This window comes from Salmo salar, chromosome 01 (assembly GCF_965601325.2).
Source record: "Salmo salar chromosome 01, fSalSal1, whole genome shotgun sequence".
Classification (NCBI taxonomy): domain Eukaryota; kingdom Metazoa; phylum Chordata; class Actinopteri; order Salmoniformes; family Salmonidae; genus Salmo; species Salmo salar.
In genome coordinates, this window is record NC_138291.1 from 42,049,852 (window position 1) to 42,110,799 (window position 60,948).

A 60,948-nucleotide genomic window follows, 5' to 3' on the forward strand; every position below is an offset into this window, starting at 1 on the left:
ACATTGGCTACTGAATTGTGAAGAACATTACATGCAAGTGATATACACATTTTGGCAGATTGTCAGAGTGTGAAGTTTGTTGTCATGACATCAGTATCCAAGACAGGCATGGCATGATAATGGAAACTTTATCCAATATTTTTTATCTGTATATGTTTTAAGACAACACATTTCATGAAGTAAAATCAGCAACAAACAAATATTATTCAGTTGATTAAAGGATAACTTAATTTTGTTGTAATTGAAAGTCTGTGTTGTCTTTACATTTTACAGCTGGGGTACTACTTGGGGACATAAAGATATCTCCTCAAAATCAAATCAAAATGTATTTGTCACATACACATGGTTAGCAGATGTTAATGTGAGTGTAGCGAAATGCTTGTGCTTCTAGTTCCGACCATGCAGTAATATCTAACAAGTAATCTAACAATTTCACAACAACTACCTTATATACACAAGTGTAAAGGAATTAATAAAAATATGTACATAAAAATACATGGATGAGCGATGGCCGAACGGCACAGGCAAGATGCAATAGATGGTATAGAGTACAGTATATACATATGAGATGAGTAATGTAAGGTATGTAAACATTATATAAAGTGTCATTATTTAAAGTGGCTAGTGATATATTTATTACATCCAATTTTTAATTATTAAAGTGGCTAGAGATTGAGTCAGTATGTTGGCAGCAGCCACTCAATGTTAGTGATGGCTGTTTAACAGTCTGATGGCCTTGAGATAGAAGCTGTTTTTCATTCTCTCGGTCCCAGCTTTGATGCACATGTACTGACCTCGCCTTCTGGATGATAGCGGGGTGAACAGGCAGTGGCTCGGGTGGTTGTTGTCCTTGATGATCTTTTTGGCCTTCCTGTGACATCGGGTGGTGTAGGTGTCCTGGAGGGTAGGTAGTTTGCCCCCGGTGATGCGTTGTGCAGACCTCACTACCCTCTGGAGAGCCTAATGGTTGTGGGCGGAGCAGTTGCCGTACCAGGCGGTGATACAGCCCGACAGGATGCTCTCTATTGCGCATCTGTTGAAGTTTGTGAGTGTTTTTGGTGACAAGCCGAATTTCTTCAGCCTCCTGAGGTTGAAGAGGCGCTGCTGTGCCTTCTTCACCACGCTGTCTGTGTGGGTGGACCATTTCAGTTTGTCCGTGATGTGTACGCCGAGGAACTTAAAACTTTCCACCTTCTCCACTACTGTCCCGTTGATGTGGATAGGGAGCTGCTCTCTCTGCTGTTTCCTGAAGTCCACGATCATCTCCTTTGTTTTGTTGACATTGAGTGTGAGGTTATTTTCCTGACACCACACTCTGAGGGCCCTCACCTCCTCACTGTAGGCCGTCTCGTCGTTGTTGGCAATCAAGCCTACGACTGTAGTGTCGTCTGCAAACTTGATGATTGAGTTGGATGCGTGCATGGCCACGCAGTCATGGGTGAACAGGGAGTACAGGAGAGGGCTGAGAACGCACCCTTGTGGGGACCCAGTGTTGAGGATCAGCGGGGTGGAGATGTTGTTTCCTACCCTCACCACCTGGGGGCGGCCCGACAGGAAGTCCAGGACCCAGTTGCACAGGGCGGGGTCGAGACTCAGGGTCTCGAGCTTAATGACAAGTTTGGAGGGTTCTATGGTGTTAAATGCTGAGCTGTAGTCGATGAACAGCATTCTTACATAGGTATTCCTCTTGTCCAGATGGGTTAGGGCAGTGTGCAGTGTGATTGCGATTGTGATTGCGTTGTTTGTGGACCTATTGGGGCGGTAAGCAAATTGGAGTGGTTCTAGGGTGTCAGGTAGGGTGGAGGGGATATGGTTCTTGACTAGTCTCTCAAAGCACTTCATGATGACGGAAGTGACTGCTACGGGTCAATAGTCATTTAGCTCAGGTACCTTAGCTTTCTTGGGAACAGGAACAATGGTGGCCCTCTTGAAGCATGTGGGAACAGCGGACTGGGATAAGGATTGATTGAATATGTCCGTAAACATACCAGCCAGCTGGTCAGCGCATGCTCTGAGGACGCGGCTAGGGATGCCGTCTGGGCCGGCAGCCTTGTGAGGGTTAACACATTTAAATGTTTTACTCACGTTGGCTGCAGTGAAGGAGAGCCCGCAGGTTTTGGTAGCAGGCCGTGTCGGTGGCACTGTATTGTCCTCAAAGCGAGCAAAGAAGTTGTTTAGTTTGTCTGGGAGCAAGACATTGTGGTCCGCAACTGGGCTGGTTTTCTTTTTGTAGTCCGTGATTGACTGTAGACCCTGCCACATACCTGTCGTGTCTGAGCCGTTGAATTGCGACTCTACTTTGTCCCTATACTGACGCTATGCTTGTTTGATTGTTTGATCATCACTAGAGGATACAACCAGTGTGGAATCGCAGGCCGTTCCATCTACCCTCTTGTGTGAGACTTTCCTCTGCAGAGTTGGTGTCAATCTCCTTTCTATTCCAGGCAGTTAAATAAGGCAAGGTTTTTCATCATAAGAATACAATTACATGGTTGAAGTATCTGGAAGCCATCGGTAAATACTATTCAATTGGTTACATATTGACATATTTCAAAGACAACCTACCATTTTTATTTGCTCAAAGTGGTGTTACTGACAATGGAAGGTTGTCAACAATACCACTTAGAAGACAACACAAATAGACAAAACATTGATTGATACTTTGATTACTATAATATACTTCATCATTGAGAAAATATTTCCTTCTTTCAGTAAGGTTGTGACCAGTGACAAAGTGGATGGACAATTTTTATGTTTAGCTTGTTAGCATGATGTTCTCTTTAGAAAGTGACAACACCGTCATCCATTGGACACAATGTGTGATGTGTTAATCTGTCATAAGTGACATTGAATTCCTTGCTTTCTGGATTCTTCTTATATTTCAATAAAGAATTATTCAAAGACATTTGTGACTCATGTCCTATCTACCTCCCTTATGGTTTCAAAAGGGACACTGATGCCTCTATATTAACACAACAAATTATGTGACCATAGACAAATCTAGGTTTAGTGAAATGCTCAGCTGTTTTTCTCAAGCCTTATGATGTTTCATGACTGATGTTGTCCTTTAGATGGCAGTATGCACAAGGTAACTGAGGCAGAGTGGCCATACAGATAATCTTTGGTGGCCATATGTATCAAGCTTCTCAGAGTAGGAGTGCTGATCTAGGATCAGGTCCCCATTGTCCATATATTCTTATTAATAGTGACCTAAACGGCTAAATTGATCCCAAATCAGCACTTCTAATCTGAGACGCTTGACACTCGCTCTCCGTAGCCGATGTAAGACCTTTAAACAGGTTAACATTAATCAGGCCGTTGGGCCAGACAGATTACCAGGACGCGTACTCAGAGCATGTGCTGACAAGCTGGTATCTTCACTGATATGTCCAACCTCTCCCTGACCCATGCTGTAATACCTACATGTTTCCAGCAGAACACCATAGTCCTTGTGCCCAAGAACCAGTGGTGGCCCGTCATTCAGTGCAGGTGGGGCAGAGCTTGTTTTGCATGTTATTTTGACATTAATACATGTCACGTATCAGTTTGCAAACAATGTCAAAAAATGTAATATTGAGTTAATAAAGCCGCATACAAACAGGGTCTCTTTTTTGCTTCTTGAGTAAGGCAGCTCCAAAATGCAGGTGTTTCAGCCTAGCTCAGTGCTTTCTGTATTGGTGGGGCAGCCAACGGAAAATACAAAGCGTAAGGGTTGGTAATGTTCTCTAGTTGCGCCGTCATTGGCTCAGTGTTCTGTCAGTCATGGGGAAACTACATCACCGCAAAATTTACAGAGGAGAGCTAAAAAATTCAAGCCCCTTGGGTGCTGTCATAGATTTACACTAACTGCCTATACAAGAAGGCTCAAGGTCATTGGCCACAGATAAAATTACGTCAAATCACGATATATCTACCATATTTTTGATTGCACCGATCATGTCAACCTCATACCTTCAAATCTTAGCTAGCAAGCTAGACAAGCAGTCATCCTCATGAATCAAGTCGACAATCTACTGGCAAATCCTTTTCAATCCTTGTCATATGAAGAACTTATAGATAAAACGTATCGATGCTCATCGGCCATTGGACATAAACATTACACAACAAGTTGGAAATTGCAAATTCAACAATGAGTGGTTTGGAACAAATCAGTGGCCAACTGCAAGCGTTGCAAGGCAATCATTAGCCTGCTATTCAGTGGAGAGCGTATGTGGTCCAAGTCTGGGTTTAAGGGTCTCTTATCCAAGCTTAAAAGGATACACATTCACATGCAACACTATGGGCCAGAAAAGGTTGAATACATTAGCCATGCAGTCAGTCCATCATGACTTCTGCCGAATTCAAGACAACTAGGAACTCTGGGAGAAAACGAGCTCCGACTGGGAAAATACGTTTTGAACGGTCATCAAACTCGGAATTGCAAGTATAGAATTCGGCCTTCTCTCTAGAGTGCAGACCTGTAATGACTGTCGGGAGAGAGAGTAGACCAAGGCGCAGCGGAGTTAGTGTTCATCATTGAATTTAATAACAGAAAGAACACTATACAAAACAAAACAAGAAAACCGACAGCCAAACAGTCCTGTCGGTGCAAACCACACAACAGAAACAATTACCCACAAAACCCCAATGGAAAAACAGGCACTTATGTGTGACTCCCAATCAGCAACAACACTCTACAGCTGTGCCTGATTGGAAGAAGCCACATGGCCAAAATCAATGAAACAAACCAACATAGAAAAATGCACATAGAACGCCCACCCAATGTAACACCCTGGCCTAACCAAAATAAATAACAAAAACCCCTCTCTATAGCCAGGGCGTTACAAGACCTTGAAGATTACTGATGTTTTTTTCCCTGAGTTCCCAGTTGTCTTGAAGGAACCATAAATCCAGAGAAAACCAGACTTTGATGACAAAGTTTGATGACAAAATTTGCCCACAAGAAGGAGCACTGCACCACCTTCCTGTTCAAGTGAGCGCAACAAGGTGAGTCCAAAAATGTATTGTGTGCTGCTATATAAATGATGTAATATGCCAGGAAGATACTGTATGTATACTGTAGCTAAAAAAGTAATATGTTATGTAGTAAGCTGTAGCCATGTGCCTCACCCTAATACTTTGGTCCCTTTTCCCCCTCTTAACTTAATCTAATGTTCTGACTTGGTGGTGCACATGTAGCCTATAGCCTGTTTTAGAGAAATGTCATCATCAATTATTGTAAGAGCTTTCATTGCCTGCTTATATGCGGCCTTTATTTTTCCTATGGTTCTGACTTGGTGTACATGGAGAATACTGTAAGAATGGCCCATGTTCTGAATTCTGTCGCTGTACATTTCAAAAGTGCTGAACAAATAGTTATATTGACTACATCAGTCTTAGCTCGCTCATTAATGTCTTAATCGAAATTACGGATTGATGCTTATCCGCTCATCGTTCCTTATGCCATAGTGTCACACCCTGATCTGTTTCACCTGTCTTTGTGCTTGTCTCCACCCCCCTTCAGGTGTCGCCAATCTTCCCAATTATCCCCAGTGTATTTATACCTGTGTTCTCTGTTTGTCTGTTGCCAATTCGTTTTGTTTCGTGAAACCTACCAGCGTTTTTCCCCTTGCTCCTATCTGTTCTAGTTCCTGTTTTATAGTTTTTCCCGGTTTTGACCATTCTGCCTACCCTGACCCTGAGCCTGCCTGCCGTTCTGTACCTTGCCACACCACACTGGATTATTGACCCCTGCCTTCTCTGATCCTGAGACTGCCTGCCGTTCTGGACTTTTTGCACCCTATCTGGATTACTGATCTCTGCCTGCCGTTTTGCCTGCTCTTGTACTAGTAATCAACTTTTGTTACTTTGAGAGTGTCTGCATCTGGGTCTTACCTGCAACGTGATACAAAGTTTGTACAACTCAATTGTCAGTAGAAACCACATTTGTTTAAGCATGTCAGCCATATCAGCTATGTTTTTTTTTAAAAGACAGTAAATGACACTGAATTAACTGTTTCCCTGCCAGACAAGGCTCCACGGATAGCCAGGTGTAGCAGTGGTAAAGATTCACTCCATGGTGCTGAAAGAAAAGCTCTGGTGTTGGGACAGCTTAATGTACCCCTGAACAGTTTGTGGGAACCGTTTGTCGCCGTAGTGAAATTATGTATTGTTTAGTGTTCTGTAGTGGCTTTGCTGGCATGCATCCCATATTTTTGTTTATTGTTTGCCCCACCAAGGTTTACATGCTAAAATTGCCAAGGCCAAGAACGGCAAGGTAACCTGTCTAAATGACTACCGCCCTGTAGCATTCACATCTGTAGCCATTAAATTCATTGAAAGGCTGGTCATGGCTCACATCAACACCATCATCCCAGACACCAACTCCAAATTCACATACCAACCCAACAGATCCACAGATCTCTGTTGCACTCCACACTGCCCTCTCCCACCTGGACAAGAGGAAAACCTATGTGAGAATGCTTTTCATTGCCTACAGCTCAGCGTTCAACACCATAGTGCCCTACAAACTCATCACTAAGCTCAGGTCCCTGGGAATGAACACCTCCCTCTGCAACTGGATTCTGGACTTCCTGACGGGCCGCACACAGGTGGTGGGTGTAGGCAACAACACATCCCCCACGCTGAGCCTCAACACTGGGGCCCCTCAGGAGTGGGTGCTTAGTTCCCTCCTGTACTCCCTACACCCACTACTGTGTGGTTGCGTGCAACTCCAACAACTTACATTTTGCTGATGACACTACAGTAGGCCTGATCACCAACGACGATGAGTCGGCCTATAGGGAGGAGGTCAGTGACATGGCAGTGTGGTGCCAGGACAACAACCTCTTCCTCAACGTCAGCAAGACAAACAAGCTGATCGTGGACTACAAGAAATGGAGGGCAGAGCATGCCCCCATCCACATCGACAGGGCTGTAGTGGAGCAGGTCAAGAGCTTCAAGTTCCTTGGTGTCCACATCCCTAAGGAGTTAACATGGTCCAACTAGGGCTGTGACCGTCACGACATTTCGTCAGCCGGTGATTGTCAAGCAAATAACTGTCGGTCTCAGTAATTTACCGTTAATTAACATAAACACATCCTATCCGTGTAATATACTGTAGCCTACACCTTAAATCCATTATTTAACTTAGACAGGTCTAAAAAAAGCATGATATGAAGCTAATGTAGTTTATTTCAGAAGAACAGAATAGCATACTCTGAGTTGTCCTTATGTTAGGTCCTGATCTGGCTATGCCAAATGGCTGTGGGCTACACTAGTTAACTTAGCAGACAAGATTTGCTTAGAATTCCATGGCATTATTTATATTATTTTATAGTATGAAGAATGAAATTGAATAAAACGTAATAAAATATACATAAGTTCTCCAAACGATTTGAGGGAGTGCGCACATGCAGCTATTCTGTGTTGAGCAGTTAACAAACAAATAGGTACTCCTATATGCTTAATTTAGAGTTATTAATGTAACTTAAGTTGTTCTGCAAACGTTGAGCTATGTGTTTAGATTTTTAATACATTGTAAGACTGCATGATGCAACTCTAGTGATGATTTGAAAAAAGTTGCATGAGCTCTTGTTTTTTACGCAGGCTGTACACTCTTCATTAGTCTCTCATTCACAATTTGACAAGCACTTGGTAATGCCTCGAATTTCATGGTCGGAATCCCCTTTGTGGCAGTAATGCACCCTTAACAAATCCATGCCTTTTGTGACCAGTGGCCGTTGTGCCCTTGGCCCGGGGTGCTGCGTTGTGCCCTTCTCCCTGAGTGCTGTGAGCTCCTAAGCACCTCTCCCTCACATGGCTCTCCATCATGTGATTGGGTCTTTCTCACAGGCTACAAGTGAAGACAGGCACATCGGGGACGCAACTGCTTGTGTCCTTAGCCAATTCTGAGGTGCATATTGAAGATATTGGAAGAACTGTCCATATTTACTTTTCATCAGCCAACAAGATGAGTAGGCCTAACAAACAGCAAAAGCACTAGCCTATGTCAATCCGCTATCTCCCATAGTACAAAAGTTGAGGGCCTTGTTGTGGGATGCAATAGATCCCAAATTAATACAACCACTAGCATCAAAATACCTTTTTTATGCAATGTGGCTGACCCAACAGATCAAAACATTTAGCTTAAAATGTTAATAAACTATAAGGCTATTTCTTCACATTATAAGCGCAGCAATGTGCACATGGCAGTAAGCTATAAGCGCAAATGTTCCAGTAGCAGGAAAACACCATTATCAAAAAACTGACCGCAAATGCGATTATGCATGTCATGCTTTTATTATAAAGGTGCATTTTTTGGGTGAAAATTATCTTCCCCAAACTTGAAACTCAAGCGCTGCTTATATATGCCAGTTAGGCTTCAAACCCATTGTAAAGGGCATTGATCTGCTTAATTTTAAGAAGTTATTTGGCCACTTTAGTTGTGATACAAACATTATCAAAACATATAGGCCTATGGGCTAGGCTGCATGAGGTGTGCGACAATGATTTGAAAAAGTCGCCAAAAAAAGGCATTGTTTCTTATGCTGGGCATCATTCACAAGTGATAGGCTAAAGAATTTAGAATGGACCATTATCATGCACCTGTCTCGAAACAGGTGCAGCGGGAAAAGATATATGTAATCTATGCACTTAAATAGCGAAATGGCGCCGGAGGAGATAGCTGCCGTTTTACAACTGTGCGATTGTGTGTGTTTTTTTGCGTTATTTGTAACTTATTTCGTACATAATATTTCTGCTATCAGGACAGCGATTACTCACCTTGTACTGGAGGAAGATGTTTTCTTTAACGAGTCAGAAGCAAAGGATTTACTTCAGACACCCAAAAAGGCCAACATCCCCGTCATTCGCATGAGAAAGGGATAGAGAAATCGGGGATGTAGGTCGGGCCTTGTAAGGATCCGACAGCGAGTGGGTAATCTGCCTCTACCATCAGTCCTATTAGCCAACGTACAATCATTGGATAACAAAATAGACGAGCTACGATCACGTATATTCTACCAACGGGACATTAAAAACTGTAATATCTTGTGTTTCAGCTAACGGGGTTTACGCTGCATCAGCAAGATAGAACAGCTGCCTCCGGTAAGACAAGGGGTGCTGGTCTGTGTATATTTGTAAACAACAGCTGCTGCATGAAATCTAATATTAAAGAAGTCTCGAGGTTTTGCTCACCTAAGGTAGAGCTGTATGATAAGCTGTAGACCACACTATTTATCAAAAGAGTTTTCATCTATGTTGTTCGTAGCTGCCAATTTCTCACCACAAACCGATGCTGGCACTAAGTCAGCACTCAATGAGCTGTATAAGGCAATAAGCAATCAAGAAACTCTCATTCAGAGGCGGTGCTCCTAGTGGCCGGGGAATTTAATGCAGGGAAACTTAAATCCGTTTTACTTAATTTCTACCAGCATGTTAAATGTGAAACCAGAGGGGGAAAAACCTCTGGGTGTGGAGACCACCTGTACTCCACACACAGATACGCATACAAAGCTCTCCCTCGCCATCCATTTGGCAAATCTCACCATAATTTGATCCTCCTGATTCCTGTTCACAAGCAAAAACTGAAGCAGGAAGCACCAGTGACTCAGTCAATAAAGAAGTGATCAGATGACGCAGATGCTAAGATACAAGACTGTTTTGCAAACACAGACTGGAATATGTTCCAGGATTCTTCCGATGGTATTGAAGAGTACACCACTGGCTTCATCAATAAGTGCATCGATGACGTCGTCCCCAAAGTGACCGTACGTATATACCCCAACCAGAAGCCATGGATTACAGGCAACATCCGCACTGAGCTAAAGGGTAGAGCTGCCGCTTTCAAGGAGTGGGACTCTAACCCAGACACTTAGAAGAAATCCCATTAAACAGGCAAAGGGTCAATACAGAACAAAGATTGGATCATACTACACTGGCTCCAACGCTCGACAGATTTTTTTATTTTACCTTTATTTAACTAGGCAAGTCAGTTAAGAACAAACTCTTACTTTCAATGACTGCCTAGGAACAGTGGGTTAACTGCCTTGTTCAGGGGCAGAATGACAGATTTGTATCTTGTCAGCTAAGAGATTCAAACTTACAACCTTTCAGTTACTAGCCCAACGCTCTAACCACTAGGCTACCCTGTGGCAGGGATTGCAAATTATTACAGACTACAAAGGAAAGCACAGCCGTGAGCTGCCCAGTGACTTGAGCCTACCAGACGAGCTAAATTACTTCCATGCTCACTTCGAGGCAAGCAACACTAAAGCATGCATGAGAGCATCAGCTGTTCCGGACAACTGTGTGATCACGTAAGACCTTTAAACAGGTCAACATTCACAAGGCCGCAGGGCCAGACGGATTACCAGGATGTGTACTCCGAGCGCACACTGACCAACTGGAAAGTGTCTTCATTGACATTTTCAACCTGTCCCTGACTGAGTCTGTAATACCAACACGTTTCAAGAAGACCACCATAGTCCCTGTGCCCAGGAACACTAAGGGAGCCTGCCTTAATGACTACCAACCAGTAGCACTCATGTCTGTAGCCATGAAGTACTTTGAAAGGCTGGTCATGGCTCACATCAACACCATTATCCCAGAAACCTGAGACCCATACTGCCCCAACAGATCCACAGATGATGCAATCTCTATTGCACTCCACACTGCCCTTTCCCACCTGGACAAAAGGAACACCTACGTGAGAATGCTATTCATTGACTACAGCTCAGCGTTCAACACCATAGTGCCCTCAAAACTCATCACTAAACTAAGGACCCTGGGACTAAACACCTCCCTCTGCAGCTGGATTCTGGACATCATGATGGGCCGCCCCCAGGTGGTAAGGGTAGGTAACAACACATCTGCCATGCTGATCCTCAACATGGAGGCCACACAGGGGTGCGTGCTCAGTCCCCTCCTGTACTTCCTGTTCACCCATGACTGCATGGCCAGGCACAACTCCAGCGCCATCATTAAGTTTTCCGATGACACAACAGTGGTAGGCCTGATCACCGACAATGATGAGACAACTTATAGGGAGGAGGTCAGAGACCTGGCCGTGTGGTACCAGGACAACAACCTCTCCCTCAATGTGATTAAGACAAAGGAGATGATTGTGGACTACAGGAAAAGGAGGACTGAGCACGCCCCCATTCTCATTGACAGGGCTATAGTGGAGCAGGTTGAGAGCTTCAAGTTCCTTGGTGTCCATATCACCAACAAACTATCATGATCCAAACACACCAAGACAGTCGTGAAGAGGGCACGACAAAGGCTATTCCCTCTCAGGAGACTAAGAGATTTGACATGGGTCCTCAGATCATCAAAAAGTTATACAGCTGCACCATCGAGAGCATCCTGACTGGTTGCATCACTGCCTGGATTGGAAACTGCTCAGCCTCTGACCGCAAGGCACTACATAGGGTACGGAGTACGACCTAGTACATCACTGGGGCCAAGCTCCCTGCCACCCTGGACCTCTATACCAGGCACTGTCAGAAGAAGGCCCTAAGCGGGACCGATGCAGCAAGTCTGGAACCAACAAGATCCTGAACAGCTTCTACCTCCAAGGTATAAGACTGCTAAATAGTTAACCAAATACAGTTGAAGTCGGAAGTTTACGTACACTTAGGTTGTAGTCATTAAAACTCGTTTTTCAACAACTCCACAAATTTCTTGTTAACAAACTATAGTTTTGGCAAGTCGGTTAGGACATCTACTTTGTGCATGACACAAGTCATTTTTCCAACAATTGTTTACAGACACATTAATTTAGTTATAATTCACTGTATCACAATTTCAGTGGGTCAGAAGTTTTCATATACTAAGTTGACTGTGCCTTTAAACAGCTTTGAAAATTCCAGAAAATGATGTCATGCCTTTAGAAGCTTCTGATAGGCTAATTGACATAATTTGAGTCAATTGGAGATGTATCTGTGGATGTATTTCAAGGTCTACTTTCAAACTCAGTGCCTCTGCTTGACATCATGGGAAAATCAAAAGAAATCAACCAAGATCTCAGAAGAAAAATTGTAGACCTCCACAAATCTGGTTCATCCTTGGGAGCAATTTCCAAATGCCTGAAAGTACCACGTTCATCTGTACAAACAATAGTACGCAAGTATAAACACCATAGGACCACGCAGCCGTCATACCGCTCTGTCTCCTAGATGAACGTACTTTGGTGCGAAAAGTGCAAATCAATCCCAGAACAACAGCAAAGGACCTTGTGAAGATGCTGGAGGAAACCGGTACAAAAGTACCTATAGCCACAGTAAAACGAGTCCTATATCGACATAACCTGAAAGGCCGCTCAGCAAGGAAGAAGCCACTGCTCCAAAACCGCCATAAAAAAGCCAAACTACAGTTTGCAACTGCACATGGGGACAAAGATTGTACTTTTTGGAGAAATGTCCTCTGGTTTGATGAAACAAATATAGAAGTGTTTGGTCATAATGACCATCGTTATGTTTGGAGGAAAAAGGGGGAGGCAAAGTTGTAGCAAAATGGCTTAAGGACAACAAAGTCAAGGTATTGGAGTAGCCATCACAAAGCCCTAGCCTGAATCCCATATAACATTTGTGGGCAGAACTGAAAAAGTGTGTGCAAGCAAGGAGGCCTACCAACCTGACTCAGTTACACCAGCTCTGTTAGGAGGAATGGGCCAAAATTCACCCAACTTATTGTGGGAAGCTTGTGGTAGGCTACCCGAAACGTTTGACCCAAGTTAAACAATTTAATGGCAATGCTACCAAATGGTAATTGAGTGTATGCAAACTTCTGACCCACTGGGAATGTGATGATAGAAATAATAGCTGAAATAAATCTCTACTATTATTCTGACATTTCACATTCTTAAAATAAAGTGGTGATCCTAACTGACCTAATACAGGGATTTTTTACTAGAATTAAATGTCAGGAATTGTGAGAAACTGAGTTTAAATGTATTTGGCTAAGGTGTATGTAAACTTCCAACTTCAAATGTAGCTACCTGGATTATCCACATTGACCCCTTTTACACTAACTAAATCACATACACTGCCACTACTGTTTATTATCAATCCTGTTGCCTAATCACTTTACCCCTACCTATATGTACATACAGTATCTACCTCAATTACCTCATACTCCTGCACATCAAGTCAGTACTGGCACCCCATGTACAGTATACAGCCAAGTTATCATTACTCATTGTGTATTTATTCCTCATGTTATTATTTTTCTATTATTTTTCTATATTTCTCTCTGCATTGTTGAGAAGGGCCCGTAAGTAAGCATTTCACTGTTAGTCTACACCCGTTGTTTACGAAGCATGTGACAAATACAATTTGATTCGATTATTATGGCCCTGGATCATTTCCCGCAACCGTGGCATACAGTAGACTATGGCAATTGGCAATTTATTTTATAACATTAGTGCGAACCGAAAATAATTGATAAATCATCCCAGATTAACTCTGACTATAGTTACTAACAAAAGGCACTCAGGAAATGAGCTATTGGCTTCCAAGGGAAGGCACAAGGCACTGTAGGGTACTTGTCGTTTTACCCAGTCAGTTTTATAATATTTCTTACTTCAGGGCTATAATGTTTCTAATGTTTCCCAAACCATATCTCCATAAACTAGAACAAAATGCTGTGAGTTGTAACCGCTACTCATGCAGCAGGCATGAAATCAATCTGGATTAACCAATCAAATAAACTATACAACAAAGGGCAAAACATGTCATTTATTGGGTCATTCCACCAATTCAGTGCCATTTGAGAAGTGTAAGTTCTTCAAAAAGTAACTTTTGATTCCACCTAATTTGAACATTCTGCCATAAAGAGCTTCATAAAAAAAGTTTTGCTATATCAAGAGGTTGAATTTAAAAAAAGACTATAGTAAGTGCTTATTAAGTGCCAAATAAAGTAACACAGTTGACTAAAAGAGTTAATGATACATCCCCTTGTGACAGGGAGAATAGAAGCTACAGGGAGTGACAATTGAATGCAAGCATCACAAAAACACGTTTCATTGTTAAAACATTTCTAGCCTGTCTATCTATGGGTAACAGGGTTGACGTTTCATGCTCAACCTGCTCAGTTTTCCACCACAAAACAACAGAAACTGGCCAGAAAGAGTAGAACTAGATCACCTGCTTCTACACTATGATTTCACTATTAGGTGTTTAATGTTTCCTACGATTTTGATTTTTATGAATAGTTTCACCATATTAAAAAGAGAGTTCAGTTCACGTAACAGGGTTGACCTTCAAATGAGGGACAGATGTAAATGAATTACTAATCCCCTGAAGTAAATAATCATCTTCAGAAAGGACTATGTCAAAGAAACTAAATAACTAGGGCTTTACAATGATGGTGAAAACTTGTAGAAATGTTGGGGTTAAATGGGGTTAATATCTTCCCTGGAAGTTACAGAGGGTGCATGGAATGACATGTCAAAATGCTGCACTTCATTTAACATAACAGGCTTCTAAAATGCAATATTGGTGCACAATTTCTACTTAAAATATCAAAGGGAAGCAAAAGGCACTCTTTTCGTGGAACGACCCGTTGCACTTGACTGGTGCTTTTGAACAGAATGGGTTCCAATACAAAAGCAAGGTGACCTCTTTGAGGCCGTACTAGGTCACTTCATTCACAATCAGATAGGCAGTATGTATTGTGTCCCTTGGGCATAATCATGCAGACCTCCACACAGCCCATATAGATCTCATTAACATATGCAGTGTCTGTATAGGCAATCTATTTCAACAGAATTCATATGGACAGCTGCTGGACATGAAGTCATGTAAAGTATGGCTTTTGCACATAACTACACACACTTTATAAATCCACTGTTCGGTTTATCCATGTGTAGGAATTCTGTGCTTGTTGTTGGGGGAATTATATTGAAGATTTAGGTGGCTGGAAACTAAGCCGATTCAAATTTAAAAAAAATGCAACAACAAAATGATGATAGTACTGTACTTAATTACAGATGTTGTTAAAAAAAGGTATTTTATAAATAAACATTTAATCATAAAGCATTCTCTTTTTATTGAAGGGCTCTAACAAGTTCAAGCACGGCTGAATCAATAACAGCAGTTTAAAAAACAACCCACAGGCATACAAACATAGCATTTAATAAAGGAATTAATAATCACACTTTAAAAATCCATTCATATACTGTATTTTCAACTGATCCATAGACATTTACTCCAGCATTCTTAAAATACTATTAAAATAAAACCAACATTATTAGTAAATCAGTATTGTCACTTCAAAACTATTTCAACTGTGTTAAACTTATATTTCATAATTTGCTGATGGTGAATTAGTTTTGTATTTTCTATCCAGCATTCCAAACACTGTATCTTTGGCAGTTCACATACTCTGGTTCAAAAGTGCAACTGACACACTCCCAAGCCTCTGCAGAATCCACTGAGCTTGTAAGACAAGTACCTTCAAGAGAATGCAGGACCTTAATAAGTTAATCGCTCAATGGAGGTTGTGCATCATCTTAAATGTGTAAATAGTTCTGCATAACTCATTGGCCACACTTTTTCTTATCAAATTGCATGTAAATTCAAAAAGGACATCAGGGACGTTTCTGAAACATACATGTTATTCCACTCACCAAATTGGCATATATGTAAATGGGCCACTGCAAAGCTTCATAAACTGTATACCTACAAAAAAACATTTTTTATAATTGTGCACCGTACAATCCTACAGACTCTTAGGGCTGGATTCAATCCGTATTGCCGAAGTATCGCTGAAGATCCACATAAATATGTAAAGGTCATTTCCGATTGAACCGACATATGCAGCATTTACCGCGAACGCAGTCTCCGCGACCGCGGGAACATTGACTTTAATTGTCAATCACGCTATAAAGCGGATCTCCAGCGCTACGGATTGAATAGCCCTTAGAGTGCTTCTTTCTTTGTACATCAATAAACTCAGAAAAACATACAAAGTTATAGGTTTGTCTTTACAATTTAAGCATATCAATGCAAGCCACATTAAAAGCCAAAGAGCAGAATCTCTAAACAGCTTTATAAATTATTCTGGAATAAAAAAAAGTGTTGTGTGTGCGTGCGTATGTGTCGTGTGTGTGTATCAGTATGTACATGTGTCGCAGTATGTGTGTGTATTCATTTTTCCAGGTTGAGCAGAAGGCTTGGCAGGTTCCTGTAGTCGATCTGTGGCAACACCAACAGGCAGTAGAGGAGCAGCCACAGCAGTAGGAGAATGTAGTACTCTGTCAACGAAGTAGGAGTCCTCATCTCCCTCCAGCTACACAGAGAGACAGAGAGACAGAGAGACAGAGAGAGAGAGAGAGAGAGAGAGAGAGAGAGAGAGAGAGAGAGAGAGAGAGAGAGAAAACTGGGTTCAGCAGAAGGTCGACAGAACCAAACAGACTTTAAACCCAGCTAGCACATTTGGTTCCTTGGAAATCGTGGGAATGTACATTTTTGGTTTCCATTTTGCCTGTTCTGGGTACTTGAATTTTTAGGTTGCAGGGAGGTTCTGAAAACGTTTTACTATGGTTCTCCGAAAGTTTTCCTAGGAGGTTTACTAACCTTCTGAGAACGGAAATAATAGGTTATTTGAAGGCAATTAAATAATGTTCTGAGAACATGTTCCAATAAGACTTTTAATAATACTGCTAGCTTAGGTTAACTGTTTTGAACTCCAAGCACAGATAGGACACCTGGAAATGAATTTGCTTAGGCATTAATCATGCAAACACATGTATTTTTTTATTGTGCCATGGCATCAGTGAGATTATGAACCTATTATCTTCTGTTCTATAGCAATGGAATTAGTTCACTGCGCCACCAGGATGGAGCTAGCGTGCCATGTTGGTTTTTTAACTCATACAAAGCTGTTCATTGTAGTCTATTCAAGCAGACCGCATTTCAAAGGAAACACTCATTAAGATTATGTGTGGCCAATTAGTGGGCGCAGCCAACACACCCGAACACACTTAACAAGATAGGCTAAAGACAGTATTGTTGACGCTGCGAACGTCATGTATGTTTTTAAATAACATTCTTAGAACGTTCTTTGAACGTTACTACTGTTTTCTTTTTTTCTTTTTTTATGGAAAGTTTTCTTAAGAACATGACTTTAAATAGAACCATGAGGAAAGGTGCAGAATATGTTATGCTGAAGTACTGAAATTTCCACAGAAGAACATTGTTTCTTAACATTCTCTGAACATTCTGAGAACATGACTTTAAATAGAAACATGAGGAAATCTGCAGAAAACGTTAAGCTGAAGTACTGAAATTCCCACAGAAGAAAGTTGTTTCTTAACATTCTCTGAACATTCTGAGAACATTATATAGAACCATGAGTAAACCTGTGGGAAACGTTAGGCTTAGGTACTGAAATTCCCACCTAAGAAATATATGGTTCTCAGAATGTTATGCGCTAGCTGGCTATCCTGCAACATTCCCAGAATGTTGTGAGAAGGTTAGATGCAAAATAATCATAGGACAACCATGCTCTCACCAAGCTCTATAAAACATATGGTTCTCAGAACATTATGTGCTAGCTGGGAAGAGATAATGTCAACATAAACAGCAGAGCTACAATTCAGGGTAAAATGGGTCAATGGTTGAATAAAAAGGATTTAGAATAGAAAAAACTGTTATATGTTAGGCTTCGCTAGTGACACCAAAACAAAAGCCCAGGATGGATTTCATTTATCCAGACTGAAGAGTTATTTTCATGTTGAATAGTTTTCTGATACTAATAATTTAACTATGTCTGGGATAGGCTGAATGCCAGTCTGCTTGTGCAATAATGCCAACTCCTTGTCACTCATTGTCATGAGCAATGGAGTTTGCAAGAGCAAAAAGAGATATGGGACAAGGTTAGTCTCATACTAATACTGTAACTAGGTACAGGAGTTTTGACACGACCAGGAAAAACTATGGGCCCTTGTTATACCCTTCATACAACTAGCACCTGATGTTTTTCTTGGTCAGATTTACTCCTGGTCCTCCTAATAACTACTAAGACAACATCTTTGTTCCTGAGCTACAGACAGCTGTGTTCCTTTATCTCTATGGCTGTGACCTAAATGGCACCCTATGGGCCCTGGTCAAAAGTTGTGTACTATAAAGGGAGATAGGGTGTCATTTAGGACGCAACCTATCTGTATGGCATCTCCCTCCCCAGAGGGCTGTAGATGATGTAATGATGTAAATGTTTCACACAATTACAACACCAAGCCAAGCTGTGCCCCATAGGAGTGATGGTATCAGTCGAATATTGTGTGTCTCTAATTCCCACGATGCCTCGCCTCAACACTCATACAGGAGGGTTGTCACGGCAACTACAAGATAGCCCCACCCAGTGACTTACGCTCAGACAAGTGAGCAAGAGAGAAACGGTTCGTGCAACAAACCTCTGTTTTGAACATATGAAGTTATAACTGTATAACAGTCATGCTGCACCCCGCCCTTTGGGGCTAGAGGCCTACTGACTCATATTCTTACCTGGTGTCAGACTTGGTACTGTGAGTTCGGCTGGATGCTCCGTTCTTCTGATTGTCCTTCTACGGGACAGAGGGATACGTATTACAATCCCCAAAACATGAGTGATGACGATAAAAGCACAGGTATTGTTTGTAGGCTCATCTTATGGTAAAATACTTACATAGGAAATAATGATATTTCCTAAATATCTGAAATGTTTTGCAACAAACCTCATTAGAGCCAGTCACCTTCCTCTGGTGGAGTGGTGTAGAACACATAGAACACCGTTCATCTGTGGTGCCATCACTGTCCGCTTCCCTCCTGTTCAAAGAGAGAGAACGAAAGAGAGACAGACAGACGAAGCGAGACAGCGAGAGAGAGTCAGACAGAGAGAGAGACAGAGAGAGAGCGCTATATTTACATTTCTACTAGATAAGAAAATGTACGAACACTATCATTCAGAACAAAGAAAACATCTTGTTAGCTATTATTTACACAGTGACTAACATACTGTTCATCTTACTCATTAAAGCAGAGAGAAAAAAGCCACTATTATTGCAATAAAACATTTCAGAATCAGTCATCATCAGCATAGATTATATAATTGAATTACAGTGCATTCAGAAAGTATTCAGACCCCTTGACTTTTTCCACATTTTGTTACGTTACAGCCTTGCCTTATTCTAAAATGTATTAAATTCTATTTTTCCTCGTCAATCTACACCCAATACCCCATAATGTCAAAACAAAAACAGTTTTTTAGACGTTTTTGGAAAAAACTGAAATACCATTTGCTATGAGACTTGAAATTGAGCACAGGGGCATCCTGCTTCCATTGATCATCCTTGAGATGTTTGTACAACTTGATTGGGATCCATCTGTGGTAAATTCAATTGACTGGACATGATTTGGAAAGGCACACACCAGTTTATATAGTGTATGTCAGAGCAAAAACCAAGCCATGATGTCAAACGAATTGTCTGTAGAGCTCCAAGATAGGATTGTGTCGAGGCACAGATCTGGGGAAGGGTACCAAAACATGTCTGCAGCATTGAAGGTCCCCAAGAACACAGTAGCCTCCATCATTCTAAACTGGTGAGCTATAGAGCTGGCCGTCCGGCCAAACTGAGCAATCGGGGGAGAAGGGTGTTGGTCAGGGAGGTGACCTTGAACCCGATGGTCACTCTGGCAGAGCTTCAGAGTTCATCTGTGGAGATGGGGAAACCTTCCAGAAGGACAACCATCTCTGCAGCAATCAGGCCTTTATGGTAGAGTGGCCAGACGGAAGACACTCTTCAGAAAAAGGCACATGACAGCCCGCTTACAGTTTTCCAAAAGGCACCTAAAGACTCAGACCATGAAAAACAAGATTCTCTGGTCTGATGAAACCAAGATTTAACTCTTTGGCCTGAATGCCAAGCGTCATGTCTGGAGGAAACCTGGCACCATCCCTACGGTGAAGCATGGTGGTGGCATCATCATGCTGGTTGGATGTTTTTCAGTGGCAGGGACTGGGAGACGAGTCAGGATCGAGGGAAATATGAACGGTGCAAAGTACAGAGAGATCCTTGATGAAAACCTGCTGCAGAGCCCTCGGGACCTCAGACTGGGGCGAAGGTTCACCTTCCAACAGGACAATGACCCTAAGCACACAGCCAAGACAATGCAAGAGTGGTTTCGAGACAAGTCTCTGAACGTCCTTGAGTGGCCCAGCCAGAGCCCGGACTCTGGAGAGACCTGAAAATAGCTGTGCAGCGACGCTCCCCATCCAACTTGACAGAGCTTGAGAGAATATGCAGAGAATAATGGGAGAAACTCCCCAAATAAAGGTGTGTCAAGTTTGTAGCGTCATACCAAAGAAGACTCGCTGCCAAAGGCGTTTCAACAAAGTCCGAATACTTATAATTATAATTTTTTATACATCTGCTGAAATGTCTAAAAACCTGTTTTTGCCTTGTCATTATGGGTAATTGTGTGTAGATGGATGAGGGGAAAAAAAATATTTTATTCATTTCAGAATAAGGCTGTAAAGTAACAAAATGTGGAAAAAGTTTCCGAATGCACTGTATGTCATTATGTAATTTGAAATGAAGAGCCTCTTAATGTTAGTGGAGAGGAAATTAGCTTCCAAGTTCAATGACTAGCCAGATCTAAACACATTTCATTGAGTACATTTAAGGAATTTTGCTCTATCAAACTGGGAGGCCCAGTTCTGAAGTCATTTCTTTCGCTGCTTAACATTGCTTTCCCCCAAAATAATGTTCTGTGCTGTGTTTCTCAGGCGGCGTCCCAAATGGAACCCTTTTCCCTATACAGTGCACTACTTTTGACCAGAGCCCATAGTAGTGCACTATAAAGGGAATAGGGTGCCATTTTGGACACAGCCCAGCCGTACCAGGGACCTAAGAATAGTATCCTACCTCATGGTCTCATTGTTTTCTCTGGCAGCAGAGGCAGGCTTCTCCTCATCAGTCCTGGTGAGATCACTTCTCTCAGCAGCTCCACGGTGGGTCTCCATCTCTGTCTCCACCACACCCCCATCTCCCTCTGTCTGCTCACCCAGCACGGAGCACCATTCCTGTGGGCCCGATAGCCTGGAGCCCCCTCTCACTTCAACCTCCTGGGCACACATGGGGGGGGGGGAGACTACTTTAAAGTGTAAGGGGAAGGTGGAGGTTGTTGGATAGGATCATAGGGTATGGATGTAGTGGGTGTGGGGGTAAAGGGTTACTGGCTAGTCATCAGTGATGGGGGAAAATCGATACAGTTACATATCACAATATTATTTTGGACAATATTATATAGATACTTCCGACTCCCAAGTATTGACTTGTAAAAAATGTACATATATACACACTGCCGGTCAAAAGTTTTAGAACACCTACTCATTCAAGGGTTTTTCTTTATTTTTATAATTTTTTACATTATAGGATAATAGTGAAGACATCAAAACTATGAAATAACACATGAAATCATGTAGTAACCAAAAAAGTGTTAAATAAATCAAAATATATTTTATATTTGAGATTTTTCAAATAGCCACCCTTTGCCTTGATGACAGCTTTGCACACTCTTGGTATTCTCTCAACCAGCTTGATGAGGTAGGCACCTGGAATGCATTTCAATTAACAGGTGTGCCTTCTAAAAAGTTAATTTGTAGAATGTCTTTCCTTCTTAATGCGTTTGAGCCAATCAGTTGTGTTGTGACAAGGTATGGGGGTATACAGAAGATAGCCCTATTTGGTAAAAGACCAAGTCCATATTATGGCAAGAACAGCTCAAATAAGCAAAGAGAAATGACAGTCCATCATTACTTTAAGACCTGAAGGTCAGTCAATACGGAAAATAGTCAAGAACTTTGAAAGTTTCTTCAAGTGCAGTCACAAAAACCATCAAGCGCTATGATGAAACTGGCTCTCATGAAGACCACCACAGGAATGGAAGACCCAAAGTGACCTGTGCTGGAGAGGATAAGTTCATTAGAGTTACTAGCCCAAATAAATGCTTCACAGAGTTCAAGTAACGGACACATCTCAACATCAACTGTTCAGAGGAGACTGTGTGAATCAGGCCTTCATGGTCGAATTGCTGCAAAGAAACCACTACTAAAGGACACCAATAAGAAGAAGAGACTTGCTTGGGCCAAGAAACATGAGCAAAGGACATTAGACCGGTGGAAATTTGTCCTTTGGTCTGGAGTCCAAATTTGAGATTTTTGGTTCCAACCGCCGTGTAAGACGTTGAGTAGGTGAACGGAAAATCTCCGCATGTGTATTTCCCACCGTAAAGCATGGAGGAGGTGTTATGGTATGGGGGTGCTATTGACACTGTCTGTGATTTATTTAGAATTCAAGGCACACTTAACCAGCATGGCTACCACAGCATTCTGCAGCGATACGCCATCCCATCTGGTTTGCGCTTTGTGGGACTATCATTTGTTTTCAACAGGACAATGACCCAACACACCGCCAGGCTGTGTAAGGGTTATTTTACCAAGAAGGAGAGTGAGGGAGTACTGCATCAGATGACCTGGCCTCCACAATCCCCTGACCTCAACCAAATTGAAATGGTTTGGGATGAGTCGGACCGCAGAGTGAAGGAAAAGCAGCCAACAAGTGCTCAGCATATGTGGGAACTCCTTCAAAACTGTTGGAAAAGCATTCCAGGTGAAGCTGGTTGAGAGAATACCAAGAGTGTGCAAAGCTGTCATGAAGGCAAAGGGTGGCTATTTGAAGAATCTCAAATATAAAATATATTTTGATTTGTTTTACACTTTTTTGGTTACTACAAGATCCCATATGTGTTTCATAGTTTTGATGTCTTCACTATTATTCTACAATGTAGAAAATAGTAAAAATAAAGAAAAACCCTTGAATGAGTAGGTGTTCTAAAACTTTTGACCGGTAGCATATAAATATATGTATGTTTTTGTTTGTTTCTTTGTTTTTGCTAGGTAGCATTAGCTAACGCTGGTCGGCTGTACCTGTGCCAAAACTCAAATATTTTTCATCTTATAGCTTGTTCTTCATCTTCTTTTTAAATAGTGAGCCAACATGTTTTCAGCACTTTTATTTCCATGACTGATCAAAACTCATTTATTATGCTCTCTCCTGTCTCTGCAGAAGACATATAATGAGAAATATGTTTGCAACATCAAATTGCAATAAAATCACAGTATCGAATCGCAATACATATAGAATCGTGAGAATAGCAATACATATCAATTCGGCACCTAAGTATCGCTATAATATCGAATCATGAGGTCCCTTTCAAATCCCAGCCCTTGTAGTCATATAGAGTAGCACAAAGCACTTGATAAAAAATATCGCTCTTTCTTTTTAACTGTCTTGAACATTAGCTCCAATGTCCCTCCTTTAAATAATGGGTAACGTTCTCATGAGTGATTCATGATTCATGGTTGGTCAACACAGCTTATGAAAGGTAAATATGCTAAATATGACTTGGTATGCAGAACATCTAGCACCAAAACAATGCATATATTATCAGACGCCCAGACAGACACGTCAGATAGAACCAGAGAAAAGGATGACAGATAATAACACATGCAGACAGATTATTGCATATAATGAGACGGTGACCTTGTCCTATGTGTATGTGTGAAATGTCACGTCACTCTGATGTTGTCTGGTGTTGTTTGGATCACCTTGCACACACACACACATACGCATGCAGGAGGCGCGCATACATGCACACACACACATACACAGATCTGTCCTTGTTGTCCATACACACTGGCTTACCTTATCCTGCTTCTGCATTGTTGACTCCTCTCTGAGAGCTTCTTGATCCAGTTGGCTTTTTATGTGTGAGTCTGGACTGCTGTGTGCGTGTGTCTCTGTATGTGTCTCTGTCTGGCTATGTGTGTGCGAGTCTGTGTGTGTCTCTGGTTCTGAGGACGGTGCTGGTTGTAGCGCTGCAACACTAAAGGTTGAGGGCCAGGTCTCTACTGACTTGCTGAAGGAAGAGGACCACGGCGATGTCTCCACGTCGTTCTCTGGTTCCTCTACAGGACCACAGTCATCTGTATCCGGGTAGAACAGGTCCATGGGTTCCAGAGTCTCACTCAATGTCATTGTCTGATCAAGGGCCCCACTCATGTCAGCTTGGAACAAGTCCATTGGTTCACTTTCAGGCTTCTCCATTGCACTGCTCCACTCACTGTCTGTATAGGCCACATTGACACTCTTGGTTTCACTCTTTTCTGTGTCTGCCATTTTGTCCCCTGTCTCTTCAACAGTAGAGGCCTCTGTCTCACTATGACTGCCCTCAGTATGATCCTCTGCATCCTTTTCTATGTCTCTCTCTTGACCAGGCGGGAGGAATACAGACTGGTTCTTGGTGTGTGTGTCTGAGAGAGGAGAGCGAGGAACCGGGCCAGTGAGGACCAGTCCAGGGTTAGGCTCCACGAAGGCCTCAGTGACATGGGAGATGGGGACATCATAGTGGGGGACCTCCACTACAGTCTCTCTGTTGTCTGTGGCCCCAGACCCAGTAGCATCCACCCTGTCATGGCCATTTTCTGCCCCTCTCTTCTTCTCAGGAACTACAACATTCACTTCAGCATCTCCACCACAAGGGGCTGTCTCACTATTTTCAACCAAGCCACCTCCAGGGGGCCCACGCAGGTCTGGGTCTTCATCCCCAACCTCTGCCTCTCTCTCTGGGCTCTGGGTCCTATCGTCTCTGTCCTCTGCTGGGAGTGTGGAGCTCTGCCGATCGTCTGTGCAAGCCAGAGATTCAGGGTCCTTTTTCCCAGTATGGCTCTCCTCTTCTGGTTCTGAGGATCCCCCCTGGATGGTCCGACTCTGGTCCATCTCCATATACGGTTGTGACTGCTCTGTGACCTCATCCGCCTGCGTCGTAGTGTTCTCCTGTGACTCTATGTGGCCGTTCAGAACGTCCTTTATCTTCTCTTGTGTTTCTGACTCTTCTGTGACCTGCTTGTGCCTTTCCTCTGACCCCTCCTGGGACCGCTCCCAATTTCTGTCCCTCTCTGACAGGGACGTAGTCGATCTGTGTTCCGTCACCACTCTGTCAGTCACATCACTTTGACCCTCTGCTTTATCAGAACGTTCCGTAGCTAACCCTTCCTTTGGGTTTCCAGCCGTCCTGGAATCTGTAGATGGTTCCACTGTTTCCTTCTTGGCACATTCTGATGCTCTGTCTGTCCTCTCCAGGACACCGTCCTGCTGATTTGGCTTTTCATGCAGGTCAGAGGTCTCCTGCTGTGAATGGCTGATTTCCTCGTGTTGAGGAGAACACACCGCTCCTCCTGTCTCACCCGCACACACACTCTCACCCACACGCACACTCTCACCCTCACACACACTCTCCCTTTTCTGGTCAGAGTCAGTCTGCTGAGGCTTGTCAGAGAACTCTAAAGATGGCCGCCCCTGTTCCTTGCTGACGCCATCACTCTGACAAGTAGTTGTGTCTATTCCTTCTGAGTCACTTTCTGTTCTCTCTGTTATGTTCTTTCCTTCTCTTTGATCAGGCTCCTGCTTGGCTGCCTTGTCCTCACTCAGTTCCAGAATGTAGCTACACACCTCCTCCTCGTCTTCCTTCTCTTTCTTCTTCCTTCCCTCCCCATCCTCTTCTAGTTGTGAATTGGCCCTGTACTGTGTGCTCTCCACTGAGCTAAAGGAGTAGTTCCCCTCGTCGATAAACAGCTCCGGCATCACTTTCTGTTCCTCATCCTGAGGCTTTCCTGCCTTTGGCCCCATAACCGACGGCAACGGATCCTCCAGATCAGGTGTGACCCCATGGGGTGTGGAGGGAGGGATGTCCCAGGATACCCCGCTGTCACATAGCGACCCGTCGCTACGGCTCTCCACGGACCTGTCTGGCGTCACTGCCTCGCTCGGCAGGCGCTCCCAACAGGAGTCTGGCGAACCGATCACAGAGTCACTGATTGGTGAGTCACAGGAAACAGAGCCGATGACCGAGTCGACAAATGAGGGCTGCGGAGAGCTGGAGACGGTGAAGACAGGGCTGGGGGTGGTCCCTACTGACGAGCCTTCGTTGACCGGGGAGCGCTCCACCACAGGCGGTGATGTGGGGGACTTGAGCTCCTCCGAGACAGAGGAGATTAAGATTTTGGGCGGGTGCTGGACTAAGTCCCTCCGGACCACAAAGGGCCTCTCTCGGTCCCGACTCCGGTGAACGCCATTCCTCAGGTCGTGGGAGGAGTCGTTGACACGACAGCTGAGTCTACCTGACGACACACTTCTCTGTATCACATCAGATACATTCTCCTGGGGCTGAGAGTGACAAAGAGAGAGAGATTTATCAGGTTATCTGTATCTAGTGCAGGGGTGTCAAATATCTAGCCCACGAGCCCAATAATTGTTTTTTTTACGATCTTAATCAACATCGAAATGACTAAAACCAAATCAAAACTGTGTAGAAATCATAATAGACCGACATTTATAGTCTCTTCACTCTGTCCAGCTTGCTAATAGTCATTGAAACGAAAGCTAGACAATCAGGGAAACGAAAAGCAAAGGATGAAGGACGATTTTTGGGAAATATGATACATTTTAAGTGCGTCCCTCCAGACCTCGGTGAAGACCGACTGCAGCCCACGGGGTAACATTTGTTTGACACCCCTGATCTAGTGGTTTGTATAAACTACTGTATATATCATATATCGATCATGAGATGAATATTATGCAGACACTGAATGTGTTCCAAATGGCACCGCATTCCCTATATAACGCACTAGTTTTGACCTGAGCCCTTGGGATGCAGTCTCTCTCACCTCTTCCATCCCAGGGAAGTGCTCCAGGAACTGGGACACGTAGGTCATGATGGACTGCTCATCTGGAGGGTTAATGGTCACGTCTGTGGAGATGGAAATGCGGGAATGATAACAGAGGGACTTAAGATCGACTAGTGGTAAATCTTCTAATACACTCTGATTGTACAGCATAATTGTAGCCCAGTCCCAGATCTCTTTATGCTGACTTGTCAACTGCTATGGCCGTTGTCATGTCAACTATTTTGGCAAGACAACGGCCATAGGAGTTGGCTATACAGCCCTAACAGATCTGTGATCAGGCTAACATAATTGCCCCTTGTGGCAATGAATAAAGTCTCAATTAATTGAATTGGATTGAATTTAACTGAATTTAATTGAATAATTTACCCTCTGGTTCCAGTAGTCTGGGTATGCCCAGGCTGTAGTGGGCTGTCCTGAAGGCATCCTCTAGGTTCTCCCTGGCTGTCCTCAGCAGAGCTCTCCTCATGTCCACCAGGCTGGGGTCAATAGACTTAATGACGGCCAGGAAGGCCAGCCCACTGGTCCAGCTCTTCCCAAAGTCCTGCACCGCCACACCGTACCTGACAAGACAAGACTCGGCCAGTCAGCAACATCTGACACTAACACTTGAACATGACTGCAGTCAAACTTTCAAACTTGTGTGTATGTATTACCGAATTTCCACAGGTTCATCAAATACCATATCCTATTTGTGAGTTAGTCTCTTATGAATTTGACATATGATTGCTGTCCAATCACAACTCACTTCCTGGTGCGTCTCTGGACCCACTGCAGGAGCGTCTTGATGGCTTTCCCATGATCCCTCATGGCGATGGAGCGTGGCCTCTCATCGGAAGGCGTGCTGGAGTGGGAGGTGTCAGAGTCGGAGCTGGTGGGGAGCGAGGAGAGGCTGGAGGACGAGGGGAACTGGCTCTTAATGTTCCCTGTCAGCTCCTTGATCTGAGAGAAGGAGGAAGACTAGGCACTTATTTCATGACTTAATATCTGAGAGAGAGAGAGGGGGGGGGGGGGGGGAGAGAGAAAGAGAGGAGAGAGAAGAAAGAGACGGTATAGAGAGAGAGAGAGATTTTACTTGGAAAAACAGGATAATATTCCAGATGAGTCCGAGAACGATGGAAGAGTTGCCATCGGCGACATCTGCAGCATCAATACTGACCAGCTTTACCTGTGCAGGTAAACACACCCAGGTAAACAATCCAACCAATCAACAGGATATTTAGACAGTGGTGTGCTGGTGCCCCTCCCAATATGAAAAAAATTGCTTCAGCTATAAATATCATTGAAGGGAATAAAGCTGAAACGTCTTCTATAATTTCAGGATGTTTATTAGACACTTCCCTAAATAGGTGATTGGTGATACTCACATTTCTTTCCTCTAGGAAGGTGAGGACCTTTGCGATGTTGTTCAGCCTGAAGATACGATGTGAGGATTGTTTCCATCCATGAAGCTGGAGGAGGACACCGACCATAAAAAGCTGGGTGAATTGTTAGCCACCGAAATCGAACTCAAACACAATCTTTAACACATAACTTCTCCATATCTAACATGGCCATGGGCTGCCTCCCAAATGGCACCCTATCCCCTACATTGTGCACTACTTTTGACCAGGGCCTATAGGGAATAGGGTGCCATTTGTGACGCAGGCAAATGAATCAACAAAGCATCACTAACATCTGAATACTGTGTGGATGGTGTAGTATTGTCGGTGGAAACCTCACCAGCTTGCATCCGGACAGTTCCTCCAGCAAGGCCATGAGTATTCTTCCATCCTGGATATCTCTGAACAGGTCGTTTACCTCCATCGGAGGAGTGCACTGAAGACAGGAGGAGAGGAGAGTGAATCTTTCAACAGCCCTGATGATGTAAAAAACACACTTCAGTCTTCCTTTGATGATGCTATTGTGCTGCAACAGCTACAAGTGTGTGTGTGATGTCTGACTTAAGTGCACATGTAGCATAAGTAGTGGAGTATAATGACCATTGACATTTCTCTGGTGTTGGTTTTATGCTGGCTGGTAGGACTGCCAATAACTGTCAAAGATGGATCTTTTCAGTATAATGAGCAGTCCGTCAAAACAGCTATTAAGTATTAGCTACGACATCAAACCGAACCATGCATGAACCAATCTCTCTACATCTGAACGCTTACTTGAGAGAGGGAGTGAGCAAAACTTTCCATCGAAACCCAGCGGACAAGCGTATGATTGTCGATTAGTGGGTCAGAGATTTGATGTAACGCCAGACAGTGTGTCAGAGAAGAGAGGTTCATTGTGTGAGAGAAACAAAGACTTAATCACTTTTGGACTCTCTCTCTCTCAGTCAGCCTTATGGCTCTGCTCTGTTATCATCTCATCTCTCTGTCGCCTGAAACCTTAGAAGCACAAAACAGCCTTGCCAATGCAAACAATGGTGTAAGGCTAGAGTAGTGAAACTCACTGAATGACTAATGGCAGAGTAGTGTGTGTGTGTGTGTGTGTGTGTGTGTGTGTGTGTGTGTGTGTGTGTGTGTGTGTGTGTGTGTGTGTGTGTGTGTGTGTGTGTGTGTGTGTGTGTGTGTGTGTGTGTGTGTGTGTGTGTGTGTGTGTGTGTGTGTCACTTTGTGAGCGAGAGAGAGCGGAGGCGGTGGGGGTGAAGAGAGGGAAAGATAAAAAAATATGTAAACAATTTGTGAGCACAAGTGTATGTGTGCTTGAAAGTGGAGGGAACACAGAACGCCTGAGGGTACGTGTAGGTTAGCAGACAAAGAGAACGTATGTGCGGGCCTTTTCACCATAGTTCCTTGGTAAATTGTTCAGGAATGCTATTCATGTAAATAAAACAGTTCTTCAAATTACACAATGCAATCTGAGAAGAAAGGAGGGGGAAAAAGTACAAAAAAGGCCTGTGGCGATTATTCCATGCCAGCATGGCCCGAAAATATTTTTGTATCTCAGATTGTTCTGGCAATTCTCACATAAAAACTTAATTGGGAGGAAAGATGTTTGATATGCTAATTACTTTTGTAACAAACCATTTTTTTATCACAATAAAAGACGCCATGTTAGGCACTCTTTAGACCTATACATGCCCCCTATAAGACCCAATAATCAGGGAACCATACATGATACAGGCATCACCTTGGTGTCATTATACTCCTAATACTGTGCTCTAAAATATGGAGTATCGCTACATTCTGAAATACAATTTAACACGTTAATTTATTCAACATTAAAACTATTAATAGTATTATCTCAAAAGTACCCTTTTTGATTTTGTTCATTTTTAAACATATTATTTTAAACAATATACTCTACACGTATGTCAAATATACAGAGTGGGCTCTCTCCTACTTTTAAAGTTATGAGCAATTTTATGAGCGCCACCAAAACAGTGAATGGGAAAATGGATTTTAAGGGAACTCCCACTGCTGGTGATTTGCTGAATGTGCAATCCTACAGAAGGGCTGTGATTGGTTAATGATCTATAATGTCAATTTGTACGTATAAAATTGATAATTTCTTCAAAGTACCACAGAGCCCACTCTGGAAATCTGATGTGTTTAAAGAGAATATTGTTCCAAATAAGCAATAAAATCTAAAAGGGTACTTTTGCGATATTAATAATAATATGCTTTATGTTGAATACATTTATTACAAATGTTTTATGTCAGAATATAGACATACTCCATATTTTAGAGCACACTGTAAGGACTATAAAGCAGTCCAGATTCTGCGATCACATTTGTTTGGTGCAAAATCTACAATTACTTACCTGCATATTATGCGAGGGCTTGCAAATTTGACCAATCACCACACTATTAAACAGTCAAATCATCGCAATATTATCACACAAAACTGACCCATCACCGCAGTATGAAAAGAGGGCTCGCAATTTCAACCAATCACCACACATTTACCACATAATATCGGGCTCCCAAGTGGCGCAGGGGTCTGAGGCACTGTATCTCAGTGAAAGAGATGTCACTAGAGTTCCTGGTTCGAATCCAGGCTGTATCACATCTGGCTGTGATTGGGAGTCCCATAAGGCGGTGCACAATTGGCCCAGTGTTGTCCAGTATTTCCCTCATTAAAATGCAAATACATTTCTAGCATTTTTGACATGCGTTTTTCTGGATTTTTTGGTTGTTATTCTGTCTCTCACTGTTCAAATAAACCAACCATTAAAATTATAGACTGATCATTTCTTTGTCAGTGGGCAAACGTACAAAATCAGCAGGGGATCAAATACTTTTTCCCTCACTGTAACTGACTTGTGTAGTTAAAACATTTTAAATAATATGGTTCAATCAAGCCAAATGTCAACAAACCTTTTCCCTCGTCAGTGCAGTTTCACGACAAATTGGACAAAATCATTGCATGTTGCCATGCAAAATGTCAGAATTGCCTCCGAAATCCTGGAGGGACTGATAATGACACCAAGATGTTGTCTGTACCATGTACGGTTCATGGATCATAGGGTCTTACAGGAGGCATGTATAGGTCTAAAAAGGGCCTATAGAAATTGCCACTTTCATCACAATTTTCCAAAAAATACAAATGTAATAAAAATGTTAAACGTCCTTCCTCCCAATGAAGTTTTTAATGTGAATTGCCAGAACAATCTGTGATACTAAAACTATTTTTGGGCCATGCTGGCGTGGAATCGCCCTTTTACATCTAATCTAGCACTATTTGCATATACAGTCTCCACTACTATTCCCTATATAGTGCACTACTTTTGACCAAAGCCCTATGGGCACTATATAAGGAAAAGGGTGCCATTTGAGATGCAGTCCCACAGTACCACCTGTACAGCATTAAGTGAAAGTAAATCTACTCAAGGGCAGACAGATAGCATCTACACAATCTATCAGATTAGCATTTACCGACAAATTAATTTTTTACAGTTCCACTGCCTCCATTTATCATTTATAGGGTAGAGGGAGAGGCTACAACTCGGTTTGTGTGAGGGATAGACTCAAAGTGTTGTCAGAAAAAGGGCAGTAAAATTGAAATGAGATGCTTTGGAAATGTAAAATATCCCAGGTTTATGAATAAGTCTATACATACTCCAGTTTGTGGTGTTAGGTAAGATACGCTTATTTTGAGGGATGGATTCTTTTGGGCGAACTGTAGCAGGGTTGGGGTCAATTCCATTTCAATTCAGTCAATTCAGGAAGTAAACAAAAAATACATGTTTTTTTTTCTTCTCATAGAGCTCTGAGGAAAATTGGAGTTTCATTTTCAATTGAAATGGAATTGACCCAAACCCTGATCTGTAGACTGACTTACCTTCTCCAAATGCAGATTCATCCATCGTGTGAACGTCCTCTTCTGAACGACTTCTCTTTCAACTGCAAGAGAAAAGCAACAAACACAGAGGAGGATATGAATATGGTGGCTGTGAATAAAAGATGGGAATACAGAGAAGTGACCAGCAGCATCAATACTGACTCATGTAAGACAACAGCCTCATCTTCTACCAGGTAGCGTCCTAAATAGCCCCATTCCCTATATAGTGCACTACTTTTGACCAGGGTCCATAGGACTTTGGTCAAAAGTAGCGTACTACATAGGGAATAGGTTGCCAATTGTGACACACCCCAGTCGTTAATCAGCAAGACCTCTACCCTGCAGCCATGACCTGTCAACACGCCATAGCAACAAGGGGGTGCACTTAGCGTGCAAACACACACATGCAACCCTCACATGTGAACCTTTGCATGAACATACATCACACATCTACATGCTCACATGCATACATCACACACATACACACCAATTTATATCCAATCGTATATTGTATTGATTTCCACACACAATACGGTGAAGCTATTTGGTGAATCATGGTCATATCTTGCATGCTCACTCCTTGGCTATTATTAAAAACCTCTTAACCTGTGTGTCGTTGTGCATTAAATGTCACACTGGAGTACCATCCAACAACCTCATGAATATCTTTCCTCATTTCCTAGCCAGAGGAGTGTGATTCTACGGCTGTTTCTCTTAGTGGATCGAAACTTTGGTACTAGGATGTAAATACGCAGACTTAACACCCAGAGTTGTCTGTATTGCGAAACTGCCGGTCATTATGTGTCTACCTGTCCATTAAAAGGACCAGGCTCAACAGTAGGTACTAGAGGTCGACCGATTAATCGGAATGGCCGATTAATTGGGGCCGATTTCAAGTTTTCATAACAATCGGAATTTTTGGACGCCGATTTGGCCGATTTATTTAATTTTTTTTAAATATATATTTTTTTAGACCTTTATTTAACTAGGCAAGTCAGTTAAGACCACATTCTTATTTTCAATGACGGCCTAGGAACGGTGGGTTAACTGCCTTGTTCAGGGGCAGAACAACAGATTTTTACCTTGTCAGCTCAGGGATTCAATCTTGCAACCTTACGGTTAACTAGTCCAACGCTCTAACCACCTGCTTTACATTGCACTCCACGAGGTTACGCGAATGCAGTAAGAAGCTAAGGTAAGTTGCTAGCTAGCATTAAACTTATCTTATATAAAACAATCAATCAATCACAATCACTAGTTAACTACACATGGTTGATGATATTACTAGTTTATCTAGCCTGTCCTGCGTTGCATATAATCGCTTAGGTACACGTTTCTCCAACCATAAACATCAATGCCTTTCTTAAAATCAATACACAAGTATATATTTTTAAACCTGCATATTTAGTTAATATTGCCTGCTAACATGAATTTCTTTTAACTAGGGAAAATGTGTCACTTCTCTTGGAAACAGAGTCAGGGTATATGCAGCAGTTTGGGCCGCCTGGCTCATTGCGAACTGTGAAGACTATTTCTTCCTAACAAAGACAGCCGACTTCGCCAAACGGGGATGATTTAACAAAAGCGCATTTGCGAAAAAAGCACAATCGTTGCACGACTGTACCTAACCATAAACATCAATGTTTTTCTTAAAATCAATACACAGAAGTATATATTTTTAAACCTGCATATTTAGCTAAAAGAAATCCAGGTTAGCAGGCAATATTAACCAGGTGAAATTGTGTCATTTTACGTTCATTGCACGCAGTCAGGGTATATGCAACAGTTTGGGCCGCCTGGCTCGTTGCGAACTAATTTGCCAGAATTTTACGTAATTATGACGTAACACTGAAGGTTGTGCAATGTAACAGGAATAACGTTTTGTTTTCGAGATGATAGTTTCCGGCTCGTGTTTCTGTGTGTTATTATGTTATAATTAAGTCTATGATTTGATAGAGCAGTCTGACTGAGCGTTTTGCCAGCAGCCCTTCGCAATGCATTGCGCTGTTTATGACTTCAAGCCTGTCAACTCCCAAGATTAGGCTGGTGTAACCGATATGAAATGGCTTGCTAGTTGGCCGGGTGCGCGCTAATAGCGTTTCAAACGTCACTCGCTCTGAGACTTGGAGTAGTTTTTTCCCTTCCTCTACATGGGTAATGCTGCTTCGAGGGTGGCTGTTGTCGATGTGTTCCTGGTTCGAGCCCAGGTAGGAGCGAGGAGAGGGACGGAAGCTATATTGCTACACTGGCAATACTAAAGTGCCTATAAGAACATCCAATAGTCAAAGGTATATGAAATACAAATCGTATAGAGAGAAATAGTCCTATAATAACTAGAACCTAAAACATCTTACCTGGGAATATTGAAGACTCATGTTAAAAGGAACCACCAGCTTTCATATGTTCTCATGTTCTGAGCAAGGAACTTAAAAGTTAGCTTTTTTACATGGCACATATTGCACTTTTACTTTCTTCTCCAACACTTTGTTTTTGCATTATTTAAACCAAATTGAACATGTTTCATTATTTATTTGAGGCTAAACTGATTTTATTGATGTATTATATTAAGTTAAAATAAGTGTTCATTCAGTATTGTTGTAATTGTCATTATTACAAATAAAAACAAATTAAAAAATCGTCCGATTAATCGGTAGGGGCTTTTTTTGGTCCTCCAATAATCGGTATTGGCGTTGAAAAATCATAATCGGTCGACCTCTAGTAGGTACGAGTACTTTGGTGGAACATACAGAGAATTTTTCTTCTCCCCTTACTCGCTCCCCTCTCCATGCCATCCTGCTGTGGGGCGACCAATCAAAATCTCTCTGGGTTTTCTTTGACTCTGGGCTGAGTGGGCATCCCCACTCAGCCCCTCTCCAGGCCCCTAGACGTTAGAGCACTGGATGGGCACTCTATAGGCAGGGTCACCCACAATACTACTCCTGTCCACCCGCGTGTGTCTGGGAACCACCATGAGTCTATACAGTTTATGCTCATCAAGTCTCCTCAGGTTTCCGTGGTATTGTGGTTTTCTTGGCTCCAGTGCCACAACTCCTTATCAACTGGACTGCTGGTACTATCATGGGCTGGAGCCCGTTCTGCTATGCCCATTGCCTGAAGTTGGCACAGCCTGCCCTGGGACGTCTTCCTGTGGGCTCGGAAGAAGCCTCGGACCTCTCCGCCATTTCCGCGGAGTACCAGGACCTCCGGGAGGTTTTCAGCAAGGCCCGGGCCACTTCGCTTCCTCTGCATCGACCCTATGACTGCGGGATCGACCTTTCCTGGGCACTACACCACCCTGGGGACGCCTGTATTCACTGTCAGGTCTGGAGACCAAGGCTATGGAGACGTACATCGAGGACTCCCTGGCTGCAGGGGGTATCCGTCCTTCTGCATCCCTGCCGGCAAAGGGTTCTTCTTTGTGGACAAGGACAAAACCATGCGCCCGTGCATCGACTACCGGGGCCTCAATGACGTCACGGTTAAGAACCGCTACCCGCTACCACTCATCGCCTCGGCTTTCGAGCCGCTCCAGGGGGCCACTACCTCTCTAAGTTGGACCTCTGAAACGTCCACCACTTGGTACGGATACGGGAAGGTGACGAGTGGAAGACAGCCTTCAACACTGCTAGCGGACACTATGAATACCTGGTGATGCCATTCGGTCTGATCAATGCTCCTGCTGTGTTTCAGGTTCTGGTTAATGACATTATCCGCGACATGTTGAACCAGTTCATGTTCGTCTACCTTGAAGACATCCTCGTCTTTTCCCGCTTGGCTCAAGAACACGTTCTCCACGTCCGACAGGTCCTCCAGTGTCTCCTGGAGAACCAGCTTCTTGTCAAACACGTGTTATTTCGAACTGTCTGCATCTAGATCTTATCGTGAGGTATGATAGATATAGGGAAAAGACAGACAGCCATACTGTGAGTAGTAATTAGACAAAATGAGAGACAATAATGTCCCAACCTGGTCCCAGATCTGTTTGTGCTCTTGCCTACTCCATTGTCAAACCAAACATGACAATTACATAAGGAGTTGGCAAGAGAGCAGAAACAGACTGGCAACCAGGCTAATAACGTGCCCTATTAACAGAAGAATTGCCAGCAGGAATGAAATCGTCATCCTTATTCATTCTCTAAATACCATTGATGTTCATGACAACCTCATTTGCCCTGACCAGCCACCAGGCAATTCTCAGCATGGGGTCATCTCTTCATTCCTCTGGTGTATGTTTGTTCTGAAATGAGGCATTTACTCAGAGATGTAGGAGTTCCTTCACCCCATTGAGTAAAACACACACAGCTGACTCCAGCTGAGACACAGAAGTACTGCTAGTCCTCACATCCAAACAAAGTTTCATCTGGAGTTTGGACAGTGTTCCTTGCTGCTATCACTGGGCCCTGAGTAGGCCTCACTCTCAGCCTTGGCAATGTGCGCTCTCTCTCTCTCACTCTCTTTCTCCCTTGCTCGCTCCCTCTCTCTCTCTCTCTCTCTCTCTCTCTCTCTCTCTCTCTTTTTCACAGCTGAATGCTCAAAGCTGTCACCCAGACCCAGCCTCTGGCCCAGACCAGAGCAGCTAGGCTCTTTGTGTCTTTATGGTTGCTGGCTGGTTGCTGGCGCTGGAGTGCTGGGAAATGGCCCCCTCATTATAGCGACATGCCCTATACACACACAGACGGACACAATAACAGACACACTGCCACACATACACATAGACACACACAGAGACACTTCACACACACTATCAGGCAGAGACATGCAGACACAGAAAAAAAGTGGCACACACACACACACAAGAAAAAGTAAAAGCAGGCTCCTGCTCTTGCTCTGAGAAAGAGCTTCAGTCAGGAGAGAAACCCAAGAGATGAACAATGTACTCTCCATGTATTTCTGTTTGTAGTATCACACTACGCTTATAAGACTATTAGTCATCATAAACTAATGTTTACATTCTATGAGACTGTTCTATTCTATTGTATCCTCTTTGTTCATGGTCTATGAAAATGTTGAGACTCCTCATAAGTCCTCAATTGGCAGCTTCATGAAATAGTACTCGCAAAACACCAGTCTCAACATCAACAGTGAAGAGGCGACTCCGGGATGCTGGCCTTCTAGGCAGAGTTGCAAAGAAAAAAACATATCTCAGACTGGCCAATAAAAATAAAAGATTAAAGGGGGCCAAAGAACACAGACACTGGACAGAGGAACTCTGCCTAGAAGGCCAGCATCCCGGAGTCGCCTCTTCACCGTTGACATTGAGACTGGTGTTTTGCGGGTACTATTTAATGAAGCCGCCAGTTGAGGACTTGTGAGGCATCTGTTTCTCAAACTAGACACTCTAATGTACTTGTCTTCTTGCTCAGTTGTGCACCGGGGCCTCCCACTCCTCTTTCTATTCTGGTTAGAGCCAGTTTGCGCTGTTCTGTGAAGGGAGTAGTACACAGCGTTGTACAAGATCTTCAGTTTCTTGGCAATTTCTCGCATGGAATAGCCTTCATTTCTCAGAACAAGAATAGACTGATGAGTTTCAGAAGAACGTTATTTGTTTCTGCCCATTTTGAGCCTGTAATCGAACCCACAAATGCTGATGCTCCAGATACTCAACTAGTCTAAAGAAGGCCAGTTTTATTGCTTCTTTAATCAGAACAACAGCTTTCAGCTGTGCTAACATAATTGCAAAAGGGTTTTCTAACGATCAATTAGCCTTTTAAAATGATCATCTTGAATTAGCTAACACAACGTGCCATTGGAACACAGGAGTGATGGTTGCTGATAATGGGCCTCTGTACGCCTATGTAGATATTCTATTTAAAAAAATCAGCTGTTTTCAGCTACAATAGTCATTTACAACATTAACAATGTCTACACTGTATTTCTGATCAATTTGATGTTATTTTAAATGGACAAAAAAAATTGCTTTTCTTTCAAAAACAAGGACATTTCTAAGTGACCCCAAACTTTTGAACAGTAGTGTACATGACACGTACACCTCCCCTGTGATGAGGATAGTCATTTCTGTAGTCAATTAGCCAATGTGAGAAAATGCCCACGTCATGAAAGGCTAGTTAAATAAAACGTCTGAAAACCCAACTGCCCACTGGACATATTAATAACCGTGGCCATCCATAACTGTTGATCTCATTTTCCAGGTACATTATCCAAAACGCTGCACTGGTTTCTCTTAGGAATAACAGAGCCTGGGCCAAATAGAAAGGTGCACGTATCGTCAGATCGGAGGGCTCTACAGAGAGACTTACTATGGCACGCTGCATCCGGACCCACTCGGATACCTCAGTCTGTTGGAGTGTGTGTGTTGCTGTGAATGTGTACCATTGTGCGCTGGTGGTGATTTATAGCATGTGTGTGGCTGTGCGCCTAGAATTCCTAACCAGACCGTTCGTTTATTTTTCCGTCCCCACGAATGTGTGGACAGCACAGTGCTGAATAAAGGGAATGACACCTAACGTCTTGGCAATGAGAGACAGGCCTACATGGAAAAGAATGATCCCCTCTTTTTTCTTTCTCTCTCTCGCTCTCTGTCACAGCGATGTGTCTGACTCAGATTCCTACGACACAAAAGGGTTACACTTCTTGAATACTAACAAGTGCCGTGCCGGAGAGAAGTCCGGGGGAGTGTGGGCTCGGCTGGTTGAAACATTGCCTGTTAGGGACAGTCTGGGGACAATCTGTCAAATGGCTTGTATAATCAGGCCCTACTCTCCAGGGAATCTGTCTGTTAGCCCACCAACATGTGTCAATTCCAGATGTCTTCCATTCAATGAAAGCCTCCAACAGTCCACAGGCAAATATGGACACTGCCTTACAAGAGCTATGTGTTCAGGAGCCCCTGACATTTGAACTCAGGGGTGGAAATAGAGGAATTTACGATTATGTTGTTTCTTCTCCCACCACACCGTACTGTGAGATAACGCTGTAAAGCCAGAGCATGGAGTTAGTAAGTCAGTCTAGTGTTGAGGTCAGGTTCTGTACTGGGAACAATGCAGGATGCTGAGTCAAAGCTTTTTTTCCTGAAAGAGCAGAGTTAGGGTCAGCTCTGGTGAGGTGTTTTCTATTATAGACACAGTACAACACAGTAGTTTACATTTCTTGGAAAGCCTTGGTGGGGTCTGTCCTTAGAACAGCAGTCACATGGAAGGTCCCCATTCTAGTATGGTAAGGGGTGGGGGGAGTGTTATTAAAATATGACCTTTATTTGACTGATAACACATTCTTTTTTACAGCAGCAACCTGGGGAATAGTTACAGGGGAGAAGAGACGGGATGAATGAGCCAATTTGAAGCTGGGGATGATTAGGTGGCCATGATGGTATGGGCCAGATTGGGAATGTATCCGGGACATCGGGGTTAACACCCATACTCTTGCGATAAGTGCCATGGGTTCTTTAGTGACCACAGAGAGGCCAACTCTAACTTTAATCCGTAGACTAGCACTAGTTTACGTGAACACAATGTTCTCAGTGGTCTTGTTTTGGTTTTCCCTCTCTGTCTCAGAAGGTAAGAGCACAATGAATAGGATACATACTCTATACATGGATGATGTCACATCCTGATTAGCACAGGTGAATGCAGAGGGGTGTCATTATTTCAGCTCTCTGGCTGCACTGCCATTAAAGATGAGGTCATTCTCTCTGTGGAAATAAGGCCACACTGACTGACAGGAGGGATACATCCAAAATGGTACCCTATTCCCTATATAGTGCACTATTTTTCATCTGTAGAAAGTAGTGCACATTGTAGGGAATAATGTGCCATTTGGGACACTGCCAAGGACCGGTACCTCTTGTCTGACTGGCATGTTGAATACAAGCTTACTGTGAATGTTGACGTGTCAGTGTGTACAGTGTGACAAGCAATTCTCTATGCACTCTATCTTTCCTAATCTTATCTAGGCTATTGTTAGTTTCGAAGGCAGACCAAACATTACTACATATTACTGCTGCTGCCGTTGATACTCATTTCCATTGTTAGGATTGATCGGATTTAACTCAGTATCGAGGAGAAACTGAAGCAGCACTGTCTAGAGAAGCAGAGAAAATCATATGATTGCAATCTAATAAAGCTATATTATCATATAACGAAATGGGATATAGTAAGTTGTCAACCAGACGTACATATTCTATTCTATACCCCCTTTTTCTCTATTTTGTCTCAGTGTGTTGGCACTGGCTCTAGACAAAATCCCAGACTCGGTGTGAGCAGTGAGGCCGCTCTCATTTGCTTGCCATGCAAAGAGTGGGGGAGCAAGTCTGAGACTCCTCAACCATGTGGTAGAGAAAGCCTTTCACGGGGATATGAATGATCTGATTACCATTACAACAGCGTCCCAAATGGCACACTATTCCATATATAACGCACAACTTTTGACCGGGGCCCGTAGGTCTCTAGTCAAAAGTAGTGCACTATGCAGGAAATAGGGTGCCATTTGGTACGCGGCCGTAATGTTACTCTTTTATACCATCTCAGAGAGTCGAACAGAGAAGGGACAACCCTGTAGGACTGAACAAATATCATTAGGAGCCAATTAGCTCAGTGCTTTTATTGAACACAGATCTGTACATGCTAGATGTGTATAATGACACTGACACAGATCCGTATATACTAGCTGTGCGCTGATTAAGGCACTTCTTCTAGGCTTTATAGTTAGTGTCTCTTTGCAGTGCAAATTCACTTACTGTTCATGTGATTATCCACTCATTTAAAGGAACAAACAGTAGATGTGAGAGCTGAGTCGACCAAACTCTGCATCAACACTCTGGATGTAAACATATCAAAATAATCTGCAGTAGGGAAGTGTGCAAAAACAAGTGTAAGAGACTAAGGCTGGGATTCAATCCGATCGCGCTTTGTCGGTGATGCAGCTTTGTCCCCGCATTCATGGTGAATGCTGCATATGATGGCTAAACCGGAAAATTAACTCTAAATGGTGCATTGTCGACAAAGTGCGATCGGATTGAATCCCGGCCTAAGAGAAAAGTATCTCATCCAATACTGACATCCTTTTTCAGCAACATAACTCCCTTCACTGACAATTGGAGTCTGTACAATAGATACACCAACAACAACAACAACAACAACAACAACAACAACAACACCAACAAAGTACACCATATGACAAACAGTCCCATTTCTCCATCTGAGAGTAATTACCACTAATAAACAAAACAAAGTCTGATTGGGGGCAATTCTGGGGGCAATCCTGTGGGCAGCTAGCGCCTCTCCAGAGTTCTGCCTCACTGCCTGCCAATTAGAGGCTGTGAAGACAAGGAGGAAAAACACGGGGAGGAGGGGGTACAGGAATCTTCCTACCTGGGTAACAGAATGTCTCCAGATGTCCTGGGGTGCATCTCAAACCAAATGGCACCCTATTCCCTATATAGTGAACTGCATTTGACCAGAGCCCTATGGGGGCATAGGGTGAATAGGGTGCCATTTCGGGAAGAAGCCATGGTTGACTGCCTGCCTGGCACCACCTCCTACGCACCTCAGAACAGTCGGAAGGAACAGAAAGTGCAGAATCCTTTTGAAAGTAGGCGAGAAAGATGAAATAAATGTGCTGGATAAATCTACAGGAAGAAGGACGAAATGAAATACGCTGGATGAGTGGGTGCTGGGTTCACCCTCCCTCAATATATCACTGCTGTTGATTTATGTTGCTTTGCATTAAGATGAGGTCCCCTCTGGGCAAAAACTGGTTGAATCAACGTTGTTTCCACATCATTTCAACAACAACATTTCAATGTGATGACGTTGAAACAACATGGAAAACTGATTGGATTTGCAAAAAGTCATCAACATAAGGGAATTTCGTATTTTTTTCACCCAACTTTCACCCTAAATCCAATGAGACTGTGAAATATTTTGTTGATTTCAAATGTAAAACTAAACGATGAACTGACGTCTGTGCCCAGTGGGTTGGTTTGGAGTCATCACATTACTGCCGTTGCGTTCTGCACTGTGTAGAGTAACAATACAACTGTGCTAAACAAAGTGGAGCTCATCTTATATTAAAATATTAAAACAAAAACTGCCATGATAGAGGCTTCCCTAAAGACACTGCTGCTGGTGTCCTACTCTTTAACCAAAGGGGTTATATAACTAGAAGAGTTGCTGGGGTTTATAATATCCCTTTTCTTTAGTTCACATTTAAGAGTGCCTTTCCATGTTCTATATAGGCCTCGCCATCCACGTCTAATTGAAAAATGACTTTGTCTTATTCTACATGTTTGGGATTAGCCAATATAAATGCAGCGTATGTATTTTCCTATAAGAAGATAACGGGATACAAATAACTATTCCCAACAGCGTATGATTACAATAGAAACAGTCCAGTGTCATAAAAAATACCTCAGCTCACACCTTAAAAGGGGCAATCTGGGATTCGAAAAACAACAAAGCGGTCACTCGAGTCAATGGCTATATAGCATTCATTTAAAAGTCAAAAATTGATGTACTGTACCAATCCCAGATGGCCCCTTTAGAAGAAAGGGTTGCAGACATTTTTGATGAAGCACACTTATGTAACCGAACATGACTCAAGAGGAAGTGTTCATTTGTTGTCTGCATGCCTCCACTGGGGAAAATTAGCGAATAGAAAAGAAGAATAACGTTTTGATTCTTTCCAAGCGTGATTCAACATTATTTGACAGGTAACCAATAGTTCTAACAGAGGTTTGTGAAATCAATTTCCTTATCTATCCTTCTAAAAGTGTTGTTACTCTCTCACACACACACAGACACACACTGTGTACACATTCATGTACACATGCATAGGCTACACAAACAAATCCAGGGATGTGATCTTGCAGACCAGTTTCTGCATATACTGTGAATTAATGCTGCCTTTGCTTGCATAATTGACAGCCGGGAAATCAACATTTAGCCTACTTAATCTGAAGAATAACTACATCTTCTGAACTACAACCACTAATACAGCAAACAAATCAGCAGTAAGTGTGGGATACATTCATTGTGATTCTTGGTGCAGATTCATTGTCACAGAGCCAAGATCAATCAGGTTCTTTTTTGGCCCTATAAACTCAGCCATTCACACCATTATAAAAGGAGAGAGGAGTGGAGTGATTAGATATCACCAATTATTAGATGGGTGAGACAGAGACCTGTGAACCTAAACTATACTTGAACTAAAAAGTGTGTTCACTCCTTCCTTCACCTTATCTAGTATTTGCATATGTTTCACAATCACTCTACATACCAGAAAGGCATGCGTTCTTCCTTGAGGTAGCTGGTCCAACATGGTTGGATTCAGTCTAAACCCCCCACCCAGCAGAACTACAGGTCTGCATGGCATTTTAAGGGAATTGCGTTTACATTACTAAACATATTCTGTAGTTGAAGGTCATTCCTGACAGGAAAGGAAGGGCCATTTATAATGTGGGTTAAGTGAGTTTGTCGGTGTCTCAAAAGGCACCGTATTCCCCTATGTAGTACACATCTACTAGGGTGCCATTTGGGACACAGCCTCTGTTCAAACCTTACCTAAATGCGAGTGCCGGGAATCCAACATGGACAATACCGGGAAACCAAAACACTCTCACTCACTGAAGCATTTCCATATGCAAACAATTCCAGGATTTTGTATTGCATCTAAATGTGACTTCCATTTGGGACTCAGCCAGTGTGTTTGTGAGGTCAAAGCTACACATCCCCAAAAAATGGTTCTAAATATTGTAGTACCAGATAAGGGTTCTTTGGCTTGTTGTTACCTTAGCGAAACCTTTTTTGGTGCTATATTGAACCCTTTTTTGAAGGGTCTGTAAAGAACAATGCTCATAAGATTCAAAATGGTTCCTGTATGGCGCTATAAAGAACCCTTTCCTAAGGGTCTATAAAGAAACACCAAAAAAGGGTTCCACTATGGATACAACCCTTTTTGGGGCTATGTAGAACCCTTTTTTATGGTTCTTTATAGAACCTATTCTGGTCAGCCATATTATATTGTAAAAATTCCGTAGCTGATATTATTGTGTTAACTGACTACCGTAATTTCCGGACTATTAAGCGCACCTGAATATAAGCCGCACCCACTGAATAAAAAAAATATATATATTTTGAACATAAATAAGCCGCACATGTCTATAAGCCGCAGGTGCCTACCGGTACATTGAAACAAATGAACTTTACACAGGCATTAACAAAACACGGCTTGTAACAAAAATAAATAGGCTTTAACGAAACACGGTTTGTAACAAAAAATAAAAAATTAGCAGTAAGCTTTAGTTGTCTTTTTGCACTGAGTCAATTCCTCACGCTGCTGTTTCCAACGTCTTATCATCGACTCATTAAGACCAAGCTCCCGTGCAGTAGCTCTATTTCCTTTTCCAACAGCCAGATCAATCGCCTTCAACTTGAAAGTTGCATCATATGCATTTCTCCGTGTCTTTGCCATGATGAGGGTGACAAAATGACTACCATAATCAGAATGATGGGAAGTTTGAGAGCGCTCGATTTAATCTAAACAGTAAACAAAAAAGTAGTTTGACCGTAAACCGTTCGGCAATTTCATTGGTCTAATGAAAGCTTCATGCCGCCAAAAAACTGAGCACGTCACAGAATATGTTTTTTTGGAGAAACAAAATTGAAAGCGTGAAAAATCCATATATTAGCCGCTTCATTGTTTAAGCCGCGAGGTTCAAAGTCTGGGAAAAAAGTTGCGGCTTATAGTCTGGAATTTACGGTAGTTGAATCAGGTGTGGCAGCTCTGGAACAGCTGGGGGTCCCTGAGGAGAGAGCCACTGACTGATTTAGTCAACCGTTCTCAATTGACACAAGCCCATACATGAGTCTTGCACAAGACTTACTACTTAACGGCATACCACAACACATTAGATAAACTGGAATGACACTCTCACTCACAGTTTCACAATAAGAGCTGTGCCCTGGCAATTGAATAGTTTGAGAAGATAAAGAAAAGACGTGCTGATGTCACAGGCTGCATCTTCCTCATTCCAAACAGACTAAATATCTAAACAAAATAAGTACAGTCACAAAGATACAAAAGACAAGCTTCCACTAAACTAGACCAAAAAGATACAAATCTAGTCCGCATGTCAGTCGTGTTTGTAGGTGGCAGGGAAGTCAGGCGCAGGAGAAACCAACTTGGTTAAACTGGAGTATTTTAATTAACAAAAAACAAACTCCAAAACCAAAGTACACAAATAACATGGGTAAAATACACGCGCACATAACTCACAAACAATCCCCGACAAGGACATGAGGGAAAACAGAGGGTTAAATGCACAACATGTAATGAATGGGATTGGAACCAGGTATGTAGGAAGACAAGACAAAACCAATGGAAAATGAAAAACTGATCAATGATGGCTAGAAGACTGGTGACGTCGACCGCCGAGCACCACCCGAGCAAGGAGGGGCATCGACTTCGGCAGAAGTCGTGACACCGCATTTTGAACCAAAACCAACGTAGCCTATGCTTATTGTATGCACTGTGCTGTTTGCTCATATACAGATCAGTTAGGGTGAATTTGGGTTCAAATGTTATATATATACAGTACCAGTCAAAAGTTTGGACACACCTACTCATTCAAGGGTTTTTCTTAATTTTGACTATTTTCTAGATTGTAGAATAATATTGAAGACATCAAAACTATGAAATAACACATATGGAATCATGTATTAACCAAAAAAGTGTTAAACAAATCATGACAGCTTTGCACACTCTTGGCATTATCTCAACCAGCTTTATGAGGTAGTCACCTGGAATGCATTTCAATTAACAGGTGTGCCTTCTTAAAAGTACATTTGTAGAAATTCTTTCCTTCTTAATGCGCTTGTGCCAATCAGTTGTGTTGTGACAAGGTAGGGGTGGTATACAGAAGATAGCCCTATTTGGTAAAAGAGTCCATATTATGTCAAGAACAGCTCAAATAAGCAGAGAAACAGCAGTCCATCATTACTTTAAGACATGAAGGTCGGTCAGTGATGTACTGGGCCGTACGCACTATCCTCTACAGCGCCTTGCGGTCGGATACTAAGCAGTTGCCATACCAAGCGGTGATGCAGCCAGTCAAGATGCTCTCAATGGTGCAGCTGTATAACTTTTTGAGGATCTGAGGGCCCATGCTAAATCTTTGCCGCATCAGTAATTATGTAGTAATGACATTCATGTAACCTACATGAAAAGTGAAGTTCAAATCATGAATAACTTCGGGGGGATCAGGTGGAAGGAGTCATCTTTGGTAAAAAATATGAAGGGGGAAAAAATATTTGTTTTGTCTTCCCAAATATAGTGCACTATAGATTAGCAATGCCTTCATAAAACTTTAAAAGTGAAGTTCAAATCAGATCATATGCAAGGAGAGCATAACTTGGTGAAAAGAAGAAGGAATGAAAAAGATCCTTCATGTGTTTGTTTTTCTTTCCTCCGATCATACCTACTCACTAGCTAGGTTTCCATGCAATTAGTGACAGACTTTCATGCAAATAAAAAGAAAGATCTGCATAAAAACAATATGCGCATTTTCCCATCAGAGATGTGTTTCCTTCAAATTGACTTGTTTGGGATAAAAGACTGTGTGATGACGTAGTGTACATAAAAATAAAATGAACGGTTAACCCCCCCCCCCCCCCCCAATTACAAATAGAAGTTAAATGGGTTTCCATCGCATTTTCAACTCTACTGATGGTTTTCTTACAAAAAAAGGTTGTGTTTTATAGCGATACCACTCTAGTACTGGCATGTGTGCTGTAGCCAACAGCGGGTATAGCCTACATGATGAGATTCTTTGTCGCGTCTACTCCTCCCCTCCAGCATTCGACGTCGCCGGTTTACTAACCACCGATCCTGGGGACCATCATTACTCGCACCTGGCATTCATCATTACACGCACCTGCGCTTCATCATTAGGCACACCTGGACTCTATTACCTCACTCATTACCACCCCTTTATCTGGCACTCCCTTAGGTTCTTTCCCCAGGCAGTATTGTTTCTGTTGTTCATGTCTAGACGCTACTCCTACATTGTATCGTTCCATGTTACTTGTTATATTAATTAAACTTACCACCTGCACCTGCTTCTCGACTCCCAGCGTCTATGTTACATTATTATAGACAAAAGAGCGATATTATTTTTATTTGTCAAACGGCAGACAAGCATCAATGATCATGCCACAAGAGTAAGACCCTCGATATTTATTGCAAAGGAGTATCAGGCTCATCACCTGACACTTTCACCACCCTGTGAAGTTCTTCATAAATGACTGAATCTGTATCCTAATAAACTGCAAACTTTCCCCACGAGTCGTAGTGGGAGGACCACACAACATGCGTAAAAGCATTTCCATTGACATTTCTTGATTAATACATTTTACCGACACATAAAGATCCCATCTTGTCTAGCGTATTTTGTTTTGTCGACATTTGAAAGTTTACCGACAAATGTTCTGTTTCCATCTGGCCTGTCATTACATTTTTTCCCCCACATGTACTTTACTCGCATAAAAAGGTTGGATAGAAATCTGGTTACTGATTACCTTACCCTGACAGCTACAGATCAACCTGAGAACAACAATCATTGCTATTTATAAAAACAGAGCTGTAGGCAGAGAGAGCACAGCCCTGATTTGTCATCATCACTGCAATCCATGAGAGTTACTTATTCAAAGTTCTGTTGGACCGTTTCTTTCTTCAGCCCATTGGTAGAAACACCTGCATCTAATAAAACTGGCACTTATACAGACCTCAGACAAAGAGTAGAGTGAACTCACCCCGTGTACGTCACTCTCTCTCTCCACAGGTTTATTTGACAATATAACCGTTGACCTTTTAAAAGGCGCCATGGTATTTTTAGAGTGGAAAATGGGCCTCCTACAAAAGGAGTACTTTTTGAAGCATAAACTGTAACTTTAGACTTATCATCACTCAAGATAAAATAAGAACAATTGACTTGGATCGACCATCATCCTGGAACTGTTGGTCTAGCCATAGCAATATCTCTGCCCATTAGACAACCACCGCTATGAGGACAGTGTTGTCCACATTATACTCGCTTCTTCAAAGATACAGACACCATTCAGTTGAGTTTATTCAGTATTCAGTTCACAATAACATTGTTCCCCCTCTTGCATGTCACTGAGACTTTGCAATAGTGATGCAATCGTCCATATTTGATACACTCCACATTCACTGTCTGGCTGCTACGGCGACAGTATGCTACTGAACCTCTGTACTACACACACATGCGCTAGCAGTATTGCAATATCTTTTCCATTGCAAAAATGAAAACACGAATCAGATCTAACTCTTTGGTCCTTTAAAAAACCTTCTGTATGTAAAATATTGTATAGTTGGAAAATGAATCAATGTGAATTCGCTTCGTGTTTTATTTCCTTGCCACGATACTAATGAGTATCGGGATACTGGTGTCAACCCAGCCCTAACATGCACACACACATATTACACACACACGCTTAGTACATGTCAGCAACAGTATGCTACTGTATCCAGATATGACAGGGTTAACACGGCTTACATAATAGCTCTGTTGCGCAGGCTTCTAGCTCTCAGCTGCATATTTTCCCCCACACACACACACACTTGGTACATGTCAGGGAAGTCAGCCCCTCATGCATGCTACTAAGAGAAAGTGGTAAATAGACTAAATATAGACGTCAGAACTCAGAAGTCTACTGCTGTACATCTACGGCCTCCCGGAACCTCGCTACATCAGTGATGCTCTGGAGAACCATGCAGCTAGGCAATCCTCGAATAACGAGCGGGTGGAGGAGGAGCAGGGGGGATGAAAGTGGTTCTTTCTCCTGTGCTTCCAAGAACTGCATTGTAAGAGAGAGAGAGTGCACATGACCTTAATTCTGATTTTCTTTTACCCACAGCGGATCCCACGGTTTTACATAGAGGCTCAGAGTGGATGGGAGCGAGAGAGAGAGAAAAAGAGAGAAAGAGATGAGGAGGCGAAGGCGAAGGCAGCAGCAGAACTGTCTAAGCAAATGAATACTGCATGATAATGTCTGAATACTGTATGAAGTTCACTCTGTACAGGCAGACAGGATAGGCTGCAATAATACAGAGCAATATCAAAATCCTCTGCACTGATTTAATCTGAGTTGGTTTCCTTTTTATACTGCAATATAATGGCTCTGTCCAAGACAAAACCAAGCTGAAGGTCAGTGATGGTCATGCACAACGTATGGAAACCAAATGGTACCCTATTCCATAGATAGGGCTCTGGTCGAAAGTAGTGCACTATGAGCCCCGGTCAAAAGTAGTGCACTATATAGTGAATAGGGTTCCATTTGGAACACAACCAGTAATGTAAGGTTGTACTGCTGTTAGGTTATCCAAACACTGCGATGGATGGCGTGCATTGATAGTGATTACTCAATGCATTTCGTGTGTCTCACCAACGATTTCAGTATAGTTGAATAAACATGGGGGGCTTCAGGGGGAGAATCAAAGAGACATTGAATTTGTTCTGAATCAAGAGGACATCTGAGCTAGTTTACTTGCCTTGACTGAGTACCACCACAGAATATAGGAGGAACAAAAATTATAATAAGCCAGGGGGTGAGTAAAAGAGAAGAGACCATTGTCCTTTAGCCTCCACCCCCATCTCTCTCTATACCCTACCCTCCTCAAACTCATACCAGAATGTGAGGGAAGCGGCACAGTGTGTGCTCAGCCTCTCCCCCTTAGTCACTCTGTGTTGAATAAGTGCTGAGATGTGGGGGACTCGACTGGCCTGGTGAGCGTTCAAGAACATCACATTCAAATAAGTGTGAGTGTTTGAGGCAGTTCCTCGCCCCACACATCGTGTGAAAATCTGTTCTGTCACTGGGCTTTAGAAGAAAAGCCTTCTCGCTCTCTCTCTCCGAGTAGAAAGTCAAGTCCACCGCAGCAGTGACTGCAGACTTTCACTCTGGCTCAGCGGTTCTAGCTTGTTTGAGCATTTTGTGAGGTACTGTATGGCATCAGCAGAAGGCTCCGTTCAGTGGAGGACTTTCATAAAATATTTCAACAGATGTCCAGTCCCTAAAGGTAGAGTGTACACACTGCTGTTGCCGGATGGTCTCTCTACTTAGCAGCAGGTGTGTCCACGTACACAAAAAAGACACACACATGCACTCCTGAACCGTGCTAGTGACCTAGAGCTCAGCTACTACGACCTTTGTCCAGCACAACATGTCCGATATTGATTAACTCTTTTATGCCCCATTTATTCACGCTGAGCTCAGAGACACATTCCACCAGCCACTGCCTGCATCCCAAATGGCACCCTATTCCCTATATACTGCAGGCAGTTGAGACGTTTCAGTAGTCATTCTTCTCTGTAAACTACTGATGAGTTGAGTGTTTCAGATGAAAGATGCTTCAGGTCAGTACAGAGAACAGCACTACTACCCACCAGCTCAGAAAGAGGTCCATGAGCATCTCAATGAGCTGGGAGCCTCTCGGGGTCAAATCAAGTCAAATTGTTTTTGTCACATGCTTCGTAAACAGGTGTAGAATAACAGTGAAATGCTTACTAATGGGCCCTTCCCAACAATGCAGAGAGAAAGAAAAAAGAAAATAATAATAAATAATGAATCTAAAAACATAATAATAAAAGTAATAATAAATACACAATGGTGTAATGATAACTTGGCTATATACACGGGGTACCTGTACCGAGTCAATGTGCAGGGGTATGAGGTAATTGAGGTAGATACAGTTGAAGTCGGAAGTTTACATACACCTTGGCCAAATACATTTAAACTCAGTTTTTACAATTCCTGACATTTAATCCTAGTTAAAATTCCCTGTCTTAGGTCAGTTAGGATCACCACTTTATTTTAGGAATGTGAAATGGCAGAAAAATAGTAGAGTGAATGATTTCTTTCAGCTTTTATTTCTTTCATCACATTCCCAGTGGGTCAGAAGTTTACATACACTCAACTAAGTATTTGGTAGCATTGCCCTTAAATTGTTTAACTTGGGTCAAACGTTTCAGGTTGCCTTCCACAAGCTTCCCACAATAAGTTGGGTGAATTGTGGCCTATTCCTCCTGACAGAGCTGGTGTAACTGAGTCAGGTTTGTAGGCATCCTTGCTCGCACACACTTTTTCAGTTGTGCCCACAAATTTTCTATAGGACTGAGGTCAGGGCTTTGTGATGGCCACTCCAATACCTTGACTTTGTTGTCCTTAATCCATTTTGCCACAACTTTGGAAGTATGCTTGGGGTCATTGTCCATTTGAAAGATCCATTTGCGACCAAGCTTTAACTTACTGACTGATGTCTTGAGATGTTGCTTCAATATATCCACATTATTTCCCTTCCTCATGATGCCATCTATTTTGTAAAGTGCACCAGTCCCTGCCTCAGCAAAGCACCCCCACAACATGAAACTGACACCCCCGTGCTTCACGTTTGGGATGGTGTTCTTCGGCTTGCAAGCCTCCCCCTTTTTCCTCCAAACATAACTATGGTCATTATGGCCAAACAGTTCTTTTTGGTTTCATCAGACCAGAGGACATTTCTCCAAAAAGTACGATCTTTGTCCCCATGTGCAGTTGCAAACTGTAGTCTGGCTTTTTTATGGCGGTTTTGGAGCAGTGGCTTCTTCCTTGCTGAGCGGCCTTTCAGGTTATGTCGATATAGGACTTGTTTTACTGTGGATATAGATACTTTTGTACCTGTTTCCTCCAGCATCTACACAAGGTCCTTTGCTGTTGTTCTGGGATTGACTTGCACTTTTCGCACTAAAGTACGTTAATCTCTAGGAGACAGAAAGCGTCTCCTTCCTGAGCAGTATGATGGCTGCGTGGTCCCACGGTGTTTATACTTGCATACTGTTGTTTGTACAGATGAACGTGGTACCCTCAGGCGTTTGGAAATTGCTCCCAAGGATGAACTAGACTTGTGGAGGTCTACAATTATTTTCTGAGGTCTTGGCTGATTTCTTTTGAAATACATCCACAAGTACACCTCCAATTGACTCAAAAGATGTCAATTAGCCTATCAGAAGCTTCTAAAGCCATGACATAATTTTCTGGAATTTTCCAAGCTGTTTAAAGGCACAGTCAACTTAGTGTGTGTAAACTTCTGACCCACTGGAATTGTGATACAGTGAATTATAAGTGAAATAATCTGTCTGTAAACAATTGTTGAAAAAATGACTTGTGTCACGCACAAAGTAGATGTCCTAACCAACTTGCCAAAACTATAGTTTGATAACAAGAAATTTGTGGAGTGGTTGAAAAACGAGTTTTAATGACACCAACCTAAGTGTATGTAAACTTCTCACTTCAACTGTATGTACATATAACTAGGAATAAAGTGACCGATAATAAACAGTAGGAGCAGCGTATGTGATGAATCAAAAAAGTGACTTGGGTGGCCGGAGTCTTTGACAATTTTTAGGGCGTTCTTCTGACACTGCCTGGTATAGAGGTTCTGGATGGCAGGGACCTTTGACCCCAGTGATGTACTGTGAAGCAGCCAGTTAAGATGTTCTCAATGGTGCAGCTGTAGCACTTTTTGAGGATCTGAGGGCCCATGCCAAATCTTTTCAGTCTCCTGGGGGGGAAGAGGCGTGTGTCGTGCCCTCTTCATGACTGTGTTGGTGTATGTGGACCATGGTAGATCCTTAGTGTGTGTGTGTGTGTGTGTGTGTGTGTGTGTGTGTGTGTGTGTGTGTGTGTGTGTGTGTGTGTGTGTGTGTGTGTGTGTGTGTGTGTGTGTGTGTGTGTGGGTGGGTGTGTGTGTACGTACAGTTCTGAGATTTCAGCGCTCTAATGCAGAGACAGAACGAGAGGGGGGAGGACAATGCTCTTTTCTCTGATGGGTGAGAGAGTATTAGTTATGTAAGGCCCTTCAGAGCATTGTTTTAATGCACTGGCTTCTCCTCAGTATGTTTTCTTCCAACCACAAAGCCTCCAGGGCCAGCTAGTCATCAGATGGAAGTGTCAAACCAGTTGGTGTTATGAGAGGGAAGGAGAGAGAAAGTGGGGAAGATAAAAAGACAGAGAGCTGGGGGGAGCAACCCCAGATGCTTGACAGAACCAGAGCAGAACAGGTACAGGTACAGGTACCCCTCCTCATGTACCATTTCACACTTCAAATGTCAAGAGCATGTCTTAGGTTCTTCTTCATGGATATAATGCATAGGCCTATAACGTGTGCATTCACACACACACACACACACACACACACACACACACACACACACACACACACACACACACACACACACACACACACACACACACACACACACACACACACACACACACACACAATCCAACACGTCTTACATATCTTATGCATTATCAGACCGTTTTACATTTATTTCAATGCACTACTAGGTGAACCACAGAGACAGACATATGGTTTGTTGTAGTGGACGGCTCAATCTGGCTACAGGGAAAAGCACTTGGCAGGCTATAGCAGCCACAAAGTGTGTTTGAAGGCTCATATGTCTGTCTGGAGAAATGTGTGTGTGTGTGTGTGTGTGTGTGTGTGTGTGTGTGTGTGTGTGTGTGTGTGTGTGTGTGTGTGTGTGTGTGTGTGTGTGTGTGTGTGTGTGTGTGTGTGTGTGTGTCCATTGCGGAGGCCTCAGTTAATGTGTGATCCGTCCTCTGGAGACTGAGACAAAGCTCTCATTCTCAACACTCATTAAATACATTTTTTCCACTTTGCTGCCCAATTGTTGTTTATTCACTGCACATAGCCTAGTCATTACAGACTAGGCTACCGTAGGGCAGGCTATAGGCTACTGACTCAGACTGACACCACAGGGAAAGTGTCAGAAGCATCAGGGTGAAGAGAAGTGACAATGTCACATGCAACAATGTGAGCAAGACAAAGGAGCTGATCATGGACGACAGGAAAAGGAGGGCTGAACACGCCCCCATTCACATCGACGGGGCTGTAGTTCCTTGGTGTCCACATCACCAACAAACTATCATGGTCCAAACACAGTCCTGAAGAGGGCACAACAACACCTTTTCCTCCTCAGCAGACTGAAAAGATTTGGCATGGGTCCCCAGATCCTCAAAAAGTTCTACAGCTGCACCATCGAGAGCATCCTGACCGGTTGCATCACCGCCTGGTATGGCAACTGCTCGGCATCAGACCGTAAGGTGCTACAGAGGGTAGTGCGTACAGCCCAGTACATCACTGGGGCCAAGCTTCCTGCCATCCAGGACCTATATACTAGGCAGTGTCAGAGGAAGGACTAAAAAATTGTCAAAGACTCCAGTCACCCAAGTCATAGACTGTTCTCTCTGTTACCGCAAGATAAGCGGTACTGGAGTGCCAGGTCTAGGTCCAAAAGGCTCCTTAACAGCTTCTATCTATAGCCACTTTACCCCTACCTACATGTACAAATTACATCGACTAAAATGTACCCCTGCACATTGACTCGGTACCACCTGTATATAGCCACGGTATATATTTTTATTTTTTTTTTTTACTTTTTATTTCATTTTTTTACCTGATTTTGTTTAGTAAATGTTTTCTTAACTCTATTTCTTGAATTACATAGTGGTTAAGGTCTTGTAAGTAAGCATTTCACGGTAATGTCTACACCTGTTGTATTCGGAGCATGTGACAATTTTTTTTTTGATTTGACGTGCAACTTTGTAGCTCCAGAAGTTTTACAGACACGCAGCTGTAAATTAGCAAGAAATGATTTTCTGCCCCCTCATTGAAAGTGTATTGTCTGCAATTAAAAAAAACATGGTCTCCCTATCTTAGAGGTTTCTAGTGGTGCATAGCCGTCTTCAGTTTATCACCATTGTCACATTTTCTCCCTTTCCTTTTCAGATTCCTACACGTCGCGAACTGATTTGATGAAATTAGATGAGAGACATGAGATCAACAATAGCCGCGGACGGAGTGAGGTAAAATACAAACCCCAGAAAGTTCAAACTTCAGCCGTCTGTGCATGGCACCGGTACAATGTTTACAAACCTTTTTTTTTTGTTTTTACAACCATGAAAGGTATTCGGATGAGGTTGACTTACTATGGGTCCCCCGATTCAATCTAACCAACCAATACAAAGCTTTTAACATACAGCCTAATGAACGCAGTGGTTCCATTCTATTTCACATGGTAGCCACCGTTGCCCCACATACCTTGAAGATTCTGCACTCGGATGTCGCTGATCTGTCCGATAAATTCCTCCCGTTCGAACCAGTCCTTATACTCCCACTCGTGTCCAGCCATCAGGACGGTACCCTGGGGAAAGTTGCAGTCTGGACTTCGATATAAAAAAAACAGAGTTATTAAGCTACATCCAGTCCCGTGTGATCTGGAGGCGATTGAGATAGCAACCCTATGTATCCCCCTTCTTTCTACCCTTGTCTAGCTGGCTATTGTGGCGGTCGCCGGACGCTGAGCCATGAGTGGGGTAGGCAATAGCATAGAGGAGGTCTAACCTACTCTAAATCTATTCCGTAGATACGGTTTCTGGCGAAGGATCATTGTTTTCGTTGAGTTTCCCCCTGGTGACGTAGAAAGCACCCACATAGCACTACGGCGCAAAGCGAGGACGCGGGAAATGGTACAGATGACCAAACTACAAGGAAAGAGGAAGGGAAATAACAGCACCTGGATAATATTTTCGAGGTGGGCTGTTGTAGCTTACAGTGTATACCCACCATCCCGCCACTGTATAGTCGAGGAAAGGAGAGCCAGTCTCAGCTCAGAAAGAGAGAAAAGGACTGATATGGTTCTCAGAATGGCTATGAATAGGACCATAGATAGACCGTTCCCGCTATAAACATAATTGCATTATGTTATAATTGCACTGCGCATTAATATGATTCCCTGACCGAGATAATAATAAACATTTTCTTCTGCCGGTAGAGTACGTTTATGTTACAAAACAACTGATGGACCACAACGCTACAATTATATAGCGCATCAGCACTAAACGAGCATGGGCGCCACCCGTATGGTACTGCATTATATCCTGTACTCAATACCTCTCTCATTCAAACAACTACCTCTCATTTTCATTTCACTCGTCATCAAGGAAAATGTTGAGTAGAACCTGCTATAAAAGGAGATGGGCACTATAAAGGAGATGTCCAACAGGTGTAAGGAATGTTGGCCAGTTAATTAGCCCTAAGCCTACTACTGTAGCCTATACAAACTAGTACAGGAACAAATGTAGGCCTACTGTAGCCTATGTCGGTGGCTTGCAAGTGCAATACATTACAGGACTACTGACTGTGCCACTGTTCGTTTAATCTGCATGCCCCCTTTGATCAAGCATATGAGGAAAATAGAAATATGAAGCCACATGAGGAGCTTATGAACATTCTGAAATGTAAAAATAACCTTTATCCCACCTTGAGGGGAGGAAAGAGTCCACTACATTCAGTGGTCATTTGGATCAAAGACTCACCCTATTTCCTACATCGTGCACTACTTTTGACAAGAACCCAGAAGGCGTTGGTAAAAAGTATAACACTTTGTAGGAAATAGGGTGCCATTTGGGACGTCGACAGGTCTCTGTGGGTAGCTGACCCATATAACCTGGCTCCTGTGTAGGGCCACGTCATTAGAATGGCCTTATGATGTGTGCTCTGTATGCTAGCAGGCGTTATTAAAGTTACAAACAGTGATTAAAGCCCTGGTAATTATAAGGTTTAACCAGGATTATGCACTGTAAGATATTCTAAAATTACAGGTCTCGTCTCTATGTCCAGTCCATAGGAACTTCGTGCACAGAGGAATCCGTAGGCCTACTTTGTAATACGATGTAGATGGGAGTCAACTTGCAACAGTGGTTAACGACGAAAAGAGCTAAAGATTTAAAGAAACCCATGAAAGCCCTTCTTGTATTGCTGATAAAAGAGTTGCCATTTTCAACTCTTTCTAAACCCTCTGTCAAAATGTTACACGTGCCTTCACATGAGACGTAACACTACCACTTGTATTGACACCTGCCTTCACCTGAATGATGTACAACCAACACCTGTTAGTATAATGTTTTACAGTATTTGAGATCTGTATCTAACAACCCTCTAAATGGCTAGTGTGCAGTGTGTACTTGTTCATGGTGGGTGTTTTCTTACAGTAAGGATGATTGACCTCTATAGTGTAAATACAATAAGTAAACCCATTAGAAAATATGAAACTGGTGGAGCAAATATACACAATTTGCAACGTTGCTACTATGGTTGCAAGCATATTTAGTATTTTTTTAAATTTTATAACCAGGATACAGGATACATACAGCTCAAGAGGTATGCTTAGATATGCAGAAAAAAAGCCATCCTCATATATATATATACACACACACACACACACACACACGGTTTACACACACACACACACTGAACAATCCTATACCTTTCAGGTGGTTCATCTATTTTAGATTAAGAGCCCTTACATGGAGATGAGCTCAGCAGAGTCCTGCTAACATCCCTCTCCCACAGGGAGCATGGACATATTCTATTATACATTTTTATAGTAGCACTTTGGTTACTTAATTAAACAATTCATTACATCACCAAGCACTCACAGAATGTATTTTAATCTCTTCTCTGTTCACATGTTTTCTAATGGTACTGTATAAATAAGCAACATTTTGTCGGCTGTGGATATTAAATTCTGTTGGTCTCTCCTTCCAGGACTGAAGTCATGAAGCTTAGCGGTGGTGTCTGTCTGGCTTGTATACTGTTCTGTGCTTTGCCTCTCAGGAAATGTGAATTAATAATTAGTGAAGCGAGCGTTTATGCAGCACGATGCAGGGCAGGGTAGTTCCGAGGACAGATATTTCTATGTCTACACTACTATACAGCCTGTACAATTTCTGACACATAGTAGGAGGAGGAGGAGACAGAAGCTCAAGTACTGTAGTTGATAAGAAACAGGCATCAGAGTGGTTTTGATAAGAAACGGTACATTTGATTGTTTTAAAGACACACTACAGTTCATACTGTGCTCCGGTATAGCAGTCATACCATGTGTGTGTGAAATGTGAGGATTGCTTATGAAGCAATTGTTTGTCAGCCAGAGTGGGTCAACTAAAGTGGATAAGTAAGTGTTGGTTCTGTTTTTATGTCCATATCATGGAAATGTTGTTCTGGGTAAATGAGAGGAATAGCACATATTTTTTCAACATCAGTTAAGTTCAGGAGAATTCAGGAGAGCATATCAAAATGGTGCAGTAGAAATGGATTTACAGTATGACTGTATAGCATTGTTTGTTTGTTTGTTGACAAACTCATTGCCAGCTAGGTCCCATCTGGGCAATAGGAGGTACAGCTTAAGGCGGGGCACCAGCTGCTGCTGGTTCGGATAAGGCACACAGAGAGGACAGACAGACAGGCAGTCCAACAGATGCGTAGAGAGGAGTGTTGAAAGAGCAGGCAAATAGGGCAGCAAAGTCAGAAGCACAGAAACATAGCAACTCAGCTCTCAACAGCAGTATAGAATGCCTTGCAGAATGAATCATTTGTCACCTCCTCAGAGTAGCCGATAGGCTTAGTGTACACACACACACACACACACACACAATTGAGGCTAGCTTGGGTATGAGGAACCCTTCTTAATGACCTTTCTCCTCTTCCACCTGCCATCTTTTGCAGAATTTGTTGTTGTCTTGAGGGATGAGGGCAGGTAAGAAAACGACCCTCCTCCTGTCCTGTTCCCCAAGTGTGTAGGAGGGAGATTCCTAGTTGTGAGAAGTGTACTGGAGGGCATGAGACAAAGGAATGTGTAGCATCGGTGTGTGTTAACTGTAGGGGTACCCATGGTGCTGGAGATCAGAAGTGTCCGGGGAGAGAAAGGCATGTTGAGGATGCCAGGGTCAGAGTAGTACAGAAGGTGTTGTATGCTGAGGAGGTGAATAGAGAATTAGAGGAAGATGGGTCCAGGGCAGGAAGATGGGTCCAGGGCAAAGGATCCTAAGAGGCTCCCTACGTGTAGGCCAAGGTCAATAAAGAGTAATAGGAATGACATGTACTTCAGTGTAGATTTTTTTTTTTTTTGAGTTCATAGCCATGGTTATGGCAGAAATGGAACGTAAATCACAGAAAAGAGGGGCAGCTGCAGGGAAGTACTTGGGTGTACGAGATTTTACTGCAGAAGAGTTACATGGTGTGTTGAACGATAGTGCCATGTCCTCCGAGTCTGCCGGCATGGTGTAGGATCAGATAGAGCCAAGTAGTGGAATAGTGGTGAGGTTTTAATGGGTTTTTCTTCCCTCCTCCCTTTTCCCCATCCTTTGTCCCTTCCCTTTTTGTGTCACAAAGTGTAATGAATTCACACTCCAGAACAGTAGGCAGAAACACAGGGCTAGGTAGGAGAAATAGATAAATAGGGAGGCCGTGGCCAGCCTCACACTCCAGTACAGTACTGTAGGTGGCCGGAATATGTACCTTTCAGTTGATTGCGATCCGCCAATACATATTTAAAGAAGAAGAAGAAGAAGTGTAAGAGAGCTAGAGAGAGAGATGGGGGAGATAGAGGGAGAGAGAAACAGGTGGAGAAGACAGAGAGGGAGAGAAAGAGAGAGACAGGTGGGGAAGACAGAGAAACAAAGAAAATGAGAGAGTGCAGTGCTGCAGAACAGCCCAGTCCCAAAAGCGAGAATAGAAGCACATTTTGTTTTTGTTTTTCTCAGAGCTGTAGTTAAAATTAGAGAGCCTCTCTCTCTCTCTCTCTCTCTCTCTCTCTCTCTCTCTCTCTCTCTCTCTCTCTCTCTCTCTCTCTCTCTCTCTCTCAGGGTCTGCTTTGCGCAGTACCGATCAGTACAGTCATATGTATGAAGCGTTGGGTCAATGCTCCCCAACCCACTCTGAGTACCGTGCGGAGGCAGCTGTTGTATAACACAGCACAGAGCTGAAAGTGATTTTACTCCCACAGAAAGTGGTTGAATTTCAGAGAAATAAATTGAAATTTACTTTATTCAACCAACCCAAATCAACTCCATCACTTAGCTACATCTAATGCTCTACAGTGCTTCATAATACATAATCCTTTTAAAGGCCCAGTGCAGTCAAAAAACATGACCGTGTTTTATATACGCTACCGTTAAAACGTTTGGGGTCACTTAGAAATGCCCTTGTTTTTGAAAGAAAAGCACACAAGTCTCAATGTCAACAGTGAAGAGGTGACTCTGGGATGCTGGCCTTCTAGGCAGAGTTGCAAAGAAAAAGCCATATCTCAGACTGGCCAATAAAAAGAAAAGATTAAGATGGGCAAAAAAACAGACACTGGACAGAGGAACTCTGCCGAGAATGCCAGCATCCCGGACGTTGAGACTGGTGTTTTGCGGGTACTATTTAATGAAGCTGCCAGTTGAGGACTTGTGAGGTGTCTGTTTCTCAAACTAGACACTCTAATGTACTTGTCCTCTTGCTCAGTTGTTCACCGGTGCCTCCCACTCCTCTTTCTATTCTGGTTAGAGCCAGTTTGCGCTGTTCTGTGTAGGGAGTAGGACACAGCGTTGTACCAGATCTTCAGTTCATTGGCAATTTTTCGCATGGAATAGCCTTCATTTCTTAGAACAAGAATAGACAGACAAGTTTCAGAAGAAAGTTATTTGTTTCTGGCCATTTTTGATCCTGTAATCGAACCCAGAAATGCTGATGCTCCAGATACTTAGAAAGTCTAAAGAAGGCCAGTTTTATTGCTTATTTAATTAGAACAACAGCTTTCAGCTGTGCTAACATAATTGCAAAAGGGTTTTCTAATGATCAATTAGCCTTTTAAAATGATAAACTTGGATTAGCTAACACAACGTACCATTGGAACACAGGAGTGATGGTTGCTGATAATTGGACTCTGTACACCTATGTAGATATTCCATAAAACATCAGCCATTTCCAGCTACAATAGTCATTTACAACATTAACAATGTCTACACTGTATGTCTGATCAATTTTATGTTA

General features: G+C 42.8%; 1 protein-coding gene across 1 annotated transcript; it reads right to left on the reverse strand.

Moving 5' to 3' along the window:
- Nucleotides 1-15,005: 15,005 nt before the first annotated feature.
- LOC106602440 (uncharacterized) lies at nt 15,006-55,872 on the reverse strand. The gene is made up of 13 exons (XM_014195086.3): nt 55,174-55,872; nt 32,041-32,102; nt 28,489-28,584; nt 28,134-28,217; nt 27,842-27,934; nt 27,515-27,708; nt 27,136-27,329; nt 26,749-26,831; nt 23,729-26,248; nt 20,888-21,087; nt 18,698-18,788; nt 18,489-18,547; nt 15,006-16,272 (listed from the first exon to the last, which is right to left on the reverse strand). Exons 1-13 carry the CDS (start codon nt 55,262-55,264, stop codon nt 16,131-16,133), a joined length of 3,909 nt encoding a protein of 1,302 aa, XP_014050561.3. The 5' UTR covers nt 55,265-55,872; the 3' UTR covers nt 15,006-16,130.
- Between the last annotated feature and the right edge of the window lie 5,076 nt (nt 55,873-60,948).

What these genes read in the sequence shown, in the direction of transcription:
- LOC106602440 (XM_014195086.3), bottom strand. Translation starts at nt 55,264, where the DNA reads ATGGCTGGACACGAGTGGGAGTATAAGGACTGGTTCGAACGGGAGGAA. An exon ending in CAATGCAGAAGCAGGATAAG is followed by an intron (nt 21,088 to 23,728) that starts GTAAGCCAGTGT and finishes ATGTGTGCCCAG; the next exon opens with GAGGTTGAAGTGAGAGGGGG. An exon ending in AGGTGACTGGCTCTAATGAG is followed by an intron (nt 18,548 to 18,697) that starts GTTTGTTGCAAA and finishes TCTGTCCCGTAG; the next exon opens with AAGGACAATCAGAAGAACGG.